The following is a 72,089-nucleotide window of genomic DNA, read 5'->3' as shown; positions in this document are numbered from 1 at the left end:
TTTGTCCGTGAATAAGTTGCACATAATTAGCATGCAACATGCAATATAATTTCGTTTATACCTTAAAAACTGCTTTTTTAGAAATGCTCTAGAAAACTTTTCGTTAAAATTGATACTATAATATGAGAAAATACAGAATATTTCGAAAAACGTAAGTTAAAATGAAGTAAACCTTAATGAAAAAAACCTATGTTTAGATCGTAGAATCTGAGAATGAAATAATAGAAAAGGGTGTTCCATTTCAAAAAATTCAACTTTGATGCATTCCGCGTTTCCGGTCACCCTGTATATTACTAATATAATTTTAAAATCTACAGACATTATCCCTCCATTAAGCCTTGAAAGAAAATTTTGTTAAAATCAAACAGTTTGGCCATAATCTTCCGTGTCGTATAGCGTGATCAACCCTATATATCAAAGTATACTAAGTTTAGTCTCAAGTTTGTAACACTTAATAATTTTGATGCTGCGAACTAAATTTTGGTATAGATGTTCATAAAATCCTAATAAGTGCATTTCCGGGTGTCTGTCTGTCATCACCATAACTTAAAAACGAAAAGAGATATCAAACCGAAATTTTTTTTATTCCGTTGGACCCATCTTGTAAACCGTAAAAGTTAGAAAGAAAATTTGAATGTAAAAAATGTTCCTTATGAAAAAATAAACAACTTTTGTTTGAAATATTTTTTCGAAAACATAACTGTTTACCCATAAGGGCGCAAATTAGGGCAAATCCCAATTTTCTCCAAAACTATAAAAGATAGGCAGTTGAAAATTGGCAGGTAACTTCAACTTGTGGTCTTGTGAAAGATTCTCGAAAAATGAAAAATTCAAGAAAATACTTATTTGAAATCACTGACATGCAGTACTCACTATACATAGTATTTCAACAATTAACTCAGTCAATTCTTTTTTTTACTTGCGGTCAAATCTGTATGGAAACTATCACAATATCACGTCTACTAGGTCTATCAGCCGCTTTGCCATAAGAACAATGCTATAAATATGCTTTATTTTCAAACCAATTATTAATTTAACTAATCGGATAAACCACCACCCACTCCCCCCATATTTTCAAAATTCATTTAAAAGAATTTAAACTATATGTACAAAAAATCCAGTCTTTTATTTCTAGTTGCTACCCTGTTCGAACTTACTTAATTGTAGCTGTGTAATCACCTGTTAAATTTTTGCTTCTGAACAAATTGTAAAAGATAAATTAATTTAATGAGTCTCAAATTATACGCAAAGCTGTACAACATGAACTAAAATATTTATTAAACAAATTAAATACAATTTTATTATTATTACCTACAACAACAAAAATAATTTCCGAAATTGGTAATTAATAAAAGTCATTACACACATTCATAATTATATAGTTTATAGTTAGTGGTATGTTATTTAGTCATCACCTGTAAATATTAGGTAGGATGTTCTTTTTCTAAATTTCTCCTAAAAACAATAATAAAAAGAAGGTAATTAATTATTTAAAACAGGTACAAACAAAGGTATACAATTATCCGAACTAATATTATAAATGTGAAAGTAATTCTGTCTGTCTGTTACATTTGCATGCCTTGCCTGCCGTAAAGGGACATGGCTATACTTTTAGTTCTCCATAGTAAAACTTGAAAGAGGTGAAAATTTGGGAACCAAACATTATTACTCAAGTTGAGGTTATGTTATTAATTAGGTTTTATATCAGAATAGGACATAGGCTTTAATCCACTTTAATATTTATTTTAATATATAAATCATAACTCCCCGAAAATAGGAAAAATTACCCTTTTCACTTCTATTCACGCTATAATGGTGGAGCTATTTTCCAATCGACGCGTAATCATGTGCGTAGCGAAGGGGAGGGCAGGTAGGGTCAGCTGCCCCCTCTAGAGATTCACAAAAATGGTTCAAAGCACCCATTTTCTTGAAAAAAGAAAAATTCTACTGAGTCCAAAATTTAAGTTATCGGATGAGTTATATCGTAGTATGAAATTAGAATCAATCAAACTACCTAAAAATTTTCAAATCATCATCTTTTATAGTTTTTGAGAAAACTAATTTTTTGCCTTAGTTTACACGGGAAAACAAAGTTATTTACGTAACAATATTGTTTACTTTTTTTTATGAAGCAATTTTACAATTAAACTTTTGTTTTTCCTCTTGCGGTTTACAAGACCCAATGGACTTATGTTGCCAAATTACGAACTCAAACTCACTTTTTGATTCCAGAGCACGTTATAAAAAAATTCAGTTCGATATCTCTTCTCGTTTTTGAATTATCGTGTTAACGAACAGACAAACGAAAATGGAGTAATGAGCATAATTTTATGAATATCTATATAAAAATTTTATTTGTGCATCAATATTTCTAAGCGTTACAAACTACATTTTTAACAACAAGTTTTTAGGAAAAGGGCACCCATACGATGAAAGGGGGAATAAAGAAATAGGAGGAAAAAAATTTTTAGGTTATGCCTCCACACGAAAAACCCATTAAAGTTCACGGTTCAAACTTTTAGTCTAGATCCACGCCTGTTTTCGAATAAATTAATGGTAAAATAGTTTTATCTCCTATATTTTATTTGTACCTACAATTCATACTTTTCCCATTCTCCATAAATCGCCATCAGCTGGCGACGCCCTTGCGCGTAATGTAGTTAAATCGACAGAAAACTTATATGCCTATATACTTCATAAGCGCTCGAAAATGGATAGACACCCCCAAAACTGTCTATCTTCTTCTGTGTGTGCTAGAAAGATGCAGTTTCTTCCTTTCGGCTTCAAATTTCAGAATACTCGAAAAAATCGGAAACTTCAAAATTATCAACTTAAATCCATGTCTCGAAACCTGGAAAAACATTCAGAAAACTATGTTTTTACTTCTATATATGCAAAACCAAACTATACTTGCAAGACCAAGACCAATGAGTAAGACAAAGATGTTAAGCCCATTAAACTAAATTCGTTAAACAAAGACAGTCAAATACAGAATTGGTTCCCGTCTTTGTCTTGATCTCGCTCATCACTAGTTTCGACGTAAAATTTCAAGAAAATTATATGGTAAAAATCGATATGGTAAAATGTACACCACAAACCAGCTATACCTTCCCTCCTTAGATTAATTTTCTTTTTATTGGCATTTTTATACATTATAGAGTGTTTTTCCCTGTGCTGTAAGGCTATGGCCGCCTGAGGAGTGAAGTTGACGAGCAATTGCAAGTGCCATAACCGAAGAGCGTCTGCCTTAGTGTACAAGGAATGGAAGTATAGTTGGTGTTATGTAGGCGGGCTAAGCATGGGCAAGTGAGCTAAAGGTCACATATGGTGTATATGTCTTTGAAGTTCTATATTGCGCGTGGTATAAAGAGGGAATAAGTGAGAACAATGTACGTTCTATAAATGAATCAATGATTCCTTAAATGAATCAATGATTCACTAAATGAATAATTTAGAAGATTAGTTGAAATGAATCATTATCGCAAGCGAAGCCGCAAGAAGAAGGTAGTTATTAATAAAGTGATTAATAAAGTTTAAGTAAGCTGGTACCTACCCTTTATTGTTGATATGGATATCTATCTGCTCAATGTATGTTTGGTTCATTCATTGCTCCAATTAATGATATCAAACATACCAATCATAATATAGCAAAATATATTTTATACACAATTATTACACCTGGTTCCTATTTGATATTATACTATACCCAATTATTTAACACACACACATACATACATACACACACCAAATACACACCTTTAACAAAATAAAAAACAAACCAACAAGTGTTTTGAATGAATACAGAGAAGTATTAGAAAAAATTGATTAGACTGATAAAAAGTCCGAGGACGCGGAAAAAAATCCGATGAGAATTCGTTTTAAAAGTGTACATTCCGAAAAACACCTGGTATTATAGTAGGAAAAGTTGATTCTCCAGTAAGAGTTGACTCTTACTAGGTAAAGTCGAGGTAGAGTCGATATTGTTTTAAGGTCTTTTGAGTAAAAGTTGATAAAACCGAAAAGTGTTTTGAAAAATTTCATCAACATTTACTAGTTAGAGTTAACTATAGCAAGGTAAAATATACTCTCTCTATCTTGAGATAGTAAAAGTTGACTTTTTTACAAGAAAACGGTCTACCAGCTAATAAAAAACAAATAAGATAGGCAAAACACAAGTTTGTATATCATTTCCGTTAAAAAAAAAAAAAGAAACTAATATAAATTTAGACTTTATTTATCCCAACCAGGAATCTGACATAATTATTACACTTAAACTAAATTAATTTACTTTCAACTGATAATTTCATTAATCAGCTCCTCCATTATTTTAGAAAGCTGAGTGCACTTCCTTCATGCATATACCATGCACTACACCAGGTCATCATAACTCTTAATTTTTTGAAAAGATGGCGGGAATCGAACCTGTTGCAATGCTGCTAGGCATCCACCGTCCGGACTTCATTACTCTTTAACCAATGAGCACTGGATTTGAGATATTAGGTATGTTTTCATTATTTTAAAGAACAAAAAAGTCCATATAAAAAAATTAAGTTTATCTTCAATTTGGCAAAGAATGGCGCTAGCAACGCTTGGAGATCGCCTTTTCGGGGAAGACAGAAACAGATGCGGTTTGTTGCATTCTATTCAGGAATTCAATTTTAAAATTTGTTCCCTATTTTTATTTCATACAATCCATTCATTTGTAGTCGCCAGAGTGCAGAGACGTTCCTGGGGATGAAGTCTACGTCCAGGTCGATTTAATCACCAGGTACATTGAGGAAACTTTTTTTGCATAATATTCATGATCAGCGACCACAAAATTTAAGCAAATTTTGTTAATTATTTACCAATTTATAAATTATTATATAATAACGTTTTATACTAAATTATTTTATAATAAGACGCGCGCAGTTATGAAAATGCTCTCCGGTGATGAAAAATATGAGGATTGTATTATATAAAAATGGGTAACAAATTTTATAATTGACTTCCAGAATCGAATGCAAACAACCGCATATCAATATATCTGTCTCCCCCGAAAGAAATCGATCTCCAACTTCCTTCTCGTCTATGAATCCTTAAATACAAAATTTTTAAACATGAGCTTTTTTTACACAAATAGTTAAATATAGTTTAAAAATGGTAAAAGTTGGTCAAATATTTAGAAAACCTTCTTGAGGGTTTTACTGGCATTTTTTGGCTAAAAAAAATACTTATGAACTACATAATTGCATCATTTTATTTTCATAATTTCATTTAAGTATTCGACTTTTAAGATAGATATAATAATATATATTCTTATAAGTAAAAGCCCAATTCGTATTTAGACGTATGCGAACACTTAATCCAATCCTGACCTGTACCTATAGAATATTATAGATAACAAAACGATGAATAATATGTGTGTGCTTCTTCTAATAATCATTTTTAAGAATTAAAAAAAAAATTTATACTATTTAAAATAATGTTAGGTTTGAATGTCGTGTTGTTATAAGAGATAAGTGGAAGAATATATCAAAATATAAAATAAAATACGGCACCTGGTTTAATGTTTTTTAAGAGCCATTTTAAACCAAAAAAAAAATTATATAAAATAAAGTGGCAGCAAATGTGTTTTTTACAAAACGTAGGTATATAAAACGATTTTGTATGAGTTGTTGCTATTTTGTTTACCTGCTTTAGTTTTTATAAAAATTTCCAACAGGGACGTCAGTAAACCGTTTTTTGATGAAGTATAGTATTTTTTTTTTAAATATCGCCGAACTAATCCTATTTGTACTGTGTTCTACAAAATCTGTCGATGTCACGACGATCAGTCAATCAAATCAATCAATCCAAAATTGTGTACTTTACAAACCTGTTGCACCAATAGTAATGAAATTGATAGCACAGTTTCATAGCACTGATTGTGAGAAAGCTATAGGAGTTCCAATCTTGAAAAATTACACCGACAGTCAAGTGGACAGAAATGTTGTCTTGAGTCGCCCATACAGTTCCACGAAAATTTTTCACTTTTAATCACTCTTCAGTGTATCTGTCTGTCTGACAGTCACAGCCTATTTTCTTCGAATTTATTCAATCACAAATGTATAGCATAAACAATCAAGACTTCATTTTGGGTAAACGTTTTATGGATAAATAAGTTAAGAAATTACTTTTAAGGAAAATTAAGAAATGACTTTTCTCAAGTATGCCATGTATATAATGGTTATTTCGAAAGTTTTGTCCATTTTAATATCATGTATTTTTGTTGCTCCATATCTCAATAAATGTTTTTTCTATTGTGTTGTGGTATATACTGATCGACAAAGAATTTTGTACTCTATACATGCTGTTCATTTTTTCCAAATTTCAATTTTTTGCTCCCTTTCAGTATATTGCTATACGATGTCGTTAAGCGATATTTGGTCAATTTTTCTCTACGAAATCAAGTTGAACCATTGCGCTGCCGAAACAGAATAACCCCGGACGAGGATCCAGAGTAGCCCCGGACAAAGATTTGAGAACAAGGTGTCAGCTTCCATCCGTTTTTTATAGTTTATACGTAATGGTTTAAACGAATCACTATAGCTTTCTGCCACCGGGCCAACCCATCATAGTAGAGTTCTATCGTGAGGAACGTACCAAAAATTACGTCAGCAGCAGCCCTGGTTAACAGAAAATCCCGATCTTGCTCCACGACAACGCTCGTCCGCATGATTCACTAATAGCCGTCCGAAACTTAAACGAATTGTAAGTCGAAGATCTGCCTCACCCACCAGACTCTCATACTCCTTGCCAACCGACTACCATCTTTTCGAACACTTCAATAACCTTCTTACCGGTAAAATCTTCGCCAATGAAGGCTAGGCAAAAACGGCCTACGTCGACTACATCGAATCCCGAGCACCCAATTGTTATGCCAACGGAATTAATCGTTAAAGTAGCTTGTGCTACGTTGGCAACAGTGAATACGAATATTTCTCTTTTATTTTTTCAAAGTACATAATTAAGAAAAAAATAGGATATACAGCTTCTATATAGCCTTCATTCAAACTTTATAGGAAAACCTAAGCGAGAATTATATTCCGACTTTAAGCAATAATTTACTTCTTTGTTTGAAATTTTGGGAAAAATATTTAATACAGCCTTATTTAAAGTTTACATGAAAACCTAAACGGAAATGAAAAATTTGCGTCAAAATTTAATTTTTTTATCCCCAAATAACTTTTGACCCCTTTTTAATCCCGTTAGGCGATGAGTCTTCCGTCAATGAACGTTTATACAAAATTTGAAGTAGATTGGACAAAGAAATCACGTTGTCCCATACAAAATTTGCTCCCGATTTTAACCCCCTTAGAAATAGAATTTCAAAAAATTTACTTCTTGGATGCCTACGTCTTATAAAGAACACACTCTCCAAGTTTCACGTTTCTACGATTAGCGGCTTAAGCTATGCGTTGATTCGTCAGTCAGTCAGTCAATCAGTTATTCAGGACAAAACATTTTATATGTATTGATATTTATTGTCCCTACAAAGTACGCCACTGCATTTTATAAAAAAAGAATATCTAACCTGCTTATGTCTTTGATCAGATGTTTGTTCACAAAACAATACACCTGTGAATCGTATGGAAAAAAAAAGTATATGGAGATGGGTACACTTTATTCTACATACCACAACCAATATTTTTATAACACATAATACCTGTCTCTCTAAAACAGTCAGACAGACAGACAAACAGACAGACAGACACATTTTAGTTCTTAAAATATAAATATTTGACTGTGACTAACGTATATAAAATAAGGGTTTAAGTAAAGGAGGGCTTTGTGTTGAATTGACGACGACAAATACAATAGGGCACAGTCATTATCACAGTGCAGAGCCACTTGACTGATACAATAATATTTCAGATTATAAATATTATTTTTCTTTCAATCCAATTCAGAATAGATAAGGGTATTATTATTAATACAAGTCCCTCATGCCCTTTTTTTTTGTTGTTCGTTCAGTATTATTTTACGTAATATTGATTTTTACCTCTTCAAATTTTTGACATAATCCGATTTTTTTCTTTCTTTAAAAGAATCAATGATCACAATGTTATTGACTTTTTATTTACTTAAGTTATATGGCAACACGGTTCTGATTTGGAATATTGATCGATTTATGTTAGTAACAAGTGAATTTTTTTATTGGGACAACAAAAGTTTTTGCGCCAAATGTTAACATATGGAGAATGTCCAGCATTATTTTATTTTTGCTTAGTAAAAGCTCATTAAGGTATTTCCTTCATGCAATTTTGCATATTTTTTTCCACAGACTCCACAGAATATCCATATTCCAAAGAATAATGTTAATTGTGAAATCCCGAAGTTGCGGAATTTTTGGTCATTTAAGTCGCGAGATATTCAGCTGCAAAATTCGCGTTTTCGAGAATCAAAGCCTGAAAAACTCACTATCCTTCCAGCTATTTTTTACGATATTAGAAATTTCTCTCGACAGAATAAAAAAAAAAAGTAGGAGTTAAAAGGAATGTTATTAGAATGAAAAAAATAGCACCACGTCGTATTGTTTTCGAAGTATTAACTTTGATGTAAATTGTCAAAATTGGGAACTTATTTCGTGCTTTTAACGGTCAAAATTTCTGAAACTTTGCGATTTAATAGTAAGCCCTATTCTTAGCTGGTGAAAAAAATTCCTTAAATTATGTCGAAAAGTGGGCTTAACCATATTCATTGCAAATACCATGCAGGAAATGCGTTAATGTAACGAACATCAGAGAACAATTATTTTTCGAATAGATTTCTTTGTATCTCTTTCTATCAAAAAAGTATTTATCATATTCTTATGGCAAACAAAATGTATGACGTCAATTACTATGTGCGATCTCTCTGTCTTATACCTGTCTAATTAGTAGGTAAACATGCTAAGATCCTTATTTCTTGGCCGATTTTAATTTTAATTTCACGTTTTATCAACTCTTTTAAAGTTATTTTCATATTTTGTTAAGAAATACGCAAAAAAAATCATCGTCATTTTCTATTTTTATTTTGTACAAGACGGGAAACGTACATATGTAGTTCGGCATTAGGTGTCCATAAGCCACTCTTATAAATTAGAAGTCACCCATGAATAACGTAACAAAAATTTTAAGATCTTTAATCCCCCCCCCCCGCTTTTTAACATGACTAATCGTAAAATCTTGAGGGACTCCGAATCATTGTTGATATTTTAAAAAGAACGCCTCAAGCTTTTACAAAAAGGCATGCCTGAGTGATTTCTGAAAAATTATTTTCTACTTTTTAAAACAATAAAATGTCATTGAAAAAGTATTTTTTATTTAAATTTTTAATTTAAAACTAAAAAATGGCAACTATGGTAGAAGAAATGGGAAAATCACATCATGTTTACCATAAAAATTAATAGTCGTCCAAACCAAATGTGTATAGAAAATTTCAGGCCATTCAATTGAAAATTTTTGTTTCAACATTGAGTTGCAAGATTCCACCCGAACAAACATAAAGTTACATATACATACATAAGTACAGGTATATGCAAGTTAAATAAAGCTTGTAAAATGATGGCATTTTAACTTTCCACATTTTGATACATAATATACCTTTATTAATTCAAATCTCATGGAAACACGGGAAATGATTTTTTTACCTTTTGGAATATATTAAAGAGCAAATGCATTAAACGACGGATTCGTTCTAATAATACTAGTTTTTATCTTAAACATAAATCTGTTAAATAATTAGACAAAGGATACAGTACACAGCTATACTTCCCAAAAAAAAAAAGGATATGAAAGCAGTCGGCCCACAACATTTAATTTTTTAATTTTAATGAAATATGTAGTCACAAATTTTGTTCCATTATATGCATCCATACTAATATTATAAATGCGAAAGTAACTCTGTCTGTCTGTCTGTCTGTCTGTCTGTCTGTTACTCTTTCACGCCTAAACGGCTGAACGGATTTTGATGAAATTTTGTATGGTCATAGATGATAACCTAGAAATGGTCATAGGTTATAAATAATCACGCCATCGTTCTTAGGGGGTAGGCAGTAGGCAGATAACTAAATTGAGTTAGTGATTTTTAGTCGTTTTTGTTGGGACTTTTGCTCTTTCACGTCTAAACGGCTGAACAGATTTTGATGAAATTTAGTAAGGTAATATATGGTTACCTAAAAACGGATATAAGATCAAAATGATCACGTCATCGTACTTAGGGGGTAGGAAGTAGGCAGAAAACTGAATTGAGTTAGTGATTTTTTTATGGTTTTTGCTGGGAGTTTTGCTCTATCATGCCTAAACGGCTGAACGGATTTTGATGAAATTTAGTTAGGTGATAGATAGTAACCTAGAAAAGGATATGGAATATGGGGGGAGGGGTGAAAGTGGGAATGTTGCCCAGCAAAGCGGGTAGTTCACAGCTAGTTTATTATAAATACAAAACAAAATATACCAATTTTTAGCGTGTTATTTAATAACAATCACCCACAAAAACTAAACTAAGCTATTAAACAAAAAGAAGCTTGCGTGGAATTATTTGACTTAGTAAATGGTCCAGGAATAGATTGATTAGTAATAGCTAAATATTAATAAATCATAATGGACTAGATTTATATTGGTTGTTCACGAGAGACACACTATATTAGGCGAAAGAGTCCATTGAGCTACCATATACGTGTTTTACCAACTTTTCCGCTGATAATTTCATTTATGAGCTATTCAAGGCTGAGTGCAACTCCTTCATGCGCACTACACCCGCCCATCACAACCATTAATTAAATTAATTTTTTGTTGTGACGGCGGGAATCGAACCCGCTACCCTAGACATACCGCGTACGGAATTGATTCGCTTTAATCAACTGAGCTTACTAGGATTGACTAATTGATAATATACATAAAAAATTCTAAACGCGTTTTCCTCGAAATGAAGTTTTGCAAAAAAGGTTCCATATATAATACGTATTTATGGTTTTTTTATAGCTATTGTATTATCACAATCGATTCATTTCATTGTGAAAATTTAACTTTTGAAAATTCCATTTTTCATATGAAAACATTGTTTACTTTACGTAATTTTATTTTTCCCGGAAAATTTCCAAATTAACGTGTGCGTGAAAATCTAATAACTATCATAGTCGTATGGAAAATGTAATTAAAACATTTTTTATCATTGTGTTTTCAAAAAAAACTGTTGAAATACGAGATAGATGAATTTTTTGCTTAAAAAATTTTAATATACATCGTGTCCACATCAGTTAGCTTCATATGAAAAACTTTTCTTTATAAAATCTCTGCTTAATTGTAAAGAATTTGTGGTTTATTAATTTCGGCATCGGTATTCATGCAAATTTTTAAGAAAAGTCTTTGAAAATCGATATAAAATACATTGGCTCTTATGGAGGAATCTCAAAAAACGACATATTTTGAAAATTTTTATAATTTCCACTTGGAATGAATTAAGGAGGATCCCTCAGCAGTAATAGAAAAAAATAAATTAGTAGAAAATGATCCAAATTTTTAGTATGTTGTAGTTAACGATACATATTATTAAATCAAAAAAAATTTTGGTATCTTATCGATCAATTAAGAGAGTAATTAATTAATTAAAAATACACTAAATAACATAGCATGATATGAGGATGATTATGTTATTTAGTGTATTTTTAATTAAGAATTACTCTCTTAATTGATCGATAAGATACCCAAATTTTTTTTTTTTAATAATATGTATCGTTAACTACAACATACTAAAAATTTGGATCATTTTCTACTAATTTATTTTTTTCTATTACTGGTGAGGGATCCTCCTTAAAACAAATTAAAAAAAACTTTTTAATAGAAAGTAAACATATAAGCCATGGCATAGAAAAGAAAAAAACCAAGTGTATCCATCCATATAAGGGATGTACGAGCGACGTAGATTTAGGGTTGAAATTATTTTTATCTTTCTTTTCATCAATTCATCAACTTTGATGATGAATTTTGTTATAACTTTGTAAATGTAGACGAAAAATAAGAATAAGATTTTTCGATAAGTTCCTTGGTTTTTTAAATATCGAAAGCTGAATAATGAAATAAAATTTTAAATTTTCGATATTTTGAAAAGTTATCGAAAAATTTTAATACCATTTATCATCAAAATCGAAAATACCTCACTACCGGGCTCATACATCCTTAATATTCAATATAACCTTTTCGAAAAAATACTGCTTGTACAAAGTCTACTGCTACATAATTTCTTAATCATTTTAAACTGTTTCTCTACTATTAAAAAAATAGCATATTGTCAGGTGTTTTACGAAATCATTAGGTGCTATTGTATAGCTGTAATTTTTATGAAAATACATTGAGCAAACATTTGGAAAGGATATCCAAGCAACGTCTACATTTAATTTCTTAATCACTGAACATTTAAGAGTTTAAAAAAAACTAATTACAAAAGTCAATGGTTATTGGCATTTTCTAAATAACAAATTGTCAGATGTTTTGACACAATTCTTTGAAACGATTATAAAATAAAAATCCATTACAATTAGTAAATCCTAACAATTGTACCTGAACTAGCATACTTACACTTCAATGGATTAATGGATTAAAATTAAATTGAAACAAGCCTTAGTGGGTAGGTATGACCTTCAGGAGCTACATCAATAACTCTCTAATTAGGTTAATTTTAGATATCTTGCTAAATATTAATGGAGTTACTGTAACAGTGGTCTGGTAATGAATTCAAAAAACATTGATTTTCTAGAACTCTGCCTATGGGATTTAAGAAAAAATAGCCCGAAAAAATAAACTGAAATATTTCTGTAATAGTGTCCCATTTTTGAACGCAAGGGCTAAAAACATCAATACCCAACCAACTCCTCTATAGTCGACAAACTCAACCCAACCAATTCGTAATTACAACAATACTCCTGGCTTATAAAATTTTCTGTCTATTTTTTCTGGATCTTTTTTCATTGATCATGTGTAAGGATAATAGTTAAAATTATCTTGATCTCTTGTTTTTCAGTCTCATTCGATTGAGGATGAAGTATTTGCTGTTCAGGATTGAATATTTTTGCCTCAACAATTTTTATTGCTCAGAATTGATCCAAAATTTGTCTTGGTGCAATTGTTTCACAGAAATAATAACTGCTTGTTATTTGTTTCTTGCCACAATACCAAGCACAGAAAGATCTATTTCGAAATTGATACTGATCAAAAATTATCTGAGAAGTACTATGGGACAAGAAAGGTTGTGTCTTTGGATGAGCATTATTTCTATTCAAATCGAAGAAACACGAAAATCTGTACGTTTCCAATCTTCCATATCGAACTTTCTCATTCGTAAGGAAAATTTTAATAATCACTAATTTATAAAGCTTTTTCAATGTACAAAATCGGAAATATGCATTGTATGAAAAAAAAGTTTTTTCCCTTGTTGTAAGATTGGTAGCGGGGGCGAGGGTTTTTCAATAGAGAAGAGAGTCTCATTTTTTCTCTATGGAACATATCTAAATAGACCGTAGTTACGAAAATGTACCTAATATAAGCAGTTCTCTTTATCAAAAACCAACCCAAAGCCTTTGTAATCGATTCAAAAAAAAAATGCAACACCTATCCCCCCCCCTCACCAGCAAATGCAATTTAATTTAGAAAAGCAATAAACCAAATAGCTTCGAATCTACATGCTAATATTTTGTGCGTAAAAGTCCGTTTCAAAGCATGTTAGTTCAAAAAAATACGTATTAGGTGGATAATTTATAAATTGATGAATTTATTTGAAGAAAAATTTGTAAATTTATAACCTTAACTAAGCTTTGTTGATATTTCAAAATGTATAGATATCAAAGAAATCTGCATTTTGTTTTTCGGGTTGAAAACCAGAAACTTTAACAAACATTTTTTTTCTATTTGAAATAACAGACAGATTATGTTTTGCTTCGTTCTGTAAAGACTAAAGTTGTTTCCTCCTGAAATTTGTCTTAAAAAAATATTAATTTATGTTGAAGACAAATGTTAATGATTATTTTTTAAAAGCCAGGATTTTTTAAAACAACAGATGGATGGATATACTTACAAAGAACTTATTTAAAGTGCTTACATTGAAAATCTTAAACAAAATTTCCCGAGTTAAATATTACCATATGTTTTTAAAAATATCTTTTTGAAAATTTGACTATTGTCAAATGTCTTATTTTATCTACCTATACCTGTATTGAAAGCCACATTTAATGTTTTAATGACCCTTATTTAACAATCAATTAATATTAGTGTTACGAGAAAAATTACTTCGAAAACCGCCGATGAAAAGCGTTCAAGTAGCCCAAAAATAGCCAAATTCAGAGGAAATATTTCTCGGATTTAAAAATTAAGTAATAATGAACCGTTTTTGTTTACTTACAATTTTTTCTCGTAGGTTAGTAGATACCTAAGCTGATGGATGGTAGTTGATGTCAAATTATCCATAAAATGTAAAACTAGACTTAATTCTATAACAAAATTTGAAAGTGAAATTAAAATTGATTAAAAAATGAACAAGTTATAAGCATTCAAAGATTGTCGCCTATCTCTTTTCAGCAAAACCAGATTTTATATGTATTTTATACAGTGTGTCGCATTTAAGATGAGAATTGGAGACAGTTAGCCCAATTTGACATTAACTAATGACTAATATACACTATACAGAGTAGACCATTTTAATCTATTATGGCTCAAAACTTACTCTGTAGTTTATGGATAAAAATTATTTTGACATCAAATTGGACTTAGTTCTCCGGGTTGCTTTAATAATCAATTCAGGTACTAGATGGTAAGAGATAGAATAAAACAGTAAATTAGAATGTTGATCTATTCTCTTAAGAAAACTAAAAATTTTTTATTTTCAATTTTTTTTCAAAAATTGTTGGCTTTCGAAGGAAATACGACTTAAAATTATGTCAAAATTAAGGTAGTGTTTATAAAATCACCTAATTAATCTTTTCATTTTTTCTCCCTGTCAGTAAATAAAAAGCTTGAGTTCGTAAAAGAGCAACATAATTTTGTGTCATGGGTCGGTAAGTCAGTAATTCACATCTTGGATACCGTTAGAGATAAGACAAAAGTTTAATTTTTTTTAAATGTTGCTTGTGAAAAAATAAACAGTTTTTTTTATAAATATCATGGTTTTCTCTCAAGGATGCAAATTAGAGCAAATTTTATCCAAAATCATCATACGTACAGATCTGAAAGTTTGTAGGTAGCTTCTAAATCCAATGATTATAGTTTCATACCAAACACATCTGATTATATTAAAGAGAACAGAGCCGTCATTTCTCGGGAAAAAATTTTTGTTTAAAAATTTATTTCAAAGCAGTCATATTCCAGAAACAATGCTTTTGTGTTTTTTAGCTAATCTAATTTTTTTTAAATAATGTAACCATCGATATTCAGCACTATCTGTATACCTGTATAGCCTACATTTTCTGAACCCAAAATCTTAGAGAGCAATTTGTGCCTATAGAGATTTTTGATTATCTTAGCAAGAACCATCAGAATCCATGATCCCAAAAATTTTCTACAAGAAATAAGTTGTGGTTTATGGAAATTCAACATTATGAAAATGTAATTTTCAACTTACACTCCACTATCAGCATATCAAAAATAAGTATCTCAGAATGATAGATAATAGAGAAGAAGAACTTTTGGTCCGTAATGTACATACACACACAAACCCACATACAATAATACCATTGCATAGCATCGATAACAATTTTAAGGGTTAGAATATTATATAATCCATGACTACAACAAATACAATACGGATTTGAATGAATTGTGATGATGTAGAGAATAAGGAATTAACCATATATCCTTCTTCTCCATATGTGTACGTACGTACATACGTCCGTTTATACTACGTTCAATGGTTCAATGATGATGGAATGAAACTAGCAAAAGGACTAACATCATCATAGTATGTTAGTATTATTAGTATAGTTGTATTCTACGTCTATATAATATATAAATGTTAAAACGAAAAGACTACAAACCGTGTTCAAGTGTAAAGGAGTCAACATTATCACAGTACTAGGTTCCACTGATGCGTAACAAAATGTAATAAGAGTAAAAAAGATACTACATGTAAACTACTTGTATAAGGTGTGTTAATTTTATTGATGGGTCAAATAGATTTAGTATGATTCAAGACACAACCTTTAAGATATTTCCAGCATGGTATTTGCAGTTCCTATACTAAAATTATGTTAAAATTTTAGAACTATACTCCTAATCGCACATTCTAATTTGTTTGCTGGTTGGGAGGTTAACCCAAAAAAGTACAACAAATAAAAACTACCGCAAAAACCAACATGTAGGTTACTTAGGAAACTAAAACTTTTTTGATCGATTCGGCTTGCCATGAATTTTGAGAGTATGCAAAAATATTTTACAATCTGTCAATTTGTATTTTTTGTCCAAAATATATGTTTTTTCATTCAAGAAAAATGAGTTGTGTTATCAGAAATTAAAGATTATGGAGATAATTTAAAGTAAGTACAAGAAAATTTACTGTTATTTCATTTGATCAAGCCAAATGAAGATAATTTATGCATATATTGGGAACTATTAAATCAGAAGTATGTCTTTTCTTTGGTATAGGTGTTTATAGAATCACCTAATTAGTCAATTTCCAGTTGTCTGTCTGTCTGTCGTCTGTCTGTCCGTCTATCATCACAATTACTCAAAAACGAAAAGGGATATCAAGCTGAAATTTTTATAGCTTGCTGAGGACGTAAAAAGTGAGGTCAAGTTCGGAAATGAGTCACATAGGTCAATTAGGTCTTGAGTCCATCTTGATAACCATTAGAGATAGAACAAAAATTATATTAATAGAACAAAAATGTAAAAAATGTTCCTCATAAAAAAATAAACAACTTTTGTTTGAACAATTTTTTCGTAAACATCACTGTTTACCCGTGAGAACGCAAATTATGCGCAAATTGTATAGGATGTAATATATGGGTATATCAACACTGTCTAAACATGGTATTTCAACAGTTAACTCAGTCAATTGTTTGTTTTCACTTGTTTAAACTAATATTACAATTAATTCATAAAGTATAGAGTTAAATTAGGTATATTATTTAATTCTTTAAGCAATAAAATAAGTATTTGACTTCTTAAATTAATACTTTAGTGAGAGGAAAATGAAAAAAAAAAGCAAATTAAGCCTAATATCAATGCACAGAAATGCAAATAGTATCGTGAGAGAAAAAAATAAAAAACCAAAGGACAAAAGCATCCAATGAGATCCTCTAACCTTTCGAAGATTATTCAGCAGAAGACTGGTTATATTTGTCGAGCTTTTGCTGCGAAGCTACATCTAGAACATTCGGGGCACCCTCAAATGCAATGCAGACGTCTATGAATTTAACTTCCTTACTAAGCTCATCCATAACCACCTGGTCAGGACGAAGAGTACTCTGTATGCCGGGTCCTACTCAATTGATGTTCAAGACAGGACCCGGAATAGATGAAATCCGCTAACAAGACGGTCTTGAATGGCGTTATGCCGCCGTTGTCACGCCGCGGAATAAATTGTACAGTGATTCAGCAAGTGTGGTAATGTCTCATTATAATTACTAAAACGTCGACGCCGTTTATTTTGATATTTTATTTATTTTATTTTATTTATTTATTTAAAGTCGTTTTTTAACGTCGAGGTCATTAACGACTACTATTTACAAATCATAAATTACAAAACATTTTCTAAATTTTATCTAATAAATTCTCTTTATATTTTATTTTGATATTTTGTTTATAATAATTTTTAAGTTAACAAAAAATGCATAAAAAATGAAAAATGAATCATTTTTCGTTAGCTTAAAAAAATTATTAAAGAGAATTGAAAAAAATACACTCAAACCATTACTTCTTGGATTCATGTCAAGCGCCCTACCAATTAGGCTATTCGAGTACTAAACACGAATGCAATTCTTTCAACTCAATGAATTTTTTAATTTGTTTACCCACTTACTTATTATTATTATACCATGCATATATGAAATATACATAGTATATTAAGTTTAGTCCCAAGTTTGTAACGCTTAAAAATAATGATGCTAGGAAAAAAAATTTGTCATAGGTGTTCATAAAATCACCTAATTAGTCCATTTTCGGTTGTCCGTCCGTCCGTCCGTCCGTCTGTGGTCATGATAACTCAAAAACGAAAAAAGATATCGAGCTGAAATTTTTACAGCGTACTCAGGACGTAAAAAGTGAGGTCAAGTTCGTAAATGAGCATTATAGGTCAATTCGGTCTTGGGTCCGTAGGACCCATCTTGTAAACCGTTAGAGATAGATCAAAAGTTTAAATGTAAAAAATGTTCCTTATCAAAAAATAAAAAATTTTTGTTTGAAACATTTTTTTGTAAACATCACTGTTTACCCACGAGAGCGTTAATTAGGTGCAAATTTTATAGTATGTATTAATATAGGAATTGTGTGTTGCCTATTTAAAAGTGAATATCTTTTGTTATTTACGTGACGTCAAAAAAACAAACAATTGCGCATCAACACTGTCTATACATTTTTGTATGTGTTATGTGATAAAGAAATCAACACTGACTATGCATGGTATTTCAACAATTAACTCAGTCAATTGTTTCTTTTCACTTGTTACTTATTGTTTTTGTTTACCCTTAATCATGTATACGATATTTATTTACATCATGGTCTATTCGATTATATTTGATGTTTTTAATATGATACATACAAAGTACACTAAATATTGACAAATATCTTGTCTAGTAATTTTAATATGATATGCTTGTCTAGCTATAGATATAGACATTTTAGCAAAAACATGATGATAATGACGATGACGAAGCATTGATGATGCGAATCCATAAGATTTTACCCTGCTAAAAACCGCCTAATGCGACTATAGAAGATTTCACTTCATAAAATAAATAATATAGATAAAAACATTTTTGAATTTTATAAAATTGTTAAAAAGCAATCATTCCCGTTTGTTTAATTCCTCTTAAAAATTTTTATAAACTTCATTCGCATCGATCCCATAAGTGTTAAAAGAATAAAATTGTCTAGCTAAACATTCCTAATACATGTGAAATATAGTTACAACTAAAAATATACACACTGTATACACACATATAAAAGTATACATAGCTGAGAACAAGAGCGCCCGGCGCCTGTCCCCCACCACCACTACTACTACTATATAGTTATAGAATACAAAACCATAAAATACAATACATAACAAATAACACACACACTATCTATATGATTGTATGTGATGTCAGTTGTATATGTTGCAGGAGTAAAAACATTGCAGTATAACACACCAAACAGTACTCACACTGCATGTATGTTAGATAGATGTGTAATTGTGTAAGTTTACGGAACGAAGTAGATGACTGTGAATCGTCATCATCATCATCGAATTTAAACTCACAATTTACCACTCTCACATAAACGTTCTTACTGTCCTGCCACACACAAACAATCTGACTCTTGTGATGTTGTGAGTCACACACAACACAAACAACAACAACAAGAACAACACACGTTTATTCATCATATTATCATCATCAGTGATCAACTCTGGCCCGGCGCTCCGTTGTTTCAAGACGCCTCTATACTCTACACTCTACTCTAACTCTCTACATCACTGCATTATTACGTTTTGTTATATTATCAGTTGCGTTTAGATAGTTGCATCGTGTGACACTTAAATATTTTCACATGGTTTTACTACGCTTGTCACAACAATGTGATATTATGTGATATATATATTTTTTTAAGTGCGTGTTTCAATTGTTTTATGTTAGAAAAACAAAACAAAAGAAAGTGTGTTTAATTAAGTGTCGTTTGTTTTTTTAAGTGATTTTGGATTAATTCTTTTTTTTTTAAACTTAAATAAAATGGCTTCAACAACAACTGCAACAATTAGAAATTCAACGGTTGGTGGTGATTTATCAACGTTAATTTTAAAAGGTTTGTGTGTTTTAATTATTTTTATTAAATTTAATTTATTATGATGATGACGATATCTATGATGTGTGTTTAAAATAGCATTAAATAGTTTTAATAGTGTTTGTTAAACATATGATAATTATATTATATTTATAACACGCGCGTTTTGTTTATATATTAATTTCTATTTATTAGATTAATTAATGTTTATTAATTTGGATTTGTTATTAATTAACATGTTTTTGATTTTCAAATATTTATTTAAGTAAATATATGTACGTGATGACAGTTTTTTGATGTTATGGTGGATATACAAATTTTTGATTGAGAATTATAATTATTCGAATTCATTTTTGTTTTTCGAATAATTCAGAAAGTATTGCAAATATTGAAGATATTAATTAGCAAATTTAATAGTTTTCACACATCAATAATTCGAAAAAATGAGCAAATGTTAACTGAATACAGAAATGCAGGGGTAATATAGTTTTTACGGGATAAAATTAATAAAAGTTCTGTGTTTTGAGTTTATTATATACCAAGTAAAGAAAACTAGTTTTGTTAGAGAATTATTGCATTCTGTTAATAAACCCTAGCAATTTATTTTAAGGACGTTCCCAAAAAAAAAAAAAATAATAATAATAATAATAAATGAATGTATGCAAATTAAGTTTCAAATTTTGATGGTGGATTTTGTTAGAATTTGGGAAAGGTAGACGAAAATCAGGAATAAAATTTTCCAATATATACCATAGTTCTTTTTTAAAATATTGATGCCGAAGTATTTAGAGAAAATCACTTATAGAAGAAGTAACACATAAATGCAATTCCTTTCATCACATGTTTTTAATGGAAAAACGCGTGCCGCTTGTTAGAATTTTCTTTATAGGGAAATATTTATCGTGCTTTTAACTAATTAATATTAGTTTCCCAAATTAATCTTAAGATAATTAGCCTTGTTACATAATAAAGCATACTTACTTTTAAAAACACTTCAATATATGACTCATATCAAAACACCTCAATATTTCTTTAACAGCTAAAATCTATAAATTTAACACCATAAGGGGTAGAAAAAAATGTACCTGTTTATAAAAGGCCTTAATGAGAATTCAAATATTTACGATTTAAAGATGATCCTAAGAAAATATGACTTTTTTGGGAACGTTTTTAAGAGAATTTGAAATTAAAATTTTATCGTGTTATCAATATTCGGAGGATTTTTTCATTTTAGATGAATCTTGGGCATTAATTCGGAAGATTTTTATTTAAATTCCAAAATTTAAAGTCTTTTGAAAAACTTTTAAATAAAATTAAAGGGTTTATATTTTATATATTTTATTATTTAAAATTCGTAAAATAAGTCTTGAATAACAAACACACCAATGTACTAAATTTTAGTGAAATAAGTGTTTCATTTTTTTAAATTATCGGAGTAATAACTAGTTTTAATTATGATACTTGTTACTTGTTGAGTTTTAAGAACAAGATTATTTAAATTTCAACTATATTCGAAAATATTCGTAAATTTTTTCCCTTTATAGAAATATATATGGGCTCTTTTTATTAAAGTTTATAATTTTTCCCAAATTTTCAAAATCATTTAAGTATTTGCCTAGCCGTCGCGGTTGATTGCTGATACAGTTTCTTACGATTTAAATTTTTATATGCATTTCTTTTTCTAATTGTAATTATGAATGTAATTTTAATTTTACATGCAAAACATCTTTTTGGGAATTATACTTACCTAATACGAAAATTTTACATGAAACAGTCAGCAAGTTAGCGACGAGTAACATCTTTCAAGGGAATAATTACGATTGTAGCTAATTCGTATTGATGATGACTACATCGTAGTCGAAATGTGTATGAATTATACAAAAAATTGATCTGGGCATTATGGCCAATTTGAAATTTTATTTCAAATATCTTGAATTCTAATATATAAAAGACCCCGCATGATTAGATAGGAAAATGGCTTTCTGTGAAACTTTTTCAAACCGTCCCCAATATTTTTCTCGGATCATTTTGAACAAAAGATCTTACAGCCACAAAATTTTTTATCCAGTAGTTCTCGAGTTCCGAGCGATTAAAGCTCTGGGGTACACGCAGGGGTACTTTCTCTTTGATTGGTTTACATATCTTATACCAGTACAGTAAATAAACCTTTTTTCTTGAAACTTTCTTTCGCTAAACATGAAAGAAGAAGATAAAATTTAAGAAGTTACATATGAAAACTTTTCTAATTAAATAAAAAAAATCGCACATGCACGCACCTATAAGAATCCTGCAGGAAGATAGAATTTAGGAAGTTACAAATGAATACTTTTCCTAATCAAATAAAAGAATCATGCAAGGATTAAATAAAAAATAGATTTTTATATTTTTTATTTAATCCATGTCGTTTAATTTCATAAAGAGTTCCAAATTTTTGACATCATCATTTTATATTGCAATGAATTTAGCGTTCGTGGAAACAGCTCTATCGTTAGTTTTGACGTTCATGTGACTCTAGCCTAGAAAATTAGGAACCGATTTTTTTTGCAAATTTAAATGCGAGAAACTATATTATCTTAGTTTAACTTTTAGTCTGTAATTAGCTTTCTTGCTCCTAAAGTGAGAATTTTTTGAAAAATAGCCATGAACACTTTTAAATAGAAAAACTATGATAGGGGTGCATTTTGTTAAAATATATCCCCTTAAGGACCCACAATAAAAAAAAATATGTCTCATCAGATGGCTGATGTTCAACCTTATACCATCTCCTGTGCTACTCAATTAAAATTTCAAATACAAAAAACTCGATTAAATTAAAAAAGTTTTTGTTGGGGGAACATAATTAGGTAATTTAAATAAAATCTCTATATATAAATTTCAAATTGGAATTATCCTTAACACAAAGAACGACCCAATTTAATATTAAACTAAACACCTAATAATTAACATACCATCATCGTCTCTACATATCTTTGATCGTCAACCAAAACACGATCGATCAATTTCCCAGGTATCATCAATCTCCACACAAGTCCACAATATAAGTAAATATATATGTACACAAAAAAGATCTGACTGGCCTGCCTTTAAAATAAGTGAAACAAGTAACACTTGTGATGATAAAACAAAACCAGAAAAGAAATAAAAAAAAAAACGTATAATATTTAAACACGGTAGCAGCCTTTTTCAAAAAGAAATCCACCACATTTAACTGACTGACAAATACAAATAGTTTGTAAAATATTGAAGGTGAATTTACAATTTAATAAATGGTTGGATCTATGTTGATAGATATAAATTTCCATAATAAAGAGAAAATTCTTTAACATGGTTTTTGAAGGATTGATATAGGCTATATCAATATAGGGATGTAAGTTGCGGGTAATTAACTAAATCCACGTTTTAACCATGGCGCAAGTGTCGCGTTAATTGAAATTAAAAAACTCGTTTTTCATTAATGATAGAGTTTCGATTACGGTTTAAATGTATATTTGCTTAATTAATAGCTTTCCTCCGAGAGGTTATTTATAAATTTTCCCCGAGACAGGTCAAAGAATAATAGATAGATTTTCCAATTGTTTACCCTATAAAAAGACCACTGAGTTGTGATGACGGAAAAACCAAAATGAACAAATTTGATAATTTTATGAGAACACCCATACCAAAATTTTGTTGCATTATTATGTCTAAGCGTTACAAATTTTGGACTTAATATAACTTGATATATGCCTCATTAAAAGACAATCAATTGGTCATACAGAAAAAATTGACTGGGATTTCTCGGGGTAAATATTGCCTTTGGGTAAGTTCCATAATAAAGGAATATAGAAAAACTATTAAATCTTTTTCTCCACATGCCAATTTATTTAAAGAAAAATTAGGCTTGGATCACTATTATTCGCCAATTTTGCAAAATAAGTGAATCAATAACTAGGTGCATTTAAAAAAAGAATCATGACTTATTTTTAGTAATTATTCAAATAATTTTACTCCATCAATTTTTTTTCAAACGTTTTGTACCTGTATATATATGTATTCAATATGTATTTAATGATAGAGTGTAGTGTACCTTTTAAAGTATTATTAAAGATACGTAGGTAGGTATCTCTGTATTCGGTTCTCATCATCAAGTTTACACAACTAACTTACAGTCAGAATCACAGGTGCATCTATCGAATCACTATCACTATATACTAACTATACTTAATGATTATAATATACATATACAGTGTGTCCACTGATAGAGGTAATTACACTTGTAAATTTTTATACCATGTATATATGAAATATACATAGTATATTAAGTTTAGTCCCAAGTTTGTAACGCTTAAAAATAATGATGCTAGGAAAAAAATTTTGTCATAGGTGTTCATAAAATCACCTAATTAGTCCATTTCCGGTTGTCCGTCCATCATAGGTCAATTGGGTCTTGGGTCCGTAGGATCCATCTTGTAAACCGTTAGAGATAGAACAAAAGTTTAAATGTAAAAAATGTTCCTTATCAAAAATTAAACAACTTTTGTTTGAAACATGTTTTCGTAAACATCACTGTTTACCCGTGAGGGCGCCAATTAGGCGGAAATTTTATAATATGTACTATACTTGATTAACAGTTATGTATGTGTCACATATTTGTATGTGTAATGCGATAAAGAAAATATCAACACTGACTATGCATGGTATTTCAACAATTAACTCAGTCAATTGTTTGTTTTCACTTGTTTTAAAGTCATTTTTTATAAAACAGTTTTGATTATTCTGAAAAGTATATAGATATATTTGAAACTTCTAAATAATGTATAGGATAACCAAAAAATTGGAATCACTATTTATTCTTTTGGTAAACTACCCTTTCTTTTTATAAATGTTACTAAGAAAAGTTGCAATTAACAATTATGACTTTAATACAAAATTTCAAGAATATCGTTCCTTTGACAGTTCCATTCTTAGTAAATGTTGCTTTTTCCGAGAAAATAAATTTTCTTATTAATTTCCACAGAACGGTCAAACAGAACACTCTCGGATAGTTTTGATTGTAGAATTCTTTTGAAAATTATTAAAAAGATTGTCTAAACTTGCAAAGTAATAATAGTCTTAATAGTCTAAAGTCGATTATAGACTATTTCAATAAAAAACGACGTTATAATTAAAGTATACAGATTTTCTTAATATTTTGTATAGAGTCATCATAATTGTTAGTTGCAAACAACTTTTTCTTTTCTTTTAGTAACTTTTTGTTAACTTATAAAAAGGAAGGATAGTTTACCAAAAAGAAAAATAGTGATTCCAAATTTTTAGCTAACCTGTATATATTATTTAGAAGTTTTAAATATTCCTACATACTTTTCAGAATAAGCAAAATTTTTTATAAAGAATGATTTTATTCCCTAAAATGCTAAATAAGACAATTTACAGCTATAGTTATAGTAACCTCCATCCTCATGGACACACTGTATATATGGTATAGGTATGGTATGGTATACAATTATATAGGCAATGTCTTTAGTATGTGATAGGTTTCACAGCTGTTACTTTACACCAGCACCAGAGTATGAATACCTATTACTACAGGTACCTTATATACCTTACACCAGCAGTCTTTTAATCAAATGTTCATAAACATTATACATTTCTTCTCTAAACAGTTGCTGCAGTTGTATTTAGTTTTTTTTTTATAAATAAAAAATATTGCTGACCATTTTGATCGTACCAGGTGTTGCATTACCTAATTATTTCCATATTTTTTTAAAATAAAGTAATACCGTATGTTTCATGTTAAATCAATTAATGCGAATAAAAAAATAGTTAAATATTCAACTCTTTTTTAACCAGCTGGTATTAACCTGGCGCGGTATAACCAGATTAGACATATTTTTATAAAATTTTATTGATTGATAAATACACATATGATAATAAATTTTCTATCGAAATTATCTTTTTCCTGAAACCAATTTCGGTTGATTAACAGATTGGCTAACATACGCTAAAAGTAACGATAGAGCTGTTAGAAGACAATTTCCGTAAACATATAAGTCAATGTATTTTTTTGGATTGACATTTTTTGTTAGTTAATTTTTTTTATACCAATTAGAAATTAAAAAGATCTGTTCCTAATAAAATCGTATTTTAATAACTAATATATGTCCTTCCTTTTTTTTTGGTCAAGTATATCGTTTTCAGGTTTGAATCTGCTTTATTTAAAATTAAAAAAAAAAATAAAAAATTGTCGTTTTCGGGGCTGAAAAAAAAACAGCTATAAAAACAAACATTTTTAACAAAAATCAAAGTAATTAGGAATTATTTTAACGCTTCACTAATATTGCAAACAAAAATCTGATCTCCATTTTTACAAATTTTTTAGTTTTGGATCACTATAAGGCCTGGAATCGTATCAACTAGGGTACCTTGTTTATTTTTTGGCCACACTTTACCGGCCTGTAATTCGAAGAATTTTTAATTTTTTTTTTACAATATTTTTATTATAATTTTAAAATGTTAATAAATATCATATGAAAAAATGGCTTCAAAAATGTTTTTCATTTTTTTTATAATCTAAGTTTGAAAAATGACTATAATGACGCTTTTAGACCGGAATACCCCCTTAAATAAACACTTTAACTTTTGAAAAAACCTGTAATTAAATAGATATCATAATACCTGCTGACACTGCGTATATGACCTTAGCAGTTAATCACGCAGTATAATCATAAATTTAAATTAAAAAAATTTAAAAAAAATAGTACCCTTGAAAATTCTGCTAAAAAATTTAAAAAAAATTTTACAATGCGAAAGTTTTATTTTTTTAGATTGTTTTCAGCCAGGAAATTGGCTATTTAATCGTTCTTTTTAACATTAAACTGTTGTAGATCGAAAATAATCGGATTAATCAAAAACCTGACGAGTAAACTATTTAAATTTTTTTACACGTTTATCAACATTCCTTAGTCGTTGTGTGCGTAGTCATAAAAGGAACAATAAAATCGATGCCAGCGCTTCCAGTGAAAAATTTTGGCGATAAAGGAGGCTGTTATGACTAATTTGCAATTCTTTACATGTTAATGTTATAGAAAATGTTAAATTAAAATTATTGAAAAACACTAATTAATTAAAATTAATGCATAAAAATTGTGAAAATAAGAAATCAAATTGCACAAATATTATTTATCAAATGTAAATTATCATAATTATTTATTAAAATTTGTGAGACAATAATATTAAATTTTAATGTAAGTAATAAATGCAATCCATACAATTATATATGCATCCATACAATTCTATAATTAAAAAAGTGTATCGTTACCATGGAAACGCCTCCAATAAAACTGCACAATGCAAATAACCTTTTTGTAGCATTGGATTATTTACTTCATCACTTAAAACTACCTCTATTAGCTACGAAAAGTAGCTTTGGGACTAGAGTAATTTATTTATTTATAAACAACTTATTTTAGCGATAAAATAATGCTGCAAGATTGCAATTTGTACCAGACCGTTCATGGTCACGTATAATGATAATAAAAAAATGATTTTGAAATTTTATTAGAATTAAATCAAATAATTTTTTTTTTAAATAAATCTTTCTTATCATTTTTAGTTTATTTCTAAGCAGGTAATTAACTAATAATTTTAAACCTTGCAAATTACAGGTGGAAATAAAAATATGTTCACGTAATATATTTTCTTATTATTTATATGCATAATTAAAATTTTCCATATTTTAAAAACATCTGGTTAAAACTAGCTTAACTTGCAAAAGATTAAACAGAGTAACAACTGATTAATTTATTATTAATAAATATTTTATACAAAAATAAATACAAAAATTCACACCACATTTATAAAAATATATATTACTAGTCGACCCGTACAGAATTCCGCAGTGGCTATAGAAATTGTATATAAGTGACGCAAAATATCAACAGTAATTTACTTTCTTTTTATTGCTTGTAGGCAATTTCATTACTGATATGATATATAAATTACATACTGAAAAAAAATCTTGGTGCGATACATTTTTAAACCGTCGAACTAGTTTTCGTTGTTAGCCAGCACAATTAGCTTTAAAATGGGCGGTAAATCATGGAAATTGATAAAGGAATAATGGAAGATCTCGCGGAGTGGCAGAAAAACAGACTAGAGAAATAATTAATATATAAGATACAAATTATTAATCAGGAATATTTTTTATTTTATAAAATAGATTGTATCATTCATAAAACAAATATATTTAAGGTTGTACCAACACGGTACCTGGTATGGACCCACAGATAAGTATGGACTCACAGATAAGTAAAAAAGTAACGAAAATATAATGTAGTTAAAATTATTGTTATTTTTGGAGTCGGTGTCAGCCAAGGAAACAACTCTGATAGAACAGTTCGCTACATGAGCTTGGCTGACACCGACTCCAAAAATAACAATAATTCTAACTGTATTATATTTTCGTTATTTTTTTTACATTTTAATGCATATTAATTTGTTTTTCTTTTGAAGTCGGTTTTCTTTTTGTTTTTTTTTTTTTTTTGTTTGTTTGATTTATTGAATCTAAAGTACACTAACTAATTTGTCACTAAAAAAAGAATCATTGAAATCGGTTGGCGTGGTATTGAGTTATTCGTCCTCATGTCATGCAAATTTATGACTTTTATGGTTTTCTTATTTATGCCGTTGTCAGACCACACGGAAGACACCAGCTTTCAAATAGATAAAGAATTATCAAAACCGGTTCACTCAGTCGAAAGTTCTGAGTTAACACACATAAACAAATAAACAAAAAAAAATACAGTCGAATTGATAAACTCCTTCTTTTTTGGTTGAAGTCGGTTAAAAATTCTCAAACATACGATCGGTTTATGGAAATATTCATGAAACAAAACAATTTGTTTTGTCTTCATCTAAAAACAACAATAATTTGACGCCAGAATGATTTGATACGCAAATAAAATAAATATACACACGCAATAAAATTAATTTTTTTTTTGTTTTGGTTAAATTTTAAAATAATAAAAATTAGGTGGAATAATACTTTACTATCAACATGAATGAACTTTTAACACTTGTTTTCACATCAATAAAACTAGATGTATAATTGTTCCGGCGCGGCAAAGAGCGGCGCTTAAATAATTATTTTAAATATTATTGATAACCTAATAATAATTTTTAATTTATATTATAAATAAAATAGCGAAAAATAATAAAAAAATATTTAATAATAATTAAGACATGTGTTTTTTGAGTTAATAAGTAATAATTTGTAAATATTTATGTACATTTTAAATCTTAATATATATATTTCTTGTGTGCGTGTGTACGTGACTGAACTCCTCCTAGACGGCTGGACCGATTTTGATGAAATTTTTTGTGTGAGTTCAAGGGGATTCGAGGATGGTTTAGATTTACAATTTGGTCCAGTACAACTGTTTTTGAGGGCTCCGTACCAAAAAAATGAAATTTCATTAAATGGTGGGAGCGCATATAAATCATATCACATTATGTATACTATGTGTACTATGTATTTTTAATAGTATTCAGGTATTGTCAATAGGCATTTATTAGAGCCATATGCGAGCGCAGCGAGCTCTACTATCAAAGGTCAGGCCAAAGGTCGAAGGTCAGGCCACTCCAATAAATAGGAGTTAAATTGGGGTTTAGCGGGATGGGTTTAGCGGACAGGCTAAACGTAGTATAGGTATTCATGAATTGGAGTTACGTTTTTACGGGACAACGTCCGTCGGGGCCGCTAGTATTTTGTAATTATTTTCTTCGAATTTTAATTATTTATTAATCGTTCTTTTATTTCATTTATGTCATTATTACGTTTAAAAAATACGCTTAAAGTCTATCGATAATTGTAGGTCAAAATCATATAAATCAATCTGAAGTAATTGAGATAGAAAAATTTTTTTATAGTTTCACTTTTTCATGGAAGAAACTTAGCAATAATCTGCTAATAAACTTTTTGTAATCTTCATTATAAATTACCAAACAAATTTTAAAAAAACAGATTAAATTCACACTTAAATGCTTAAAAACAGGATGCTGTTTATCCGGCTACAAATTTACTTAACAATTATAGCTGAAAATAAACTCTGATAAAATTATTTATTATTATACTAAAGGCGCCATTAATTATATTTAAAAAAAACATTTGCTACTTGAAAAAATTACAAAAAATTACGTAATAAATAAAATTTCCAAAAAAATAACCATTCAAACCTTCAAAAAACAAAATTGAGAAAATAAAATTACTCAATAAATTACAATTTGAATAAAAAAAAAGTTAAATGAATGCAAATTTAAATAAATGTATAAAAAAATATTAAAAATTTTAAAATAAATTTATCAATTTATTTGAAAAAAAATTGGCAGATCAATTAATCTTTGTATAAAAAAAAAAAGTAATAATTTATAGGAGTACAAAATCGTTACTTATGTTCGGCTCAAAAGTATCTTTTCTCTATTGTAAGGTATTTAAAGTTAAGGTTATTTAAGGTATTTAAAGTTACTGTACATTTTCTAAAGTTTAATTAAATTATTTTATTATTTTATCAACATTTTTATTTATAATATTTAGAAAACTGTTCAATGATAATTTTTCTAAGAAAACATCTGTGTAAATTTGAATAAAAATTTAAAAGTAAGACTTTGTTACTTGCAAAAAATTATTGTTGTACTTACGTTATAATATTTTTATAAAATTATCTTCCAATGCCAGTTAATTTCACACAATTTTTGTAATCAATGAAAGATAAAAACAAATTAACTATGACGTTATGTTTTTAATTATTTATAAATAAAATTTGGAAAAACATAACAAATTGATGTAATAATTTACGTCAGATAAATTTTTTTTTTTTTGTTAAAAAAGATTGTTTTCTTGTTGTAATATCAACGAACTGTTATCAATTGTCGTAATTCTAGATTGATGACAACTATATTTTCATGATTTAAATAAGACGTAGAAATTTGATTTTTTTAAATTTCGCATAGGGAAACATAGACTGAATAAAATTTCTGTAATAGTGTCCCATTTTTAAATGCAAGGGCTAAAAACTTTAAAATCCAACCAACTCCTCTATAATCGACAAACTCAGTCTGACCAACTCGTAATTACAATAATACGCCGGGCCTGTAAAACCTTCGGTCTATTTTTTCCGATTACCATTAGTATCATATAAATATTATCAGAGATAATAAATAAATGAAAACTCTAGGATATTTCGAAATAAATTTCGATATTTTTTCCCAATTTCCTAGATCAATTTATTTACTTTATTTTAAGATAATATTTTGTTGCTATACTTTAATTTATAAGAAGTCAATTTACTTATTTACTTATTTTATTGAATTAAGGAGGTCTTTACGCCGACAGTGTTAATTTAAAAAAATGTACAATTTTCTTCCAGGTAATGAAAGGACTACCTTAATATTTGTAAATGTGAGCAAAGTTTTGCATTATTTGAACCCTTAAGCTGTACTTTTCTTGTTTCCACTAACTAGAGGCAGTACCGAATAAAAATGTTTAAACTTTCATATTTTGGTGTAAAACTTCGACTTGATGGTCACCTGGTGTCTCTCCCAATTTTCCACCAATAATTCTACGATTAAATCTCGATTTCACTCGAGAGTCGAGTGGAGAGGTTTAGCAAAGATTTCATAAAACAAAATTTAAAAAAAAAAAAACATTCATGTTTCTTAAATTTTCTTTTACAAATAACTATTCATTTTGTCGCCCTCTTAGTTGGTTTAGGCGTAACCAATTCCATCCGCGGTATGCTTAGGGTAGCGGGTTCGATTCCCGCCGTCGCAACAAAATTAATTTAATTAATAGTTGTGATGGGCTGGTGTAGTGCATGGTATCTGCATGAAGGAGGTGCACTCAGCCTCTGAAATTGAGGAGCTGATGAATGAAGTTATCAGCGGAAAGGTGGTAAAACACATATATGGTATCACAATGGGCTTTATAGCCAAAGTGTGTCCTTCGTGGACAGCCAATATAACCTAACCTACTATTCACTTTATGTGTAATTTTCAAAAAATAAAACAAAAATTCTAAATATGTATATAATAATAACAAATAGATGCTAAAAAGATAAAAATTAAAAAATTAAAAAAGATAATGTCAACTTGAACCAATATGACGCCTTAACATCCATCTAACATTACAACAAATTGTAAACGTGGCTGTAAATGTAAAACAAGACTGTAAAACAGGAAGTAATAATTTATCTTATTGCAAATAAACTATGCATGCATTTAAATGTGTAAGTGTAAGTAAAAAAATGATTGCATTTTTAAGAAACTATTTTAAAATGTTCATGCATGTGATGTATATAAAAAAAAAAAAAAAAAAAAAAAACAAAACATGTCCTTACTAAAATATTTTTAACAAATCATTTTTAAAACATAAATTTTCTACATGGTTTGTTCTTCTAATTATTAAGTACCACACAATCTCTTAATTTAACATATTTATTTGTATACAAGAGCACTCAAAACTTATCATACCACCCAGCACTATTTTTAATAACCACTTATGTTGGGAAAGACCTTAGACCTCAACCTAATTATTTTGTTTAATCTTTCCAAAAATTATTACTATATTGCTGAGAATATATATCTACGAATTTATCAAATTTACAGACAAATCATCCAATTTTCTAGAGCAATATCAACGAAGGATTAATAAGGAATATTTAGATGGTAAAAAATCATTAATTTATAAAAAGATAAAAACGAGTTGAACAAGAATTTGATGACAAAATAAATACAATTGAAGATATTTATTTATTAAGGGAAGTACAACCGCCAAAGCAAGTTTAGACTTTTGGTTGAAATTATTTATACCTTATTTTCAACTTTGAACCCGAAGTATAATGGATCCGGCAAAACCTGTTAATCCATACGAATGACAAAAAACGTTAAATTAATTCGCCGTCAAATAGGCCAAAAAAAAAAATATACCCGGTAATTTATTTTGTGTACTTTTATGAGGATTATATTGTTCAATAGTTTTCGTATTTTAAACAAATATTTTTGGCTCTTCCAGTTACTTGGTATACCAATTTTTAAACACACAGTAATGAATATTTGCGGAGGCATTAAAACAAATTAAGAAAAATGTTAAATATTTCAATTATATTATTATTATTGTTAGTTTTTGAATGTGATTTATGACAATACAACTTAAATTGGGATGACAGAGAAAGGAATTATTAAAATTAAAATAATTACTTTCTTTTGACATTCATAAAAAATTTCGATAATTATTCTTAATTATTTTACTTTTTATTTTAAATATATATAATACTTTGGAATTAACCTTATCCAAATTAGAAACGTGTTTAAAATTAAGCGCGCAAAGCTGTAAAATTTTTTCTCATTTTAGAAACATTTTCCTCAATAAAATCAAATTAAAATTTGCTTGTTATAGTAGAGTAGATTCGAATTTCTAGGGAAATGCTGAAAATTTCAGTTAACGAGTTCTTGTTTTACTGAATCTGTTTTTTTGAAATTCGAGTAACAATTTGAAATTCGAGGTCAAATATGCATTCGAGTAAGTGAAATTAAATAATTCGATACATCGCGTTTTGGAGCGTTTAACGAAAGGAAATTTTTTCAATTTTTTCTTCTTATCGAGGATTTTTTCTTACAGTGGTTCGAGTTATCGAGATTCTACTGTATTTTTCTTTTTTCTGACTAAATGATATTTAATATTTATTAACATAATATCTGGAGAAAGTCTTTCTTATTCAAATAATTATTTAAATAGATATCTAATCGAAACAATTACTTTGAAAGTTTTATGGCTTAAATAATCTACGTGAGTTAAGTACTTCTTTTTGCGTTAGGTCCATAAATTAAAAATGTTAAAAGAATATATATTGTCGCTTAATATTTTATTAAAACAAGTTTTCAAACAAAAGTAACGAAATACCAAATTTTTGTTATTAAACGCTTTCATTTACCTGTCATGGTTTAAAAAATAGGAATAGAAATTTCGGGATTCATAGTTTAGAAATCGAGATATAGTGCCCCTTATAGACAGTTTAACACGTTTGTATGAAATTACATCCTTGAGTGTACCTAAATTTTTTCTATGATTAATATTTCTAACTATTCAAAAATTTTAACTAATATTTTATAAAGTTTCTAATAGAGGGTAATTATTATTCTCTCTCAATTACGATTACTATTTTAGATTGATATCTGATTGTTTATGTATTTATTTGTACGTATGTGAACATTGTTTCCTGCACTTGCCAATAAAAATAATATCAATTTCCGATTGGCGCCAATCGTTACCTAATAACGTTACGATAAATCAAAAGGCGTGTAGAAAGTAGATTAAGGAAAGTCGGGAGAGGTTCCAAAAATATAATTTTCCGAGGCTGGTACTTCTGTGTCACAAAACATGCACTTGTTTTAGTATTTTAAGTGATATAGCTATAATATATTATGTGAATTACATGTACGGTTTTAGTAATATCACTTAGAATGGTTCAATTTTTACGTTTATTTTGGCATTGGAGTGTACATTTTGGAATCATCATTGATGCTATATTTGTAGGATATAAATTTTTAGACGCCATATATGATTTTATAAAACCCACTTGTATCTATTTCTCAATTTAAACAAGTGAAAATAAACAATTGACTGAGTTAATTGTTGAAATACCCTATATAGAATGTGTTGAATACCAGTTATGGTATTGTTTTTGGGAATAACATAAGTTTAAAAAGTTTAACGAGTTTAGTATGAAATTACAATAAAAAAATGAGTACTATTTGAACCTACCTACAAATTTTCAACTCTTTCTTAGTTTTTGAGAAAATAGAAACCAAAGTTTAAATCTTCCTTAATTTGAATCTTCAAGGGAAAACTAAAGATATTTACAAAAAAATGTATCTAACAAAAATTGTTTAATTTTTCCTAAAAAATTGATGGTCGATGAGAGTCGATTTTCATCCATCTAATAAACAGATGGGACAGATTTTGTTGATTTTTAAACTCTCCTATCATAATTTTCTATCGAAAAGTGTTTTTAATTAAATTAATTTTAATCATTTGTCCGAAACCACCACAGTTTGTCCGAAAAATAAATTTTTCGGACAAACAAATGAACGGTTTTTTTTCAGACAAACCTATACCATTACTTTCATAATTAAATTATCTTCCTTCTTTACAAGATGGTTTTCAAGATGGGTCATATGGATCGAAGACCCAATGACTCAGAGTTGTTCATTTACAAACTCACATTCGTTTTATAAATCATAAGACTCTTTAATGATGTATGAGCATGGTAGTGGGGGCACAAATTTAAAAATAGACATTTTCAATTTTGATGATAAATTTATATTATTACTTGACGATATAAGACGAAAAGTAAGAATACAATTTTTCGATATCTGGCTTAATTTTCAAAAAATCGAAAATTGAAAAGTTTGTTTAATTATTTAGCTTTCGATATTTCGAAAACCAAGACACATATCGAAAAATTTTATTCTTATTTTTCGTCTACATTCATGAAGTTATAACAAAATTCATCATCAAAGTTGAAAATAAGATAAAAATAATTTCAACCCTTAATCTACCCTGCTCTTACATCCCTTATATGGACGGTGACACTTAGTTTTTTCTTTTCTAATTCATTGCTAATATGTTTACTTTCTATTAAAAAGTTTTTTTTTAAATTTGTAAAGAGCCAATGTATTTTATATCGATTTTTAATGACTTTTTTCTTAAAAATTTGCACGGATACCTAAGCTGAAATTTTAACCACATATTCTTTGAGTAAAAGACTACCTACAAACAAATTTTGAGCCTTTAAATCAAACATTGTTGACATGCTCATACATCCTTAAGTATCGACAAATGGAAATGGCCTAATTATGTGATTTTATGGACACCTGTAACATCAATATTTGTAAGCTTTAAAAACTTGGGAGTAAATTTACTACACTCTGGTATCTTTCATATATACAGGGTATAATAATGATTTGTACAAAAAACAAATCTACGTCTAAATACCTTAATGAATCAAAACATACAAAAAAATAAGAGTTTTATTCATTTATTTTTGTACATACATACATATTTATAAACATACATACAAAATACAATCATAAATAAAATACCAAAGTTATAGCAACAACAACAACAACTTAAGTAATGGTTTATAATACACAAGGTTGCCACTAGAGTTTATAAATGTATGTATGTATGTATATATATGAATATTGTCCTCGGGTCATTGCTGGCGGCGCCACTGTCTCCATACTGGCGCCGCAATCAAGTTCGGTCCGACTGACCGACTAGTGTCTGATGCCGGACCACAATGACCAATAACAACATATACATACATAGATACATACATTCATACATACCATATAGACTTATAATAAACACTATACAGTTTTTAGAGCTACAGCTAAGCGCTCTGGCTGGCTGACTGGGACAATGCTGATGTATGTATAAAATAGTTGTAAGATATTTTTATTATTTAATCTGTTGTTAGTACACAAAACATATAGTCTAGGAGTTAATGATAGAATTTACCTAAAAATACATTAAATTGGAAAATAATATCAAGCATACAAACGCTTTTTTTTCGTTTTTGAATTCTGAATTTGCTTAGTTGAATTTATATTAGGTTTTTGGTAGTACATACTATATTAAAATAAATAATGAAAATAATAAAGAATAATTTTATTATTTGGGTAAGTTTTTTTATTTTATGTCAAAATTTTTCGAACTTGCGTTCATTTTGAAGAGATTAATGTCAAATTTTCATTTTAAAAACATTTGAAATCAAGAATTGCGAGGAATCCTCTTAAATGAATTTAGTGAGATAATGGAAGCAAATATCAACTTGCATTTTGAGAATATGAGAGTTTCCAATACTTTCGAAAAAGTCACTTAAAATAATTCATACAGCCCTAATATATCGAGTAATTTTACAGTTTCAGATAAACGATTAATTTTGAAAAATATGTATTGAAATACTTGCTTTCGAAAAATACGTTCTCAGAAGTTATAGAAAATTAAACTTATTATAATTTGATCTGACCATTTTTTCGCTAAGTTTATGATTAAAGTTTGAAAATTTCGCATTTTAGAACATTGTGTATACGAATTATGGAAATTAGAAAAAAAAACTTTGATCATAATTTAAAAATAGTTAAACTTGTATTTTCTACAACTTAAGTTTTATTCAGATTTAAATTTTCCCAATATCAATCAAAAAATTAAATTCAAAACAAAGTTTTATGTATCTCTATGGTGATATCTTCCTGTAGCCAGATCTTGGATAAAACTAAAAATACAAAGCGTAATTTTCCTTGAAATATATGGTATTAAGCAGTTGGACTAATAATAGTAATACAACAGTTGTGACTATGGAGTCTTAGGTCTTATCAAAATGTTTTTTAATCCGATCTATGTAACTATTTAACTCTCTGTTTAGTGTTGTTGTCGTTGCAGTTGTTGTGTGACTGTGTTTTTTTGTTTTGTTCATTATAGATTCTCTCACAAAGTTATTTATTGTCTATTTATTAAGTAGATTATCTATATCTATTCTACCCATCTATTTATCCACCATTCGAATCATCTTGGTTGTTGCTAGTTTGGAAAAGGACGTTTGTTTTTTACTATAATTTCACATTTACATATAAAATAACTTGATGATTCTATTTAAAAAAAATATTCATGATCCAATCTCCATAACTAATATTATATTTTCCCCTCTTCATATATTTTAAACGAAAATATGCTTTTATTGCAATGGGAAATGGTCTGTCCAGTTTTTGAAAACATACAATAAATAAACGAGCGGAAAGAGGGGCAAAGACGAATTTTTGACACTAACTCAACTAAAATACCAAAGTAAGACAATACAGATGTTCTAAAGGAAGGGAAAATTGGAAAGTTTACACTCAGAAATGCACATCCTTACTCCACCTACATGACTAAATTTTCAACTTTCTAGCTGTACTGAAGTTTGAAATCACAAAATTGACGAAAAAAATCGTTTTTATCCTAAAAATCTCTGCTCAATTTAGTCTCCCTTTTTTTACATCGATCCTAGTAAACAACCCTACATACCGAATTGCAACTCATTTTAATAGCTGGCGAAGACTAATATAATTGGGGGAAAGTATTATCCTACAAATAAATCTGCAAAAATGTTTTCTGGGGTTATGAAACTGATTTATAATACAACGTCCACCTCTTCCTGTTGATCTTCGATATAGTGCATAAGTCTATATTTTCGAGAGAAATATGACTAAAAACTGCCTTAGATTTTATTTAAAAGTCACCTTAGATTTTAAGATTTAAGAATGTTCGTGTAATGCAGTTCATTCTCTTATTTAACCTTATGATAATTTTTGTTGGATATATGGGAGAAAATATTTTACAACCGTTGAGACCAATTTAAAAATATGGAAATTTTTCTTTCACTTAACTTTTGAGTTGAATCGGAATTAGCACTATCCGATAATTTGAAAATTTTTAAAACGAGTTACATTAATAGTTTTTCAAACTTATTCTCGTATATGGGGGCATAAAATATCTTAGGTTGTGATGAAAACGAACATGTCTTAAGTTTTCTATTCGGAAGTTAGCTTGGTAGCTTGAACTGACTTGTTCCGATATTTCATTCTTGTTCATGTATTATTTATAGTTCAATCAGTTGAAATAAATAACTCAAAAACTTGGTTTCTGAATGAAAACATTATCATACTGATACCATGCAAAGCTGACGCCATGGTGCTGAAACATACATTTACACATAGGTGTATCATTTTCAACATAATTCCTGATGGGTCATTTCATCCGAAAAATGTCAGCATGAGTTTGTAGCCTATAAGCGAAAAACAACATTTCCTTTATTTGAACATAAACATTTTGAGATTATTAACAAAAAAACACTAAACTACCCCATTAAAGGTTTTTAACATAAAAATTTAATTAATATGCAACTCGGTTATCACATTTGTGTATAAAATTAAAACCATTTAAAGGGCGTTAACAATGTGAAAATAATTTTCATGTATTTTTATTCCACATAATAAAAGCATACATATATGACATCATTTTATACATTTTAATGCGTGTAGGCTTCTCTTTGAATGTTGTGTAGGTTTTTTTTTCTCTCTCCTGTATTACTTTATAAATATTATGGGCAGTTAGTTAATAGTCAGCACATAATATCAGTTAATGCAGATGCAGTTCATTTAATAATGAAAAAATAAATAAAAACACAACAAAACGAAACGACCATGTAGAAAACATATTAAAGACATGACTCATTTTAATTCCTTCACAAAAAAAATACTAAACGGAATTAATTATTTAATATACTTTCTTTATTCTTTGTTGATGTGCTAATAAGTGTTTCCATCATCTGACATGTTTAATCGGATGTGTTCAGTTTTTTTTTTTTAATATCTTGAAGTGGTTAAATTAAGATGGACGTCACAAACGGCGATTAATTTAGCAAGAGGGAACGAAATGTTAGTTTTTGCCATTAGATGCAAAAATGCATACTGCAGGCATTCGTAATATGAAAATTAAAAATCATGTGTTAACATTTTACCTGGATTATAATGTAGGAAGAAATAAAGAATTTGAACAAGGAATAAACCCCTCGTCAGTAGATTTTTATCGGAACCTGTGGAAAATGATGGCTGAGTGTACTTAACAAAGTCATTGGGTGAGTTAGAAGAATCCTACTTCCGGAAACCACATTCTTTTTACCTTACACTTGAAAAAACTATTGTATTATGTATTATGGACAGTTCCCAGCATTTTTTGATTCTTAATTTTTTACCTAGCCTAATCGTTTTCGAGATATAAGCATGGAATGTGGATTTTCGCCGAAAACTCGTTATTGAGGAAAGATTATTTTGTGGTTCCGGTCAAAAAATTAATTGGAAAACAATGATATATTATATTTGGGCGGTTTTAAGTAATTTTTAACTCATGAAAATTTTCACTGAACCTCACCGTTTTCGATACATAAGCGTTTAAAAAAATAAAGTACAAATTTTTGTCGAAAATTCGTTTTTGACGAAAAGAAAGATTATTTTGAGGTTCTGGTCGAAAATTTCATGGGAAAACAATATGACTTTTTATTTTGAACAATTCATAACACTTTTTGACTCTTGATTTTTTTAATTTTTTTAATCTCCCCGTTTTCGATATATAAGTGTTGCCGAAAATTTGTTATTGACCTAAAATAAAGAGTTATTAACTAGAGGAATATAAAAATCATAAAATTAGTGCGACTTAATTTATGGATTTATAGCCCCCCTTAATCTATTACCAAAAATTTTATTTTCGCGGTGGAAGTAATAATTTTGTATAATATATAAAAAAAAGTACGGTCGTGAAACCCATGTTAGGAATGAAGTTCCTTATGAAAACCTGTACAAGGACAAATGCAAACGTTAAATAAATACTTTTTATTAACTTACTTTTCTAAATCTGTATTATACACATAATCTGTTGCTCACATTAATAAAGAAATAAAGTAATTAGTTATAAAAATTTAATAAATAATTAACATTTATAAATTGATTTTCGTTTAGATAGCAAACAAAATAGTAATGAACTTGGTTAGTGTCAAGTAAGTCAATATGGCACACCCGCACAGTATATTTCACATGCTGACGTGACAATTTCTACCAGTTTGCTTACCGTGGCAAGTCGCATTAAGGAACTTCGTTCCAAGAACCAAACACCCGGTATACATAAAGAAGTAATTTGTAATACAAACTGATCGTTAGATGAATAAAAATAACATTAAAATGTATAAAAGTAATATGTAATAGAGGTAGTTAGTATATTATTTTGTAATAATTACATTCGCAATCCATAAGCGGTTTTGTTTGTTTTGTTTTGTTTTAGCAAGACGATTAATCGGTAGGTAAAGGTTTGTACGTACAATAGGTACAATAATAATTATTGCCTGTCTGTTCACGTAGTAAATACTAATATTTTTAGTCAATTTGTTGTGTATTGTTTTTGGTATAAAATATTTTTTTAATTAATCATCCACATCTCTTTTTATTTCATACACATGAACATATATGGTTTTAACTAAAATTAAACACGCGCATCTGTTTGTTTGCTTCGCTTTGCCATGCATGTTGTATGTTTGTTTTCCATTGCCAAAACATCGATCCATGTTGCTTATAAAATAAAATTTAAAAATAAAACACATACATACATACGTACAAAAAAAAAAAGAAGTAATATTACCAATAATAATAATAAAGCTTACCAAATATAGAGTTGTGTAGATTTAACTTACTTGGTAAACATCCATACTCAATACAATAAACAACCATTAAAAAATTGTTTTTTTTTTACACAATACGGACCCGCACGGTCACAGACAATTCACGTATATTTTGTGGTACCATCAGGTTCAAAGAAATGACTCAAAATCTATTTGGTAACGACTTGTTCATCAGGCAACTTTTTGATAGAATTGCATGTTTAAAAGTTGAAAAATTTATCTTTTAGAAAAGAAGTTTTAGAAAATAATTTGCATTATTTTAGCTATAAATACAATAGTCATTAGATTAATTAGAAATAGGTTATTTTAAGGACGTTTAGTATGGTAATCGAACAATTCATTGTTTATGATTGATAGCAGTTAGAACCATATACAAGCTGAGCTATAATTGACTGCAGAACGCTTGACTTCCTAAATAAGATTGTAAAGACGAACGAAAAGACTCTTTACAAAATTTTGATCTGAGACCTAATTTCCGAGATAATTAACCAAATCAATTAATAAATGTATCAAATAACATTGCATTTAAAAATAGAAGGATGTCTTTATCGTGACTGGGTAAATACAAATTTAAGAAAGTGAGATAGATAATTACATAATTAAATGCAACAATAAAGACATTCTTATATTTCTAAGTGGTCACTCTGTCAGTTGATAAATTTATTAGTTGTTTCGGTAAACTATCTCGGAAATTAGGCCTCAGATTGAAGTTTGGTAGAGAACTTTTTCGTTCATCTTGGTGAGTTTAATCTTGTAGTAGAGTTTTCTAGGGTCAATTAAAGGACATATATATATATGTATATATATTGCCAGATTAGAAATAATTATTAAAAATTCTTTTGCTTTCTTATTTTTTTCGACGATTTTAAATATTGTTAAAATTGATTATAAAACACTGGATTATTTCCGTCATGAAAATATCGTGCTTTTCAATGAAATTAAATATAATGGATTGATTATTTTTAAGAAATTTATCGAATAATCTTGACAGAGAGGAAATATATTTTTTCTCTTTTTGTTTACAATAAATTAAATGAGTATGCCACATTTTCAGTCTTTCAAATGTTTTGGAAAACTGAAAAGAATGGTCATGTTTGTTTAGAGAAATAACGTTGGTACATTTTTATTGAACGCTACTATACGTCCCTAAAATAAAAGTAAAAATATATAAAAAAAAGATTTTGTAATTTATTTATTTAATAAATATATGAGGACGATTGTGAGTATATTTCAAGTTATTCTTGAATTATATTTTTATTCATTGATTAAATCAATAGCGAACAACCAATCGACCGCCCTGTCATTGATGGGAAATATAATATATAAAACTATTTTTTGATGTTATCAAAGTGGGTGTCCGATTTAGTTAAGGAACTTCAAAATAATTTTTTTTTTTATTAATAACTTTTGAAAACGTTTTTAAGGCACTTGCATTAAATTGTAATTTTTAGGGATTGATTTAAATCTTTGTTGTTGTCAGAAAATGTAATACATATTTGGGAAAAAGAATTACAATTTACAATTTTGTATTACAAGATAACAGAAAAAGTTAATCGGAATTTTTTCGTCTGAAACCGAAATAACTATATTTAAGGGAAAATTTTATTTTAATAAATGTACAAAGGGTAGAGTGGTCTATTGAGTACCGGACGATTTTGTCGTAAACGGTGGTTTTTGCTGACGATCAATTCAGACTAATGATAAATCGATAATATACATAAAAAAATGAAAATATATATATATAATTAATAATAAAAATAATAGTTGTATAATTAATTATAAAGGTTACCTTGCTTCTTTTTAATTGTACCAAGTTTCCTAAATGGTACCAATACAGAGTTGTTAAATATGCACATACATTTAAATTTTTATAATAAACAAAACAAATTATTAATTTTTTATTCATTTTATCAAATAAAAAATTAAAATTATGATTAAGTTTACGTATTACTTAATTTATTTTTTATTGAGTTAGTAGTAAGGTAGTAGTATGTTTATATTAAGACAAATTTTGACTTTTGGTTAAAATTATTTGTACGTTATTTTCAACTTTGATTATGAATATTGGAGTAGTTTTGGAGAAATCTATGAAAACATATCATTCATCTATCGTTTTCTCATAAGACCAATGTTAAATATGCCTACTTTTGAAGTTATTTAATTATTTAAATAATCGGGCAACCCTCCCTCCTCTAATTTTTTCAGAATTTATTTAGACTTAGTAACTTCATATAAAAAAACAAGACTTTTATCCAAAATTGCCCTGGCACTCGTACATCCTTAAAAAGAAAGTATGTATAATACCTGAGTATCATTTAGGAGACGGGTGACTTCTATTTATGAAGCCGGTGTCCAAAATAATATTTTTTAATGCATCTTAATAATATTGTCAAGAACTTATAGAGAAAACTAACTTTGTCATTCGTTTCAAAATTTTTGTTAAAGAAGGAAATCGACTGGTGCTTCTCTAAAGTTAAAATCTACGATTGAGTTAATCTCCTCTATAAAAAGATGCTCCGTGTAACTTTCCATTCAAGAAGAGTTGATATTAAAACCAATAATCAACCTCTGATATTGACATTCTATTCTGGTCTGGAGTTATATTTGACGTTGAGCGTCTTTGACCACAAAGTTTTCACAGAAGTATAGTATTAAATTTTCAATAGATATTATAATGTTCATTTCTAGATATTAAAACATTTTGTGGTTTATGTATCAACTTTGAACGGTACGATGATAAACTTAAAATACATATCATACACCTTAAATACTATTAATTAAGTATGCTCTTTGTAATAAAATATAAGATAGTGTTTCGTTTATAAATTCAAATTTACCAAAAGCATCTACTACATGGTAATTTCAAGCTAAAATAAGCATTTCAAAGAAATTTTGGGCTACATATTCCTCTCCATATATCCTCCAATGTCTAGGTTAAGTTAACTGAAAACGCATTACAAAAATTTTCATTTAAATCGGTGCTGTTTCCCAACTTTTCCTAATAATTCCGACTTATTGACTATACTATTCTGTCGTGTTGGCTCCATAGAATATTATACATTGATAGCGCGAGAGATATGCTATCCAGTAAGTGGATGCGATATGATGAATGAGACAGAAGACTGACTGTTAGTTCCTGCCATGTGTCCTTATCATAGTCATATGTCATAATCAAATGATGCATAGAGATTTTGTGCAGATGAAAGTGCACTTAAATTTAAATAATTATTAAACTAAATAAAACTTTTAGTTAAAATTTATTAAAAATGAAACTGTTCATATTGTATTTGTTATGTAAATAAAGTTTCTTTTGGCGTTTCTACTTATTCAATAACTTTTAATGTATTAAATAATATTCCATAACTCGTTTTTGAACTACCTATTTATTTAACGGCAATAATGTAAACAATATCTAGCCAATGACATATAGATTAGACAAGGGCACATAGGAACTAACTGGCAGTCTTCTCTATCATTCATCATATCGCAAATTTTGGGCACAGCATGTAAGTACATATAAGAAGTGTTTCCTTTGAATCACTGTATACCTATATAACCAAAAAATTATAAGGATTAATACTAGATTTCCGTTTAAATTAATAAACGTTATAAAATGAATATTCATATGTAATAATATTGATTCAAAATATATTATTAATATGTATATTGATTGCATATATGCATATCCATACGTGTATGACGACATTATTTATTGGAAATAAACAAATATTATAATATTTAATAATAGATTTGTATACATTTATTTAAACAATACAAAATATTTTAGTTTAAAAGCTGTAATACCGACCGTTGGCCAGTAATCAATACTCAATGATCAGTCATATTGTACCTGTACGGTAATTTGCGTATTTTATTGAATAATAAATAAATTTATTGCATATTTTATTCGATACACATAAGATACATACTGTTTTTTTAATCATTTTCTCTAGCAATGTGTATAAGAAAGTTACTATTGGATGTTTTTTTTTTCACTTCATCTAATCGATAATTGGTAGTATAATTCAAGAAAAGTTGGTAGGATCTATCTTTCTTTCTAGGGTCACAAAAATTTACACGAAAAGGTATGATCGAAACTTCACTATACGAAGACTTTTTTTCTTCTAATGTAATATTTTTTAATTGACATTGGCGGAGAAAGGACCTCCTTAAAATATTTATAATTTTCTAAATCACATCATTTCATTTTCACCACGAGCATTCTATTCCATACCTCTCATACTACAAAAATGAATATCTAAAACATGTATGTTAGTTTTAGTTAGCATGCATTCCTTGAAAAATTTTTAGAATTTGCATATCGCACGTGTTGCGTGTGATGTATGGCGCCATTTATAACATATTTAACATAACGTATCAATAAATATTACTAATAACATAGGTATACAAAATAGATATAATAATAATCAATTGTTTTCAATATTTATTTGTGCATATTCGATCGAATATTTAATAAATTTGTCATTATAACTATTATGATATCATTATTAATAGAAACTTTTTTCACATAAAACAGTAACCAACTTAAAAAATAATGTTTGTATGATTTCGAAATTTATTTCAATATTCTGCAATTATTTTAAAGAATTTATTGGAACAAACTGTCTTAAGGAAGTTTCTTAATATAGTAACCGAAAAATTCATTAGGTTCTTCTTTATCTACATTTTTCATTGTTAGCAATTAACGTACATATATAATCAACCAATGAGAGTTTAGCAAATCTAGCCCATATGAAACAACTGCTCTATATGATCACACATTTTATATTTACAGTGTGTCGCATTTAAGATGAAGACACCCTCATATTTTCGTTATTGAAAGGAATATTGATTTTGCGCAGTCATCAAGAGTGATGGATCACCGAAATCAGAACTTTAAACTCAGCCTCCTATAAATCGACAAATAGGGCCGCGTCTGAATATTTCGCTGAGCGTCAGAGATGGTAAGAGATGTCAAAAAAAAGTTATTATATATATTATACCGATTTTCAAGACAAAATTCGCATTTTTAATGTTTTTATTAGTATGGGCTTTTCTCAAAATTATTCCAAGTTAATTGAAATATTTGAATACACAACACTATTATATTATCAATTTGTCCAGTTTTTACATTCAATAGCACACTAGTTGTAAAAGTTTTAATTTTACTACATATCCTTTAAGAAAATATTTTTTATTATGAAACCAAATTTTTACATTTATTTCAAAATTTTTAGTTCATAATGATACTTTTAAAAGCTTTTTCTATTTCAACGCATTGTATTATACCACTATGAGGGCGAGATTGTAAACTGCAAAAGACTAACGCATATTAGGTACTCATTTTCATTTGAAAAAAAAAGAAAGAAAGACACGAAACGTTGGTTCCATCCTAGACCGAATATATAGAGGACACAGCTCCGAGTCCCGATTTCTGTGTTATTTTTTCGTATCTTCAAATTATAAGAAAATGGTATGTTTTTTGAAGTAAAAAAAAACAACTTATGTATAATATGCAAGCAGCTTTCATTTCTTTAATCACGCAGACAAATATTATTATTGTTATGTATAAGTTATGAATATTTAATATGTATTTTAATTCCACAATAAACAATTGTTTATCAAATATATTAATATCATATTTGGATCTATTTATTAGGTACTGTTATTTATGTAATCAAGTCATTTTGCGGTGACGATACCCTTTTTTGCATTTTTGAATTTTCATTTTAAATAGAAAACTACGTGCCAAAATTATTTGACATCTTTGATTTTTTAAGGAGTTATTGACAATATTTTTTTTACCAATTCTGAGAACAACACCTAAATATTGTACTCGGGTATTGCAATATCTTATAACATCGTTCAAAAATAGAGCAGCAATAATTGGATCATTATATCACCGTTAACGAGTTGAGACTTCGTTAGTTTTTGATTTTAAGAATTTATGCATTACAAATTTAAAGTATAAGAATTAAAAGTTCTATAATAAATGAAGATATAAGAAATAAATTTTACTAAAAATTAATATCAGTCCATTTTCTGTATAAAAATATGAATATTTTTGAATTTTTTTTTTTTTTTTTGAGTAAATTCAATTTCGGGATAAAATTCGAAATTTTTTTTGTATATTGGAGTTTTAAAAAGAAAATTTCTCTGTAAATATCTATCTTACCGAAGAAATTAATGATCGTAAATTATAGTAAATTTGATTTCCTACATTTTAGCTTATTATAAAAATTTCAGTTTTCCTAATATTAGTCGGGAAGTTTTTTAAATTAAAAAGTATATAAACCAAGCCCTAACACTCTGTATTTAAATCACTTTTATTTTTCATTAAATATTCAGGGTAAATTAGCTAAGAAAAACCGATATGTCTACATATATTAATTGGATACCACCCCTAAAGCTGTTATATAATTACATACCAACCCCAAATTAATTATAACTAAAGTCCTAATTAACACGGTCAAATACTATTTAAAAATAAATTAACACATGCATTCGGTTTTTAAACGGAAATAATTATTATAAATTCTTTTTTTTTTATATATTAAGTTCTTCTTTTCAAATGACAACAAATTACTCTGTATGAAGTTACTGATATGTGAGTGTGAATCAGATGTGGTGATTTTAACAGACATATTTTATATTCCAACTAATACAGACAATTACAAATTCCAGATTAGATAATAAACTTGAATATTCCGTGTTCTATGTGCCAGAATATTTAGGAAGTTAAAATTATATAATAGAGGTAGATTGAACATTTATATAATCATAGACATTTTTATAAAAATTAAATAAAGCTCCTTAAAAGGGCCATTCTTAAATTACATCAGAGAAAATTTAATTATTTTTTATATACCCCCCCCCCCAATCGCCGATGGTCATATTTGTAAAATCCTCTCTACCTTGGTACGTTGTCCCATGTCATGTGACAACGTGAACGTTAACGTATTGACCGTGAATGTTACACTTAATTCATTCGTTACGCATTAACACATTTCGTTGACCTCCATGCATTAACATGTGAAGTGATTTATGAATTTCCCTGAAAAATAAGCTGTACAATTTTTTCGAGGCAATACCGATAAAATACTCACGACCTTAAGACCTTTAAGGATAGATAGAGATAAAAACCAATGTTTTTCAACTTACGGAGCTTATATATATACTAGCAGATACCCGCCCGCTTCCCTGGGAAATTTTAACTTTAAGGACTACCGCGTTATAGTCATCACTTTCCTTGCCCTCACTTATCCTCCCATTTGTTCAAAATTTTATAAAATTAAATTTTTTTATGTTGTACCCTATTTAAAAAAAATGCAGCCCATGTTATTTGCTCACAATGTAGCATTCTATAGATGAAAGCATTTTTTAAAATCGATTCAGTAGTGGAGTCAAAAATGACGGATTATCATACGAAGTTTCATTTCCTTACCCCCTCCCCCCCCCGCCCTTAGCGGTAAATTTTCGGAAAACCCTTCCTTATCGGATGCTTACGTTATGCAAAGAACAACACTCGACCCTCCAAGTTTCAGGTCTCTACGATTAGTGGTTTAAGCTGTGCTTTGATCCGTCAGTCATTCAGGACAAAGCATTTTATATGTTTAGAATCTAAACTTTAGACATATATTATTTTTGTGATTGTATTCTCATAGTTGCGAGAGAAGTGTTCGGTGAATGAAAAAAATTTTGATTATCGAGATTTTACTGTAATTTGAAGAAATTTTTGCAAAATTCCATTATCTTTACACTAATTACAAAACAACATTTTTTTATCAGGAAATTGTTTTGCTATTGAAACATAAAACAACATGGCGTCGTAAAAGTGTAACTCTAAAATAGAATTCCGTTGATCTTTCAACAGGCATTCTAACTCATAACTCAAACAATAATAAAGTCATTATTTTATTTAAACCCTAATTGTGTTTGAACCCAAAAATATCTATGTGTCATTTAGTAAGCAACTCAATATGTATATTTTGAATTCTCACCCGGTCGGTTTATTTTATATAAATAAATAGAAGAAGGTTATTTAAATAAATGGATACCATCTTCAAGTGTAACCAGATGTTTGTTCTTCATCTATCCGTCTTCTGTTTGATTTGAAATGTCGAATGTGCAGTGTTATATATGAATATGTGTTGTATTAACAGATCTCAAATTTCATGTTTGATTCTCTAAATAGATATTTGAAAAAAAAAAATTTTTACCACATTAAAAAACTATTTTAAACTTAATGAGCGAGAAATATTTAAATAACATTTTTTTTAAATGTTAAGCAAATTAATTTATTCTTCACCGAATATTTCGAAAGCATTCTAAAATACCTTTCATCCGAAATTGCGGAACTTTTGATTTAAAAAGACAATGCCGTTGTATTTTCAGGTCATATTTTCCCTTCTTTCGATATTCATATTCCTATTAGATGCCTTTTATATTTTAAGAGAATGTGGTGTCCGGAAATCAATGAATGCATGAATTTAACCATGTTAAGTACACTCTGACAAACATTTTCTGTCGTAACTGTTATTAATATTGCATATAGATAACAGTTATGACAGTTAGTCAGTTAAAAGTAAGAACATTGTTGGTCAGTCAGCCCTTATTTGTGAACAATAAATAGATAAGATTCATTTATGATTTCCGTGGTATTCAAAATAATTTTGAATGAATCTCTGACCAGCCCTGTTCTAACGTTTAACTTACTGACTGTCATAACTGTTATCTATATGCAATATACAAGCTGTATCAAAATTTTTAGCTTTAATAAATTCATTTAAATACCACGAAAATCATAAACGAATCTTATCTATTTATAGTTAATAAATAAGGGGTGACTGACCAGCTTTGTTCTAACACCTTAAACTGACTGGCATTCATAACTGTTATTTATATGCAATATATAATCTATATAAAAATTTTCAACTTTATCTGACCCATGTTCTATCGTTCTCTTGACTGACCGCAGTATCTGTGTGTACACAACTACTATAACCAATCATTAAGTTATCAACTTTAGTAAATTCAACGAATTTTTTTTAACTGACTGTTCCAGAAATAGAAGTCTGTGTTTTTACAACGCGGATATAGGTGTAGATAAAATTGCGAACTTCCTCCCGCCCCCGATGATTTAAGTCCCAATACAAACCAACATGTAACAAAACAACATATTTTAATGTATTTTTAAAAATATACTTTTTTTTATATTTAAGTTTATCTGATATTTTGACACTTCTTAATCTCCCATGATGATCTTTTATGATGGCAAGCAATGCTATATATGATGCTGTTGTTGTTATTCGACAACGATAAAGAACACATGGTTCTACACAAATATACATTTTATAAACAGTTGGAATATATTTCTGTCAAATTGTCGAAACCCCATACCAATTGTAAAAATGCTAGAAATAACTCTCTCAGAAACAAATTATATTCTATTTTTTATTTTCTATGTAGTGTAAGTTATTATTATTCACAAAAAATAGGGACGCAAGGGAAATGTGATGGGAAGTGTTGTGAAGAATATTTAAATATCAAAGTATAAGAAAAATCAATTGATTTTTTTATTTAAATGAAATATTCTCGATTCAAGAGAAATTTGGATGAAAGCGTTGTAAAATTAAGTCGATTATGTCTTGTCATTCTATACTTGGAGCTTGTCATTCGTATAAAGAAAACATGCTGATTCGATTATGATAGTTAGAAAAGGTTAAGCGATATAGTTCATTACAAGTCGTAAAGAATTAAATTGCAAAATACCCACATTAAATAAAAAACAATATTTGAATTTTCCTTAAAAATTATTTATTTGCGACAATACTTTGATCTGAAAATTCAAGAAGTAAATAAATAATTTTTACGAAAAATTCGAAAATTTTTTTTATTTTACATTTAAAAAATGGATTTTTGCGAATTAAAACAAATTATTCATATTTGATTTTGACTGACATATTCTCCACCCTCCTAATCATGTTTAACTTATCCACTTATCATTATCTGATAAATTTGGGATCTACATCTTTAATCTATATGTGCAAACTTCTATCCCTATGTATTATAAATGTGAAAGTGAGGTTGTTCGTTTGTTTGTTACGCTTTCACACAGAAACTATTGAATGGATTAACACATGAGCTATAATTTATAAAGATATACATTTAAAAAAATTACATTGATTGCTTTGACATTTCATTAAGATATAATTTATGGTCATCTGTTCAACCAAGGTTATCAGAGATAGTTTTTACACTAAAAAAAATTGAAAACTGATTATTTGTTACATATACTTTTATCTATGTAAAACAATCGAAAAAGTCTTATATTCAATGAAAGTCGCTTAAGAGAAATAATCATTTTTACACGATTATTTGTTAATCCTATTTTCTCTTAATTTATTTCCATTTTTTATATTATTTGTATTAGTTTTTAATGATCTTTGCCAGTTATTTAAGAACAATATAAATAATCGTTCAACCGCCCCCCCCCCTTTAAATTTTCAGAATTAATTTAGAATTAGTCCAACTTCATATGAAAAAAAAAATCAATCCTTTTATTCAAAATTTCCCTGGCGCTCGTATATCCTTAATGATATAAGAAGTTGTCTGTTAGTTTTTGTAAATTAATATTGTTAGTTTTTGTACCAGATGTTTTATATCATCCTGTATATTTGCAAGGATATGGTTTACACTTGTCAACATGCCAATTTAAAAAAAGGATCCTGGTACCTACCACTAAGGCCACTAAACGTTACATTAAGTGGCTTTAATACATATATTAGTCTTGTTTAAGTATACATATAATTTTTTTTTAAATAAATAATAATTAACCATCTATCTCTATACATGTATTGCATATATTAATAATATGAACGGATGGACGGAAATGAATGTTTATATAATGAAGGATTTATGTATATTTATTTATATATTTAAATAGATCATATTATTTATGTATGTAAATATGTATACATATATATTTTATATTTTATTTTATTTATAATATGTATTAATAATTGTTTATAATTAGTTTTATATATTTTGTATAGAAAAAAAGTTATATCAATCAATCTCCTACTGTGATTCAATGTGTTTTACCATTAATTTTAATTCTATTTATTGCTACAAGTATTCATGATAAATGTATTTGTTGTAGTTTCGTGAACAACGTCATTTTTTTTTTTTTTTAAATTTACCTTTTTAAATGCAAAAACACAGTAATAGAGACATAAATTTAAAAAATATATATTTTCAATTTTGATGGTGAATCATGTTATAACTTGATAATTGTAAGACGAAAAGTAAGAATAAAATTTTTCGATATCTGGAGTAATTTTCAAAATATCGAAATTTGAAAATTTTGTTTTAATATTTATTTTTCGATATTTCGAAAGCCAAGGCATATATCGAAAAATTTCATTAATATTTTTCGTCTACATACATGAAGTTATAACAAAATTCATCATCAAGTTGAAAATAAGGTACAAATTCAAACCCTAAATCTAAAATTGCCTTGGTGGTCATACAACCAGCACTATCCTTTGGGTAACAAAAGAGTGAGCTAAGATACATCGTCAACAAATATGATCATCAACATAGCAGAAATATTACTTTTTTGAAACTTTCAAGTCTTCAAATTAATTTTCTATTATATATTATCAATGTGAAAGTAAGGATGTTTGTTTGTTTGTAACGCCTTGACGCAAAAACTACAGAATGGATTTGAATGAAACTGTATAAAAATATAGCTCATACATCAGAATAACAACACATGAGCTATAATTCATAAAGATATTTTTTTTTTTAATTTTAATTAAATTTAGTTTGGCATTCTACTGCTCCATCTACGATCATTATTTTGAACTAGAAATAAAAGATTTCTGTAAAATTTAAAAGAATAAATGTAAAATAATTCATGGCCATCTTTTCTGATATACTCAATGAATTATGACTATTTTCCACAAAACTGTGCATATATTTTAGTTGTGTAAAACAATCCCTTCGAGCTAGTTTAAGTTTTTCTGAAAATATAGGCTCAAAATGTTTACGAAAAATTTAGTAAGTACTAAATAATAATAAACAAAAAAAGTCTATTCTCAGAACTAAAATCGTTGTGGTTTCGTTTCGACTACTTATAAACGTATGTTATTAATTCTGTAATGTATGTACTTAACTAATGTTCGTACGTAATACAATTGTTTTATTTAATTTAAAGTAAAAACATTGTGCAATGTACATAACAATGCAATGCATGCAATGTAATGGCAATGCAGAATATTTACTTAAGAACAGGTGTGCAAGTCTTTATGTTGTGTGTTGGTTTTAAAGTAATTTATTTTAATCAACACTTGGTCAAATTATAAAATAATTTATTTATTTTTTATTTATTTATTATATATTATTTTAAATTTAAATTCTATTGGTACAATGAAAATTTAAAACTTTAACAAAAGAGTTATTTCGGTATATTTATCTCGAAAAACTTCAAATGATGTATATTTTTAAATGAACTAAATTCATAAATTATTAATAATTATCTTGTCTTGCAATAAATGTATATGAACTTCTTGTAATGAAATAATTTAGGAATAATTTTTGTCTATACTGTACCGTACAACTATATGTACACAAACATACAGTAAGTTATTAGTTGTTTACAAATTTCTACTATAGTTACTTCTCTTACAACCAATTTCTATCATCAATAAAATTGGTTAATTTTGCGTTATTATATTTCAAAAATCAAATGATCAATAATTTTTGTTTTACTTTTTTCAATTCTTAGTTTTTTGAAAAAGTGATTTTTTTTTTCCTAAAATTAAAAACTTGTTAAAAACAACCTCTCCGTGTTATTGATTCGAACTTTAATTAATTTTATTTCGAGTTATAAACGGCTAATCGATGTCAAATTTTGATGGTAACTGTATTATAATATCCTTAATAAGTATCCAAAAATTTAGAATTTTCTAACACTATACCCATGTAACTTTTTGAATAGGGTCGTAAATTTATGAATTTTACAGAAGACTTTTTAACAGTAGTGGAAGAAAGAAGAAATATCTGAAGATGAAATATATTCACAATATATTTAATAAAAAAAACTGCTGCAACAAATAGCGTAATCGTACTACCTATAACCAATTGCACCAACCATTAAAAAGCAAATAACGAGAAAAAAAACCAAAAACATAGGATAAATAATAACAAAATTAATTTTTTTTAAAGAAAATTTATGACATTTAAAATGAATCATTAAAAAAATAAAATATATATATATAAAATATATTCATGGAACGAAGAACGACCCGACCGCATTTTATTAATATATTACATACAGTATGTAATGTAGGAACGAGTGTCGAGTATGTATGTGTAGTGTAAGTTTGTGTGTTGAACATCTGGTGTATAAACCAATCAACAACACTTTTTTATTTATTTATTTGAAAATATTATTTTTATTAATACTTATAAATGTTTTAATATTATACCGTATGTGTTTTTTTATAAAAAAAAAGTCATTATTTAAAGCTGTTACTAATATTGTGATTGTAACAGAAATAACTATAGTTAGAGTAGAGTTCTATCAAATCAAAGTGGGCACTGCGAAAGAGATATATATGGATTATATCTCTTATGTGCACTCATATCTACACTCTCGTTTGCTCTGTGCCACTTTGATTTGATAGAACTATGGCAGACTTTTAAACAGGGAAAAAAAATTTAATTTAAAAGATGTGTCAAAAATTACACCTTATTTCTTTACAAGCTTATATACTTTTACCGCAAATATAATCCACCTTTTTCTTAATAATATTTTAGCAATAATATGTGTGCTACTTACGGGTTATCCATAAATTTTGCCACAGATAATATGGATAAAAATAAACTATATTTTTTCAGGCAATGGGCTAGCGCCTGACCTGATAATATTTTCACAGGTCTTAGATAACCTTCCTCAGATTTAATGAGTGACATATTTTATGGATATTATAATAGAAATATCTTAAGAAATAAGGAAACATTTATAAACCACTTGACTCAGCCAAGAGGGGGGGGGGCTAAATCAAAAACGCTGAGCTATGTCAGGGACGGGTGGAAATAAAGTCAAGTTACGTAATTTTTTTTTGGCATAATTTAAAAAGATTTTTTTTAAAATTTGTTAACCGAAAATAAAAAATTTCTTTTTGACTTGATAATAAAAACATTACGTTCCATCAGGGAAGGGGGGGGGCTATAAGACTAAGGTAGGCTGCATGGAAGACGAGAGAGGTTCCAAAGAATCAAGAATTGGGCCACGTAGTTTATGGAGCTCCTTAAATATAAATAAAGTGATTCGATAGACTATTTAGAAATATTATTTAAATTTTTTAATGTGAAAGAATTTTATCAGTATTCTAATTGGGCGCCGCTTCATTTTTTAGGTATTAATTTGAGTTTTCATACAATGTTTGTATCATTTATATAAATAATATCACCTGTATTTTAAAATAATAATACGATTTATTTATAGATAGGCAATATTATTTCATAAATGATGGTATCATTGATGAAACGTTATAGAAGTTTTTTTGAACAGTGGTAAAAACGGTTTTAAACGAATAATCAAAAACAACCGCTCTCTGTTTTAAACAGATAATCACACTAAAGTAGTTTTTTTTAAACACCTTATATACTTTTTAAACGTATAAAATCGCAAACTTTTAACGATAATTTGTACATCACATTTATATATATATGTACGTATACTTAAAACATTATTTTAATAAAAATGATGTACTACAATGATAATCGCATGTGTCACGTGCTACATTATGGCAACAATCCATGCATATCCATCCAGTTAGTTATAGTTAGTCAGTCAGTCAGTCAGCCATCCCTATATAATATAAGTAGCAACTTATACATGAACATTAAATCAGAATTAAAAGTTATATAATATAACAGATACATAAACAGTCGAACCTCGATAAGTAACGAATTTTTAACCTACGAAGGGTTTGACTTGACTGAACTAATTCTTGCAATACCATGTTTACTCAGTGCTTGCATTATTTCTTTTATAAATTAGAAAAGTTTAAAAAACCAACACAATTATAATTTTTTTTGGTTTTCAAGAATTTTTTCCCGTTTTTCGAGAATGTTTCACTTTGCAGTTAAAGCCACCTGCAATTTTCAACTCAACTCAACTATCTTTTGTAGTTTGAGAAAATGGAAACCAAAGGTTTTCATAAATAGCACCCTCACGGGTAAGCAGTGATTTCTATTATCTAAAGTTGTTTCTATTTTTATAAAGAATAACTTTTACATTTAAACTTTTGTTCTATCTCTAACAGTTTATAGGATGGGTTCTACGAACCTATTTACCGTGACCTTTGTTGCTCATTACCGAACTCAACTTCACTTTTTATGTCCTGAGCACGCTATAAAAATTTATCTTGATATCTATTTTCGTTTTTGACACTAAAATGTTTCTTCACTGGCAGACATATAACCGGAAATTGACTCTTTAAGTTGATTTTATGAACACCTATGGCAAAATTTGGCTCGTAGCACCAATATTTTAAGCGTTACAAACTTGGGACTAAACTTAGTATACCCAATTTTTTTTTTTCAATTATAGAAGCTATGTATTTTAAGTAGAAGAGGTTTTAGTTTTAGGCTCTGAGAAGAAGGGAACAAAATAAAATGTGTTAATTTATAGAGGGTTTTACATTATCGAGGTTCTACTGTACTTATTTATATACAGTTTTTATTATACATACATAGTATTGTTTTGTTACACTGATTGATACCCAGTAAAAAGATTTATCACGCGTCACGCATCAATGATGACGTCATATTTTATTTATTATTGATTTGTGATAATCATGTAGGTACAAATCATTTACAAATGAGATATAATAAGAGAATATAATTTATAATATTTAAGCATTAATAATAATTTATTATAAATTGTGAATTTAAAAAAAATTGAATTAACTTTGACAGAATGTTATTATTTTCATCCCGAAAAAAGAAATAATAAAATTCGATCTGTTCGGTTTAAGGTGTTGACAATATAAAAAGAACATTAAAAAATGAGTGTATGAAAAAATTGTCATCAAATTTTTGCCCGAAAATAACTCTCGAAAAATTTAAGTCGTTTATCTCTTTATCTTAAAATAATCGATTTAAAGTCAAATTAAGAAAAAAAAAATCGAAATTTCTCAAAAAAAAGTCGAAAGAATTGTTAGTTAGAAAATCAGTTCGAGCTATAATTAGTAAAAGGGAAATAAAAATCATAAGGAAAGTGAATCAGTTCAGTATGACCATTTTTGGATAGTTTAATATTTATTTTGGAAAATATTTATAGACATATAAATGATATATACATATTCGAAGACAAAATTTGAAATTTAGATAGAAACTAAATTTAATTACAAATTTATCATATGATCATTTTTTTTAAATTCACTTACAAGTCAAAAATCGTGTTGATTTAAAATTTTGACAGGAAATTTTTCAGATTCCGCCCAATATGTAAATATTTATTTTGGCCAATTCATTTCAAACTAGTAATATAAAATTTTAAACAAAACAGAATTTTTGAAATACCTCTAAATACAAATTAATTGCATAGTGACACTATAAGCAAGAAATCGTAGGCGTTCCATTAAAATAGAAAATATATTTCAAAAACAGATGGTATTTTACAAATTACAACACAATATTTAATATTTAATTGTTTTTGAAAACAGATGATTTTACAAATAGATGACGTAATTTTCAAAAATAAAAACAAACAATTAATTTAAATAACAAAAATTTAATTAAAATATCAAATTAAATAAAACAAAAAGAATCTAAATCTAACCTAATTAGAAGATATGAAAAAAAAAACATTTTTTTTTAAATAAAATAATAGCTCAGTTTTTTTTTTGTAAATAATAAATTCAAAAAGAAGGAATTAAATATAAGTAAAAAAAGAAATTAAATAAATAATCTTTTCCATCTGGTTAATTATCAAATATTATTTACAATATTCACATATGTATGCATGTAATGCATGCAAGTGTAAAACTCATTGAACAAGTGGAATATTAATATAGTATAGACTAGGAGAGTGGATTCGATCCCAAATCCATAATACATTTATCCCATAACAACTCATGTACACAGATGTTTCTTCATTCAATATGATGGCTATGTTCGTATGCTATGGTATGGTTGCTTTGCTTAGCCTACCATGCACCAGGGTATAGTATGGATAACAGTGTTATATGTATTATGTTTTGTTGATTTGTCGCCAAAGACACGACTTACTAACTCATTGCTATGTCTTGTACTGTATACCGTGTGTATACCAATTGTTCTTTTATATAGTTAAGGATGTAGCAGTAGAGTAGCAACTTAAGGCTGATATCTTGCCAGAAAAGTTATCAGAGAAAGTTAAAAATATCGAAAGTTGAAATTTTGGGTTTTTTTTTCTACGTTCAGGGTTCGACAGCAGGCAAGGTCGAACCAGAAATTCATAATAAACAATTATTTTTTTATTCCCCTCAATTCGATTATATGAAGCAGAAATATTCAAGAAAAAGTTCAATTTTTCGATACTTGGATATAGCACTTCGCATGGCTATAAGTACACCAGCAAAAAATTGTTAAGAGAAGCAGTAATTGGTCAGAGAAGCTTTTGTTAATAAAACGAGTGAAAAACTATCAACAATCTACTTTAAGTTAAGGAGATCTAAACATCTTAGGTCTTTTATGCATATATGACGATATAATTGGTGATTTTACGGATTTAAACCCTCGCAAACAAGCAATGTAAAAACTTTCATTACTTAATTGATTTCATTGCCACCATAAAAAGAATTGTTAGCAATTAATTTAAAAGGAATATTGCTCGTATCGTTATGTTTAGACTATAAGTAAAAAGACTATTTTTTGAGTAAACTTGACTAAATCTTAAGTTGTAAGAAAAATCTATCAACTGACACAATGATCTCTAAGTTCAAAATCATACTAATAACGGGAGTTGTGAACTAGCGTATTGAATTGTAAAATTTAGTAGGGAAGGCGAAAATTGAATAGCCTACTGGCGGCAAATGTGCAAATCTGCCACTGATTCATGTTCTCTTTTGCTAAGTTCAGTCTTATCACTTACTCGCTAGTAACACAATGAGGCCATGCTATTCTTTAACACCGTCTTAAAAACCACATTTCAGAAACTTTACTAAATTTAGTCACAGATCATGCTTTACTAGCATATATAAGTATCGATTAAAAATAACAATTCAAAACACTGTATTCAGGTTTTTTGGTTATGTTTCTATTTTTTGGGAGACATATTCGATTTTTAATCTCAATTTCGTATTTTATTCTATTTGTTAATACGATACCCTACATACAATAAAAATCTGAATGTTTTCTAGCCTTTTTATGGCTCATTCAGTATAAAAATTACATAAATCTTAAGAACTCAAAATAATTGCATCGTAGAACAAAAAAAGTTTACCTGATAGAGAAACTTAGAGTACCTTTTTTAGAATGAACATACGGTATACTGTTATAGTATAGTTGTTGGATAAAAGATAATATTGTGTACGTTTCAGTTGGTGCTGTGTGGAATGCGCTTGCCTCACCAAGTGGCGCCAGTCTGCCGACGACACTATTCTTCTTGTTGTGAGTATTATATTATGTGGATGCTAACGCAGCTGTGTGGCGGTCCAACACACAACACAACAAGCCAACATACATACAAACCATATAATACTAACACTCTTATAACTTTAAAAGTTTGATCTACTCTATAACCTAGCTAAACTATGCAAACAACTCATAATGTATGTTGTTTTCAAAAAAAGTTATTTCTAAAGTCACTGTTACATTATTCAAGTTTTTTGATGTACAATCAGTGTTCTATTGAATTTCAATGGAACAAGATTTATTATTTAAATTTTGTTTATTATACCATGTACATATATATGAAATATATCAAGGTATACTAAATTTAGTCCCAAGTTTGTAACGCTTAAACATATTTATGGTACGAACAAAATTTTGGTATAGGTGTTCATAAAATCACCTAATTAGTTCATTTCCGGTTGTCTATCTGTCCGTCTATCTGTCCGTAAACGCGATAACTTAAAAACGAACAGAGATATCAAACTGAAATTTATATAGCGTGCTTAGGGAGTAAACAGTGAGGTCGAGCCCGTAAATAAGCAACAAAGGTCATTTTTTCTTGTAAACCGTTAGAGATATAGATAATTCACGTTTTTCTTTCCATTTTATCGATTGAATTTCATTACATTATTTTTATCCATAATATTTAGTATCTAATGCCAATTTTATGATCTAAAGACAAATTTACACTAATTATCAAACATATGTTTAATAATGGTATGCAAAACGACAAAAAATTGAAAAATTTAGCCACCATATTGTGTTATATGATTAAAATATTGTTTTCTCCTTTCATTAAACCTTTTAAACATATGTCAGATGATGACACTGGAACAAAAACTGGTCGCCTTTATGAGCCAAACTTTATAAAACGTAAAGTTTTTTTACTTATTTGTGGGGTGGTTTTGGTTTAGACTTACACCATTTTCATTCAAGTCAATTTTTTTAAATATTTGTACAAAATTAACACTATTCTTGAAACTATATATACTTGCGGACTTTAAAAATGCAACAAAGCTGAATATCAGATATATTTGGTGGTTGGAAAATACACATTAATTAATATGTGTTTTAATGCCACCAAATATATCCAATATACATCTTTGTCGTATTTTTAAAGTCCGCAAGTATACAAATTTGGTAAAAGTTTATTTGCCTGAGGATGGTGTAAATCTATGCCAAAATGGTATAAAAACGTACTTGCATAATTTTTTTTTTAATGAAAATTAATTACTTTAAATTTATTACCACAAACTTATCTTTGTTGTTTTATCGAAATCAACAATTATGAGCATAACCTTATCGACAAAGTGACGACACACAAAAAAAGATTTTTTCTCATTACAACACACTATTTGTTTTTCGTTTTATTTTATCGCTCTTTATTATTGTAAACTGTTATTCATGTAATTGTGGCTTTAAGTGAATGTGAGATGTTTAATTTTTTTTTTCTTCTAAAGATTTGTTTTATATTCGTCCAACAAAATTTAATTTATATGCATAAAAAAATAATTCCCTCTATGTTGGTTAGTTACATTTTGTGATAAACAACTTTGTTCTCCAACAGTTTAAAAAAAAAACACCATATAGATTCTAAAACTACTTAAATAAAAGTATTTTCTATGGTTTGGGAAAAAACTATCCTGTTGTGATTTAAGAAAAAAATATTATTTATTATGTGATTTAATGAAGAACAATAATAGTTCTTCGTTTATTTAGTGTTCCGTACCAAAAAAATAAAAAAATATTTAAAGACAAATTATGGAAAAATGATTTTGTACTACGTTCGATTTTGGAATTATTCCATAATTGCATAAAATTTGATGTGGACATTAGGCACTTCCTTGTGCGTTTCTAAAATAGTTAAGGTAGTACTATCGGTAATAGACTTTGCATTCAGAATTTAATGAAAGTTGGCATAGTTGTCCATTATTATATCATAATTAACCAGTTAAATTTTTAGGGGACTTCAGAGAACTGAAAATCTGAACGTCCAGTTTTTTGAAATAAAATAAAAATCTGTGATTTCCCATAAGGATTAATGTTAAAATATCTTTAAATTATATTTTTTTCAGTTCTCTGAAGGCCCCTACTAAAAATTTAACTTGTTAATTATGATATAATAATGGAAAACTATGCCAAGTTTCATTAAATTCTGAATGCAAAGTTTATTACCGATAGTACTACCTTAAAATGAATCCAAGAATTTTCAAAACGGATATTTTGATTGAAAATCAAAAAATCTATTTCGATTAGTAATTCGAAAATTTTCGATAGCGTTATATGAACAATTATAAAAACGAGATTTACAACAAGATGTTTCAATAATTCTAAATCCAAAATTTCAACATTCGACTTCTCAGTATGATTTTTTTGAAATAAATTTTTTAAAAAGGCTAAATTCTGGGACTAGCTTATTAAAATAGTTATCTCTACAAAAATTCTTTATTTTTCTGGTTTGCATTAGAAAATTAAATTGATTTAAAAAAAAAAAAAACTACTGTCAATCCTAAATCCAAATCCGAAACATAATTTTAAACTATTTTGATAAATAATTTATATTTTGATAGTTTAAAAAATGATGCAAGTGTTTTTTTAATAAAAACATTGTCTTCTTTAAAAATATCTTTAACAATATAATATAACGACCTATTTTTTATGTGACATCGTTTTAGGGAAATTACTACTTTGTGGATAGATAATTAATGATGTATCTAAAAATGACAATTTTTAATGACCATAACAGTTGAAAACATAAACAAACGATAAAATTATCTTTCTGTTATTCAATGGCTCAACATTCAAATAAAGTTTTTTAAGTGTTATGTTTTTTTAAACGAATCAAAATGGTTGTTAACTTTTATTGCTAGTTATCTGATATCGAAACATGTATGGTGATAATAAATTTTTTAAGACGAGTAATTCATATAGAAATTAATTATTGGACCAATATTGATTTAAGGTAGTACCTACACGAAAGTGATATTTCAAGAATTTCTCAAAACTCAGAATATAAAATACTTAATTCATAATACACATGCTGTTAAAATTAGAAGATGATTTACCATGCCATACATGAGATATTAGCAATTAAAAGTGACGCAATTTGTACGTGTACATGGGAGAAGCGTATAAAAATACACAAATTTACAAATATTATATTTATTTATCAATGAATGACGTTCACCATCTCTATGAAAAACTAATATAATATAGAATACTATATTTAGAAAATATATAAAAAAAATAAAAATTATTTACCATATAGTTTCGATAAAAAACTTAAATAAATAATCCGTTTTAGCGATGTTTTTTTGTGGAAAAGATATAAAAACTAATGGTAAAGGTATATATCATAGTGTGTGTGTGTATACGTATAGGAGATAAATTAGTGTGTAACTACAGTCTTGTGAAAATAATATATGGTATATGTATAATAGTCATAGCACAGTTAATGCACTGAATGATAGTATTAGTCCAAAACTTTTTGACTGGACTGTCGCGGAGGAACTACCTTAAGCCTGGAAGAAGTAAATTGATTTGAATTGAGCCAATAGGGTATTATCGTTAGTCAAAAATAAATCATAATATTTGAAAAAAGTTAAAATTTATGTAAAAATATACTTAAATATTCTGATTTCGAGTCATAAAAGCACATTTTTTTTAAATATTAAAATTAAAAATCGTAATTTTTAAACTGTATATCACGTGACCTAAAACGCGGGCAAGCCTTGCTGTGATGTCATATCGGTATGAGCCATAGACCATCAATTAGTTCAGTGTAGACAGCAGTGTATAATATATCCATAGATAGTAAGTATTTATATTTATTATAATCAGATGTCTATGAATATATCTGTCAAACTTATTTGTGTTATTTCGTGTAATGATACCGATATTACGTCATCAAATTGAATGCCCGCGTTTTTGACAGTTTAAAAAAGGTTTAAAATTTAATTTTAGTTTTTGGCAAGAAAGCGTGTGTATTTTTCCGAAATAAATTTTTGGTGGCTTTTTATTAGCAAAATCAACATTTTGAAGTACTTTTTCAAAAATAGTAGAATACCCTATTGTATAAATCAAGCCCTGTCTTGAATAATAACATGATGCCAAGATTTCGCATCAGATCTCGGTGCATTTCTGAGTACTTATCTTCGTAGAAATATGCAAGCAACAACAAAAAAATTAGTCAATCAAGGGGACCTTCGGCATTACGTATTATTTACTTTCGGTTATTCTCTCTAGTTCGATATAAGCACAAAATTGCTGTAAGAATTGTAACAAACTTCGTTCAAGAAATCTGCTTGAGGCTGGAGTAAAGACTCGAAAACCAAAACTAGAACAATTGGGCTAATTGGCCAGAGTCTTCGGAAAATATTGGCATACCTAAGCTTACAAATTATGTTGTTTGAGACTTGGGCAAGGGGTGCCGACTTAATTTTCATTATCCTTGATCAAGTTTCGGGTAAAATTGGGCAAATAAACGTTTGATTTATTAGGCATAGTTCCGGCTTGGGAAAAGGGCTTGGTATTAGTTTTGGTTGAAAGTTGATCAAGAATTAGACTGAATTGGACTGGACTTAAGCTTTTGGCATTTCCTCCGTAGATAATTGTTTTATTGTATAAAATGCAGTATTTAATGATAAAACAGTTAATAAAAAAACAGTTGTTTTAGTGAATAATATTAAAATGATCTTTGGTGACTTCTTGACGGGTTAAACAGATGTATATATTAATAGTATACCAAGCAAGAAGAACATCTGGCAAAATAGAGAGATGGTGTAAACTGTAAACTACTTGTATGTAGAAAGCTTGCTTGCGTTGATTTTTTTTATTTTTATAAATGACTACTTTCAAAAAAAACAAAACTGTACTTTTTAATTTTTGTACATTATTCTGGTTGCAAGGTTGTACTAGTTATTTTACAAAATAATTTATTATTATAAAAATTATCATAGGTTGTAAGAATTTGTTTACGAATTCATTTGTGCAATTCATTGGTAAATTCCGAAAATATAATTCACCGAAACATCAAAATAAACAAAATTTATTGAATTCGGAAAAAGTACTTGCCTGTTCTTTTTGAAAAGTTCAAAGAATATTCTACACTCAAAAAATTGAAAACAAAAGTTGTATTTTCATGAGGATTTCTTAAAACTAAAAATTGTTTTACTCTCTCTGTAACAAGTTTCAAAATAACATAGGAGAATTGGGTGTGGAATAAAACAAATTTTTTTCAAAAACGACACTTTGTACTCGAATTTATTTTGGGCAACGATTGCAAATAATCTTAGAGCTATGAGATAGATTCTGTTAATATCTAATAGGGTGGACGACTGACTTCGAATTTGCTCCATTACCCATAAATTAGCATTCAAAGATTATGGCCAGTCTCTTTCTGGCAAAACTTGTTTTAAACGTTCATATTTTGCCTACTTCTATAGATTTTCAAAAACCAACTTCATTTTTTTGTCCGTGCAGTAAGAATTCTTTATCTATTATCCTTTTTTTTGCATACTAGACAAGTGAAATTTACAAAATTTAAAAAACCCCCGACAAATTTTTTGGGTACGGAAATCTAAACTCGCACTTGAAACATATCTAAGAACGCTCTCGATTAAATTACTTTTTTCTTTAAAGCCTTTTCCAAACTGAACCGATTTTGAAGATCATCGTAAATTTTAGTTTTTTCGAGTACGGAACCCTAAACTTGAACCTGAAACATATCTAAAAACACTCTCCGTTAAATTAACTTTTAAACGAAACAAAACAAAAATGAAAATCGGTTCACCCGTTTAGGCGCTCCGATTCCACAGACAGGCACACAGACACACACACATAGCGGTCAAATTTATAACAGTCCTTTTTTTGTAGTTCAGGGGTTAAAAATTGTGTAAAAAACCCACAGGAGATAAATTTAAAAAGATTCTTTGAAATATTGAAACCTAAATTTTCTTATTTAGATCAAATAAATTTTATAATTTCTTAATAAACAAAAAACAAAAAAAACTGTTTAGGTTGACATTAAATTTTTAATAATTAAGATGCTGAGTATCAAACAAAACAAAAATTACAAAATTAAGCAAAAAAAAGCAATTAAAAAACATAAAACATTTTATAGTAAAAAAAACTTTTAACAACTTCCTTGAAACCATTTTTGTATACAAAATAAAATTTATAAACATAAATCCAAAAAATATAAACATGATTTGAAATTAAAAAAAAAAAAAAAGAACATAATATTTCTTTTTAAAATCTCCATGGTCATTTGTAAATTAGTAAATAATGAACATATAGCAAACAGCAAAAATATTAGCATTCTAATTAGTTCGTTTATAAAAATAATAATTTTTAATGATATTCAGTGCTAATTATATACAATAGTACCAACTAATACTTTGAAATCGGTTACATAATCTAAGTGTTTACGTTTTTTATAATGTTTGTGTTTGTTTAATTTTATTATAAGGTTATTCGATTCATATTATAAATGTTCAATTTTTTTCTGATCTGCGGTAAGCAATGTTAAAATTTCGCGATTTTTCCAAGCATTTTTTTTGTTGATTATACCATGTTTATATGTAATATATCAAGGTATACTTTCCAAATCCATTTCCAGTTGTTCTTTCGTCTGACAACACTAATTAAAATAGACCGGCTCAAATTTTCCCAATAATGGGAAACAACTTTCTTTAATTAACAACGTCGCGTTTTTGATTATTTTTCATTTTTTATTTAGAATTTTTATATATCTATTGAATGATACCTATTCAGTTATGCAAAGGGACTATTACTATATTAAAACTTTTCAATCCAATTTATTATTATAAAATTATATCAATTATATTTATTTTCGTGATCCCCTTTCAATTTCTTTTATTTTGATACCCTATTCGATAGGTTTGGTTATTTTTTTTTATTGACGTATTACTATTTCGTGCCAAAAATCCGCCATTTTGTCTTTTTTTTCAAACACCTATCTAAGGACACTTGAGTTTTTAAGACGAATATAATGATACTTTTACTGTCGAAACATCCAGCCGTTTGGAAGATACGAGGAAATAAAGAAATTTACAAACAAATACGTATATACAAGATACGCGCGAAAAATATAACCCTTCCTTGACAGTCGGGTAAAAAGTTTATTTACGTATAAATGTTTACAAATGAAAAATGAAATTCAGAGAAAAAAACCAATAATAAACTATAAAACATATTAAAACTCGTAACTATATTTGTAGCAAATTAAAATTTAAACTCTTAGATTAATTTAAAGAAATTTCGAAAATTTGAATTTTTGACTAATTTATGGTTTTTTATTAATTTCAGGTTCAATTATGTCTGACAAAGATGCCGGATTTTGTTCGGGTGAAGATGACATCGATGTAGATGATGTACATTCACCAACAGATGCCAGTGAAGATAGTATCGAAGTGAAAGTAACACCAATATCACCTCGTAATAAAAATAAACGAAAATGTGCTGAGCCCCGTAAAGTACCCTTGAATGAAGTAGGTCCATTAAAGAAAAGAATCCGTCGAGATATTACCACTACGCCGACATCAATTGAAAATCAAAATCCATTTCGACCATGGAGTAGTAGTGATAATAACAACGATCCAAATATTGTACCGTATCATCCAGTTTATGGTTACAAACCCCCACCACTGATAGCACAAGATGAACCATTATCATTGGTCAAAGTTGAAAAAAGGAGTAAAAAGATTGATGAGCCACAAGTATCAACATCGATAGCATCAATAAGACCTAAAGATTTTGCACGATTTCCTACTGAAGATTACCATCGTGTACCCCCACATCCTGGTGTTATACCCCCAAGACACCAATCCACCACACCCCAGAATGTTCCAGAACCAACAAAGTTCACAACGCAACAACAGAAATTATCATCACAACAGCAAAAGGAACATCGTAATTATAAAAATATGACACGTGAACGACGAATAGAAGCGAATGCACGCGAACGTACCCGAGTGCATACAATTAGTGCAGCATTTGACACTTTACGACGTGCAATACCTGCGTACTCTCATAATCAAAAATTATCAAAATTATCTGTGTTACGAATTGCGTGTTCATATATTTTAACATTATCTCGTGTGGCCGGCACTGATTACAGTGCGGATCAGAGTGAACCTCCATTAGCCAATTGTGTTGATCTTGTTAGTCGGACAATACAAACTGAAGGTAAATTACGAAAAAAGAAAGACGATTGAATAAAATTTAATAAGTGAATTTTAAAATAAATTTGTGTATAATTTTATTTAATAATATATTTTTTTGTAGAAATATTTTGTTTAAATATTTTATGGATTATTATTTATTTGTTAAAAATATTCCTATTTTGAAATGCAAATGTTATTTACGGAGTGAAAAATATTGTTTAGAAAATTATCAATATACAGGGTGATCCGTAAGCAAAGCATATTTTTGTTGCATCAGGTAGAAAAGAAAATTCTAAGACAAAAAGTTCTCTTCCATTTTTTGATCCGATGCACGGATAATTAGCTATTCAATAAAATAGGCAGCCAATCAGAAGCATTGTAACTAAAAATTAAAATCATTCGACTGAGACTAATGAATGATTTTTGATAGATTAAAAATAAATTATTAAATAATTATTTTATTTTCTACCTGATGTAACAACGTGCGTAAGTAATTATATTAGTAATGGCATAGAAATTAAAAAACCAAATGTCTCCATCCATACAAGAGATGTGTACGAGCAGGGTAGATTTAGGATTGAAATTATATTTATCCTATTTTCAACTTTGATGATGAATTTTATTATAACTTCATGAATGTAGACGAAAAATAACAATACAGTTTTTCGATATCTGCCACGGTTTTCGAAATGTCAAAAGCTTAATAATTAAAAAAAATTTGCAAGTTTCGATATTTATAAAATTACGCCAGATATCGAGAAATTTATTCTTACTCTTTCGTCTTTTATCGTCAAGTTATAACGTGATTCACCATCAAAATTGAATAAATATATTTTTAAATTTGTGCCCCCACTACCGTGCTTATACATCCTATAGGGAGTAAATATTTCTCCATTGTGAGGAATATTACGGTTTTTTACCATTCAAAATAGGAATATTTTCTAAAGGATAAGAAAAAAAGCTGCCAAATAATTTTATAAAAATCGAGTACCTAAAAAAAAAAAACAAATTGAGGAATTGCTTTTTTAAAAAAAAACATTCTCAATTATAAAACAAAATTAATTATATAAAAATAAATTGGAAGACAGTTTTAGAATTCCAAAAAAATGAAAATATTTCTTTCAAAATTTTTAGTACAAAAGTGGTTTTTTAAAGCAAAAAAAAAAAAAAAACAAAACAAAACAAAACAAAAATACAAATTTTACGTCCAGAATTTAGGTGCCTCAAAAATTTTTCTCCAAACCACTTTTCAATAGATGCGCGCAATATACTCATTGTAATTAATAAAATAATTGCTTTCATTACTATTATATATATGTGTTACAGTCAAAGTGCTTAACTGGTCAAAAGTTATCAAAATTGACTAAAAAACACAACATAACTTAAACTTTTGTAGTTCAAATGTCTTTTGGCCAATAAGGAGTCTTGACTGCAACATAAAAAACAAACGTTTGTGATACTTGTGTCAAAAAATTTTTTAATAGTTCCATTAATTTTGGAATACTCAATACTGTATTAGAAAATATTTTTTAATATACACAATGAATTTTTACTGAATATCTTAATGTTTTGATAAAAAATATTGCGTTTCAAAGACACATTATTATAATCGATCTAGCAAAATCGGCAAAATAAAATTATTGCTAGATGTATTTTAATAAAGCGGCTTTAATTCTATAAAATGCTGAAGCTCATTAGATAAGCTCAAGTTTAATTTATGATAAAATTTATAGATATGAAAATCGTTCAAAATTTGATTTACAAAACTTTTTGACGAAAATATAGAGAGATTTCCTTATAAATTAAATTAAATAAATCAATCTCATAGCAAGTAATCATATAGAGATGAAAAATAAAATGATAAAATTTTAGTTACGTTTTGATTTTGTAAATACGAGACGATTCTACGGTGTGATGTTATTACAGTAAACGAAGGGTGTAGCAATTTATGGGAACTATTTAATACCTACGGTTTCGTCTTTATATGAGTATTTTCTATAAAACAGATAAACAATGAGCCTTTGATGGCCAAATAATCTTAGTGGCCAAATTTTTAATTCTTTCTGAAAAATAGGATGTCTAAGAAGGTATTTTTCATAAAACGGTGCTTGGCATAATAATTTAGTCTCCCTAATTTTATAATAAAGCATGATAACGAGTGTACAGCCTGTGTTAGGTATCATGTCCAATACGAGTTAAACGTTAATTCTTAATTGCTTATAAGACTTAACACTAAGTATATGTGTGTTGTATTCTGGACAAATTCCCCACTCTTATTGAACATATAGTCAGAATTTTATATGTATTGTGAATCTTGTAGTAAATACATATACAGGAAGTTTTATGGGAAATAATATTTAACGTTGAATTCATATTGGAAATAATATTTAGCACAGGCTGTGTTACATTGATTTATACTTACACTTGTTTAGTGTTGTGCAATCGTGAACTATTGAGTTTATCATGACGGATATCGTTTAAAAGAGGACTTGGAAATGGTTGACATTTTATTGAGACATTTTACATACTAACATTAATCAAAGAACGTAAATTTTATCATTCACTTCAATATTTCAATGTCACTACAACTTATTGCGAGATCAGAAAGTTTTGATTTAAATTATTGAAGTTTAAATCGATAAATAATGAGTTTTCGAGCAAAAATAATACATTAAATAATTTAAATAATAGTTCCAATTACACTTTGCTTCAATATGATGCCGCCTTCATAAAAAAAAAATCATTCTCGATTCTCATACCTTCATTGACATAAATTCGCCATTCACTGGCGAGCCCGCTCGGTGAACCCGGATGTCTGACTAACATGTATAAAAAATTATACATATTAGCTCGCATCTATGAATTGACTAACATCATTATTGTATCAAATGAACCTACTCACTACTACGCCAGACAAATTACGGCTGGCCACACTCCAGAGCGGGCTCTGGGAGTTTGCTCAGCTCGCCAGAGAAGCTTGGACCTTATGTCATTTTCATACACTATTAAATTGGGTAAAATCACACATCAGGATCTGTGCAGGCGGCAATAACAAAGTCAATTTTTGATAGATAAAGAAAAATATTATTTTAAAAGCCAGCCGTAACATCTATTGTCTTTATCAAAAATTGACTTCTATTTTTATTATCGTCCATTAAATTAAACAGAAAATGGCCTCGTGTTAGTTGGATTGTGACCGCAGTGGCGCTGCATACATTTTAACTACACAAACTCTTTCCTATGTATATATTTAAAAAACAAACTGTTATTATGCAAAGACATTAAATATAATTTTGGGTGCCATATATTATATTATATTATAAAAAAAAAAAGAAAAAAATTTGCAAAAAAAAATTATATGTTTTTGTGTTAAATAAATTTTTTTTAAATTTTAATTTTTGTGAGTTTAGAAAAATAAAATAAATATATTATATTTTTTCTTTTGTCATAATTAATTATGATTTCTTTAATTATTTTTAAATAAAAGTATATGTGATCAATTAATTATTAATAAAATATAAATAAAATATAAATAAATATTGTTTGTAAATAATTTTATATAAAGAACAAAAAACAAATTATGGAAATTTTAAGAAAAAAATATAATTCTAAAATTAATTATAATCAATGTGTTTTTTATGTTTTACTTTACCCTTCAATATATTTCATTTTAGACGAGACGATACAGCTTTTGAGATTGCTTTTTCGGGGAAGAAAGATCGAGATACATTTTTTTAGATTCGATTCAGGAAGTAAACTATTATGTATTTTTTTCTACATCACCGGGATGCATTTTCATAAGTGCATCTTATGACGTTATTATAAAAGAATTTATAAATTGGTAAAAAATTAACGAAATTGGCCAAATTTTGTTATTCAGTGGTTGTTAGGGTCGTTAATCACAAATATGATGTTAAAAAGGTTCCTCCATGCAATTATGATTACCTCCTTGTAACCAAAAC

At 28.1% G+C, this 72,089-nt stretch overlaps 1 protein-coding gene across 3 annotated transcripts; it reads left to right on the top strand.

Annotated features, from left to right (window-relative positions):
• Window positions 1-19,908: 19,908 nt before the first annotated feature.
• On the top strand, window positions 19,909-68,184 carry LOC123301000. Of its 3 annotated transcripts, none has more exons than XM_044883709.1 (2): window positions 19,909-19,988; window positions 67,271-68,184. In XM_044883709.1, exons 1-2 carry the CDS (start codon window positions 19,916-19,918, stop codon window positions 68,176-68,178), a joined length of 981 nt encoding a protein of 326 aa, XP_044739644.1. In that variant the 5' UTR covers window positions 19,909-19,915; the 3' UTR covers window positions 68,179-68,184. The 3 variants fall into 3 exon arrangements, with proteins under 3 accessions (XP_044739644.1, XP_044739645.1, XP_044739646.1); XM_044883710.1 differs by lacking the exon at window positions 19,909-19,988 and adding an exon at window positions 59,873-59,938; XM_044883711.1 differs by lacking the exon at window positions 19,909-19,988 and adding an exon at window positions 66,338-66,456.
• The last annotated feature ends 3,905 nt before the right edge of the window (window positions 68,185-72,089 follow it).

This window comes from Chrysoperla carnea, chromosome 5 (genome assembly GCF_905475395.1).
Source record: "Chrysoperla carnea chromosome 5, inChrCarn1.1, whole genome shotgun sequence".
Taxonomy (NCBI): domain Eukaryota; kingdom Metazoa; phylum Arthropoda; class Insecta; order Neuroptera; family Chrysopidae; genus Chrysoperla; species Chrysoperla carnea.
The sequence above is the reverse complement of the archived record's forward strand: the minus strand, read 5'-3'. Positions and strand labels throughout refer to the sequence as shown.

Excerpts from the sequence above, each read along its gene's own strand:
- LOC123301000 (XM_044883709.1), top strand. The coding sequence starts at position 19,916 with ATGGCTTCAACAACAACTGCAACAATTAGAAATTCAACGGTTGGTGGT. Across the intron at positions 19,989-67,270 it reads ATCAACGTTAATTTTAAAAG|GTTCAATTATGTCTGACAAA; the intron begins GTTTGTGTGTTT and ends TATTAATTTCAG.